Source organism: Pseudophryne corroboree, chromosome 2 (genome assembly GCF_028390025.1).
Source record: "Pseudophryne corroboree isolate aPseCor3 chromosome 2, aPseCor3.hap2, whole genome shotgun sequence".
Taxonomy (NCBI): Eukaryota; Metazoa; Chordata; class Amphibia; order Anura; family Myobatrachidae; genus Pseudophryne; species Pseudophryne corroboree.
The window spans coordinates 521,868,136-521,940,224 of record NC_086445.1 but is presented as its reverse complement, the minus strand read 5'-3'; the positions used below and the strand labels follow the sequence as shown (position 1 = coordinate 521,940,224).

Below are 72,089 nucleotides of genomic sequence, written 5' to 3'. Positions count from 1 at the left end.
AGTTTTTGAATTGCAGCTAAAACTATCTACCTTTCTGGGAGAGAAGCTGGTAAAGCCGATTTGAAAAATCGTCGAGGAGGCACGTCTTCGAATTCCAGCTTGTAGCCTTGGGATACAATTTCCATCGCCCAAGGATCCACGTCTGACTGAACCCAGACGTGGCTGAAGAGTCGTAGACGTGCCCCCACCGGCGTGGACTCCCTCAGAGGAGCCCCAGCGTCATGCGGTGGATTTAGTAGAAGCCGGGGAGGACTTCTGCTCCTGGGAACTAGCCGTAGCAGGCATTCTTTTCCCTCTACCCTTACCTCTGGCGAGGAAGGAAGAGCCCCGACCTCTTCTGGACTTATGCGACTGAAAGGACTGCATCTGACATTGTGGTGTTTTCTTTTGCTGTGAGGGAACATAAGGTAAAAAAAAGTAGATTTACCCGCGGTAGCTGTGGAAACCAGGTCCGCGAGACCTTCCCCAAATAAAACCTCCCCCTTGTAAGGCAAAACTTCCATATGTCTCTTTGAGTCGGCATCACCAGTCCATTGGCGGGACTACAGGGCTCACCTAGCAGAAATCGCCATGGCGTTGGTGTCACAACTGAGGGCCTGAGCTGACGGGAGGCAGCCTCAGTTGTAGGGGCTGAGATGTACCGGAACCTGGGAGGTTGTATCAGACCCCTGGACATGTAAGTAACATGAATAATAACTGCCCGAAGGCGTGACCACGACAACTTGGATAAAAGTCAATGATGTTTATTATGACAACTCCGCAACACAGCAGCAGTAAAAGAAAACGTAAAAGTCAGCAAATAATAAATACAGTTCCTGGGTACTACAGGATGGCAGGAGCCACAGGGCACTGGTAGTGTGAGATAGTTCTTATGATCTTCTAGATGGAAAGTCCTTACCAGGCCCGACTGTAGCAATGGAGATAACCCAGGATTGTGCCAGCTGGTGTTCCAGGAAAAGCTGGGTTGCTGAAGGTAAAACAGCTGCTGTGGATACTGGCTGGAACCAGACTGTTGTTAGCACGGAGTGGATACTGGCTGGAACCAGTTAAATAATAAATGAACTTGGGAGCGATGAAATATGAACTGAAATGTAGAACTTGAGAGCGGAGAAATAATAATACCGGTGGAGAGTGGTAAAGTGTAGAAAGGACACCGGCCCTTTAAGGAAAGCTGTACTCTGCTGGAAGCTGAGCTGGAAGCAGGTAATGTTGTAGCTGGAAACAGATGAATCCACAATGGATTGGAGAGTCAGGCTACACCGCAGGTGGAATGCTGGTGCGGGTCTCTATGGTGGAAGTCTTGAGACAGGAGCTGGAACCTGGAAGACAATCACAGGAGAGAGACAAACAGGAACTAGGTTTGACAACCAAAGCACTGACGCCTTCCTTGCTCAGGCACAGTGTATTTATACCTGCAGCAAGGAAGGGATTGGCTAGGCAATTATGCAGATTATCAATACTGAGAACAGATTGGTGGAAATGATCAGCTGACAGAATCCAAGATGGCTGCGCCCATGCAGACACTTGGAGGGAAGTTTGGTTTGTAATCCATGTGGTAATGAAAACAGTAATGGCGGCGCCGGCCACCGGAGACAGGAGGCGCCAGGCTGACAGATGCACATCCAACCACGCGGACACAGCGGAGGCCGCGGCTGACGTAATCGCCACTCAGACACTCTGCATGCAGAAGTTCAGGGACGGCGGCGGAGGCCGCGGGAGACGCCATGCCAGGTGTAATATGGCGTTTACTGTGACAGCGTCCCAGAGTGACAGGAGAGGATACAGGAATGTACACATCAGGATAACAGATGGGATCCGGTCCTGGAGCGCTGAGCCAGCCTTAGGAGGCATCTGATGGGTAAGAAATGGCGTCCAGATACCCGGATCGTGACAGCACCCCCCCCTTTAGGAGTGGCCCCAGGACACTTCTTTGGCTTTTGAGGAAACTTGGAATGGAATCTCCGGACCAAGGCAGGAGCATGGACATCAGAAGCATTGGTCCATGAACGTTCCTCAGGACCATAACCCTTCCAGTCAATAAGATATTGTAGTTGACCGTAATGGTGACGTGAGTCCAGGATCTTGGCCACTTCATACTCAACGCCTCGTTGAGTTTGGACTTTCGGAGTTGGAGGAAGTGAGGAATGAAACCGATTCAAGATCAGCGGTTTCAACAGGGAAACATGGAATGTCCTGGGTATTTTTAAGAAGGGAGGCAACTGGAGTCTGTAAGCAACAGGATTGATGACTTGTTCAATCTTGAAAGGACCGATATAGCGAGGTGCAAACTTCATACTGGGAACTCTTAACCTCAAATTCTTCGTGGATAACCATACCCGATCACCCACCTTGAGAGCAGGAACTGCTCGACGCTTCTTATCCGCAAACTTCTTGTACCTGAACGATGCCTTGAGCAGAGCTGATCGTACGCTCTTCCAGATATTGGCAAACTGATGCAAGGTGATATCCACTGCGGGAACAGAAGTTGCTGGAAGCGGTTGGAACTCAGGGACTTTAGGGTGGAATCCAAAGTTAGTGAAGAATGGTGTTGAAGCAGATGAAGAATGATACTGGTTGTTATGACAGAACTCGGCCCAGGGAAGTAATTGAACCCAGTCATCTTGAGAGGAGGACACATAGATGCGGAGGAAGGCCTCCAAGTCCTGATTCACCCTCTCGGTTTGACCATTGGTCTGAGGATGGTAAGCCGTGGAAAACTTTAGCTTGACTTGGAGGACTTGACATAAACTTCGCCAGAATTTGGCTGTGAATTGAACTCCTCGATCTGAGATAATTTCTTCAGGAAGACCGTGGAGTCGGAAGATCTCTTGTATGAATACTTGAGCCAACTTGGAAGCTGACGGAAGACCGGTGAGAGGAATGAAGTGTGCCATCTTGGTGAACCGGTCAACTACCACCCAGATGGTATTGAACTTGTTGCACATGGGTAAGTCTGTAATGAAATCCATCGACAAGTGGGTCCATGGTCGACGGGGAACGGATAGTGGAACCAGTTGCCCCGCAGGCGACTGGCGGGATACTTTATGTTGGGCACACTTTGGGCAAGATGCAATAAACTCCAAGACGTCCTTTTTCAGAGTTGGCCACCAATAGGACCTAGAGATAAACTCCAGGGTTTTTTGGATACCTGTATGTCCGGCAAAACGGGAAGCATGGGCCCAATGCATGAGCTTCTTCCTTAGCATCGGCTTCACAAAACTTTTCCCTGATGGGGGCGTAGAGTCCATCCCTACCGTGGAGAATGCCAACGGATTTATAATAGGATGCTTGTCTGAAGACTCTGACTCATTTTCTTGCTCCCATGAGCGGGAAAGGGCATCGGCCTTGCGATTCTGAGAGCCCGGACAGAACTGGAGTTTAAAGTCGAACCTGGAAAAGAAAAGTGCCCATCTGGCCTGACGAGGGTTGAGACATTGTGCGCCCTTCAGGTATAAAAGGTTCTTGTGGTCTGTAAGTATGGTGATTGAATGAGAAGCTCCCTCCAACAGATACCTCCACTCTTCTAGAGCGAGCTTGATGGCTAGCAACTCCTGGTCGCCAATGGCATAGTTGCGCTCAGCTGGGGAGAACTTCCGGGAGAAGAAACTGCAAGGGTGTAAATGGCCATCTTTAGCCCTCTGAGATAACACCGCTCCTACTCCAACGGAGGAGGCATCCACCTCTAAGATGAAAGGAGAGTCGATGTCAGGCTGTTTCAGAACAGGCGCAGAGATGAACCTTTGTTTTAAAAGATGAAATGCTTGCATGGCTTCTTCAGACCACTTGGACGGGTTAGCACCCTTCTTAGTGAAAGCAGTAATAGGTGCCACAATGGTGGAAAAGTCTCGTATAAACTTTCGGTAATAGTTGGCGAACCCTAAGAACCTCTGGACCCCTTTGAGGGTTAAGGGTACCGGCCAATTTTGGATTGCTTGTAGTTTCTCAGGATCCATCTCTAGTCCGGAACCAGACACAATGTACCCTAGAAACGGAATGGACTTGACTTCAAAGACGCATTTTTCTAATTTGCAATAGAGATGATTGACACGGAGACGGGACAGAACCTCTTTAACCCAAAAACGATGTTCCTCTAAATCGTTGGCAAAAATGAGGATATCGTCTAGATAGACCACGACATGACGGTATAGAATGTCTCTGAAGATCTCATTGACAAAATGCTGGAAGACAGCTGGAGCATTGCTCAATCCGAAGGGCATGACGAGGTACTCATAATGTCCGTCACGGGTGTTAAAGGCGGTCTTCCACTCGTCACCCTCACGGATCCGGATGAGATTGTATGCACCTCGCAAGTCCAGCTTTGTAAAGATGGTAGCTCCGCTAACTCTGTCAAAGAGCTCAGTAATCAGGGGTAAAGGATAACGGTTCTTGATGGTAATGTCGTTCAAACCTCTGTAGTCGATGCACGGCCGCAGACCACCATCTTTCTTTTTTACAAAAAAGAAGCCTGCGCCGGCTGGGGAAGAAGAAGGTCGAATGAACCCCTTTGCTAGGTTCTCTTTAATGTATTCCTCCATAGAATGCGTCTCAGGCAGAGACAACGGATAAGTTCGGCCTCGAGGTGGAACCTTCCCTGGAACGAGATCAATCGGGCAGTCCCATTCTCTATGAGGAGGAAGGATATCAGCAGAAGCTTTACTGAACACATCCGTGAAATCTTGATATGGAGGAGGTGGAACATCAGACGACCTGGGGGAGGAAGAACAGACAGGCAATACTTTAAACAGACATGTCTCTGCACAGGAGGAACCCCATGCCAGGATTTGCGTAGTCGTCCAATCAATTGTAGGATTGTGAAGACGGAGCCATGGAAGGCCCAGGACCACAGGATGTGTGGCTCTTGGAATCACTAAAAGTGAAATAAGTTCGGAATGAAGAACTCCCACTCTCAGACGAACTGGTAGAGTCCTTAGAGCAATAACAGTATCAAAAATTTTACTGCCATCCACGGCAGTTAAGGAAAAGGAGGAAGGAAGTCTCTCGGTGGGTAGGGACCACTGTTTAACATAGGCTTCAGTAATAAAGTTCCCAGCTGCTCCGGAATCAAGGAGGGCAATGACGTTCCGATAACGTTGAGCAACTTGAAGCGAGACTGGGAGATTACAATCATGAGGAGATGGAGAGGAGATCATTACTCCTAGCCGGCCCTCTCCTGGGCGAGCTAGGGTTTGGAGTTTTCCCGGACGTTCGGGACAGGCATTGATGGTGTGAGACGGAGCTGCACAGTAAAGACAAAGAGACTCAGAGAGACGTCTTCGGCGCTCAGCAGGAGTTAAACGGGAACGGACAATTTGCATGGGCTCATCTTTAGATGGTGACAGTTGACGAGGAGGAGGAGCAGAAGATTTTGGAGCAGATGATCTTCCACGCTCAGTTGCTCTCTCACTGAAACGTAAATCAACTTTCGTGCAGAGTGAGATTAGCTCATCTAACTTAGAAGGTAAGTCTCTGGTAGCTAACTCATCTTTAATAAGCTCAGATAAGCCATGCCAGAATGCAGCATACAGGGCCTCGTCGTTCCATGCCAGTTCGGATGCCAGGATCTGGAACTGTATCAGATATTGTCCTACAGTACGTGACCCCTGGCGTAAACGGAGAATCTCGGATGAAGCTGAGGTTACCCGGCCTGGCTCGTCGAAGATGCGCCTGAATGTTGACACGAATGCAGTGTAAGAAGATAGCAGGGTGTCGGACCTCTCCCATAACGGTGATGCCCAGTCAAGGGCGGAGCCACTGAGAAGAGAGATGATGTAGGCAATTTTTGTACGGTCACTGGGAAAATTGCCAGGTTGTAGCTCAAACTGAATCTCACACTGGTTGAGAAATCCCCTGCAGAATCTTGGAGATCCGTCAAATTTTGCTGGCGTTGGAAGATGAAGACGTGGAGCAGAAATGGGTAAGGTGGGTGGGGTTATAGCTGGAGTCACTGTGGTTGACGCACCAGATGCGCCTGATCCACGGAGAGTTGTCTGAATCCCATCCAGCCGAGTAGAGAGATCCTGGAGACAGCGGATGATGTGGCCCTGTGCAGCCTCCTGATGTTCTAGTCGGGCTGCCAGTTCTTGCATCGGCCTGGCCGCTTGATCCTGGTCTCCGGCTGGATTCATTAGGTCAGTGCTTACTGTCACAACTGAGGGCCTGAGCTGACGGGAGGCAGCCTCAGTTGTAGGGGCTGAGATGTACCAGAACCTGGGAGGTTGTATCAGACCCCTGGACATGTAAGTAACATGAATAATAACTGCCCGAAGGCGTGACCACGACAACTTGGATAAAAGTCAATGATGTTTATTATGACAACTCCGCAACACAGCAGCAGTAAAAGAAAACGTAAAAGTCAGCAAATAATAAATACAGTTCCTGGGTACTACAGGATGGCAGGAGCCACAGGGCACTGGTAGTGTGAGATAGTTCTTATGATCTTCTAGATGGAAAGTCCTTACCAGGCCCGACTGTAGCAATGGAGATAACCCAGGATTGTGCCAGCTGGTGTTCCAGGAAAAGCTGGGTTGCTGAAGGTAAAACAGCTGCTGTGGATACTGGCTGGAACCAGACTGTTGTTAGCACGGAGTGGATACTGGCTGGAACCAGTTAAATAATAAATGAACTTGGGAGCGATGAAATATGAACTGAAATGTAGAACTTGAGAGCGGAGAAATAATAATACCGGTGGAGAGTGGTAAAGTGTAGAAAGGACACCGGCCCTTTAAGGAAAGCTGTACTCTGCTGGAAGCTGAGCTGGAAGCAGGTAATGTTGTAGCTGGAAACAGATGAATCCACAATGGATTGGAGAGTCAGGCTACACCGCAGGTGGAATGCTGGTGCGGGTCTCTATGGTGGAAGTCTTGAGACAGGAGCTGGAACCTGGAAGACAATCACAGGAGAGAGACAAACAGGAACTAGGTTTGACAACCAAAGCACTGACGCCTTCCTTGCTCAGGCACAGTGTATTTATACCTGCAGCAAGGAAGGGATTGGCTAGGCAATTATGCAGATTATCAATACTGAGAACAGATTGGTGGAAATGATCAGCTGACAGAATCCAAGATGGCTGCGCCCATGCAGACACTTGGAGGGAAGTTTGGTTTGTAATCCATGTGGTAATGAAAACAGTAATGGCGGCGCCGGCCACCGGAGACAGGAGGCGCCAGGCTGACAGATGCACATCCAACCACACAGCGGAGGCCGCGGCTGACGTAATCGCCACTCAGACACTCTGCATGCAGAAGTTCAGGGACGGCGGCGGAGGCCGCGGGAGACGCCATGCCAGGTGTAATATGGCGTTTACTGTGACAGCGTCCCAGAGTGACAGGAGAGGATACAGGAATGTACACATCAGGATAACAGATGGGATCCGGTCCTGGAGCGCTGAGCCAGCCTTAGGAGGCATCTGATGGGTAAGAAATGGCGTCCAGATACTCGGATCGTGACAGTTGGCTCTCGAACCTAACAGCCCAACGTCTCTCGAAGCGTCTCTCATATATAAGACTGCGTCTTTAATGCGACCTAAGGTCAATAAAATGCTATCCCTATCTAGGGTATCAATGTCAGATGACAAGGTATCTGCCTGAGCTGCTACAGCGCTACAAACCCAAGCCGACGCTATTGCCGGTCTGAGCAAGGCACCCGTATGTGCATAAATTGATTTTAAGGTAGTTTCCTGTCTGCGATCAGCAGGATCCTTGAGGGCTGCCGTGTCTGGAGACTGTAACGCCACCTTTTTGGACAAGCGCGTTAAAGCCTTGTCCACCCTGGGCGAGGATTCCCACCGTAACCTGTCCTGTGCAGGGAAAGGATACGCCATAAGAATTCTCTTGGGAATCTGCAGTATCTTGTCTGGAGTTTCCCATGCCTATTCAAATAACGCGTTCAGCTCATGAGATGGGGGAAAGGTTACCTCAGGTTTCTTTTCCTTAAACATGCATACCCTCGTGTCAGGGACCGAGGGGTCATCTGTGATATGCAAAACATCTTTTATTGCAATAATCATATAATGAATACTTTTGGCCACCCTTGGGTGTAACCTCGCATCATCGTAGTCGACACTGGAGTCAGAATCCGTGTCGGTATCAGTGTTTGCTACTTGGGACAGGGGACGTTTCTGAGACCCTGGAGGGCCCTGTGATACAGCCAAAGCCATGGATTGACTCCTTGTCTTTTCTCTGGACTCTGCTTTGTCCATTCTCTTATGTAATAAAGACACATTTGCATTTAAAACATTCCACATATCCAGCCAATCAGGTGTCGGCGTCGCTAACGGAGACACCACAATCATCTGCTCCACCTCCTCCTTAGATGAGCCTTCCGCTTCAAACATGCCGACACACACGTACAGACACCCCCACACACTCAGGGATAGATAGATAGATATATATATATATATATATATATATACACACACACACGCGGAGACAGTCCCCCAATAAGGCCCTTTGGAGAGACAGAGAGAGAGTATGCCAGCACACACCCAGCGCCACCGGACACTGGAATAAATCCCAGTCAGTACAGCGCTTTTATAAATATACTCACTGCACCAATTAAATGTGCCCCCCCACCTCTTTTTTGCCCTCTGTACTTGTGTTCAGCAGGGGAGAGTCCGGGGAGCCAGCTTCTCTGCAGCGTGCTGTGGAGAAAATGGCGCTGGTTAGTGCTGAGGAATCAAGCTCCGCCCCCTTACCAGCGGGCTTCGATCCCGCTCAAATCTTTATACTGGCGGGGGTTTTTGCAATATACTGCCTCCGCAGTATATATCTATGCCAGTGTCACCAGAGGGTTAATAATTGCTGCCCAGGGCACCCCCCCCTGCGCCCTGCACCCATACAGTGCCGCCAGTGTGTGTGTGTGTGTGTTGGGAGCAATGGCGCGCAGCGTTACCTCATAGAAGATCAGAAGTCTTCTGCCGCCTTTGAAGTCTTCTATCTTCTCATACTCACCCGGCTTCTATCTTCCGGCTCTGTGAGGACGGCGGCGCGGCTCCAGGACGAGCGACGAGGGTGAGACCTGCGTTCCGACCCTCTTGAGCTAATGGTGTCCAGTAGCCTAAGAAGCAGAGCCTATCATTTAAGTAGGTCTGCTTCTCTCCCCTCAGTCCCACGATGCAGGGAGCCCGTTGCCAGCAGTGCTCCCTGAAAATAAAAAACCTAACAAAAAGTTTTTTGTTTTTGTTTTTTCAGAGAAACTCAGTAGAGCTCCCCTGCAGTGCACCCAGTCTCCTCTGGGCACAGGATCTAACTGAGGTCTGGAGGAGGGGCATAGAGGGAGGAGCCAGTGCACACCCATCTAAAGCCTTTAGAGTGCCCATGTCTCCTGCGGAGACCGTCTATACCCCAAGGTCATTACGGAGTCCCCAGCAACCTCTAGGACGTAAGAGAAATGTCGGATTGAGATGAGGGACCTTACAGGAGGAGAGGGGGGAGAGTCGCGGGCATACAGGGGAGAGCAGCGCTACAGCAGTGCTGCAGGAGGATGTGTCACAGCTTGCTGGAGCCAGGTGGACACTGCCGTGAGGACATCCTTCTGCAGCACTGTTGTAGCGCTGCTCTCCTCCGTCTGCCGGCGGATCTCCCCGCTGGTCTCCCCCCTCTCCTCCGCTCACAGGTCTCATCTCAATTCGACTTTTTTTAAAGTGGAATTGAGATGGGATTGAATAGGGGTTGTCGGATCCATTCCGACAAATGCATGTCGGAATGGATCCAACCCTAATTGAATATACCCCTATGACTTTCTAACCCCCCCCCCCCCATCCCCGCCCGATGTTCGTATCTTCCCTTATACTATGGACATCAATTTATATATACCGTATTGTTGAGCCATATTCATCATTGGGTGATACATTGGGAATATCTAGGGCAATACTTGGGTCAGTATTTCCGGTGTCAATACCCATGCAAATACCCTTGCCAGCTGATCTTTCGTTCCCCCCTTCTGCACCCCCAAATTGTTCACTACACCTATCCTACCTGTTCTCACTGTTTGACTCGTAGCTTCTAGCTAAACCCTCCCCCCAGGCTCCTAGTTTAAAAGCTCCTCCAACCTTCCAGCCATCCTGCCCCCCAGGACCTCCTCATTCAGGTGCAATCCATCGCAACAAAAAAGATGGCGCCTGACCGAGAAGTCCACCCAGTGTTGCAAGGACACAAACCCTTCCTTCCTACACCAGTCTTTAAACCACACATTTACTTCCCTAATCTCCCTCTGCCTCGTTGGGCTAACTTTAAAATTCCTTGAAAAAGCTGCCTGGCGCAGAGAAACGCGTTGGTAGGATGTTCACTAATATTATTGAGTATTGCCACTTTATTACACCACCAGGGGACCTCTCTACAGCTCTACTGTGTACTCAACAATTGACTTGCTTGCTGCGAGCACATGCTCACCCCCACAAGTCGTGAGGATTTGCGGGACCAGAACACCAGCACAGCCCCGATAGGTGCTCTCAATAGGAAACTGCCTCTGGCCGTCTGAGCCTCAACCGCAAGCAGCGGCACACATCAGCGTCCTGGTTTTAACACCATCGATGGACACGTGAGCACAGGAGAGTCAAAACACTGCAGTGCTCAGTCTATGTCATAGCCATCAGCTACCTGAGCACCAGAGCCAGCCAAAGCGACATGGGACGCAGTTAAAATGCCGCCAGGCAGGATCCCGGTGGCCATAATACCAACATCACAATGCCGACAGAGGTGGGATTCCCTGCGTCAAAATACAGATGCCGGAAATCACGATCACCCTCTCAAAGGGATGCACTGGCGTCCTGCTGCGGGTTGGAGGTTGATTGTGGTTAGGTTTAGGTAGAAGGGGGGGGTTAGGGTGCAGGGCCCGGAAAGTTAGGGTTGGGTAAGGGGGAGGGGGGGTGGTTAGGCACCAAGCGGGGACAGTTAGATTTAGGCAGCGGGGAAGGGAGAGTTAGGATTTAGCACCCCCGGGGAGTTCGGGTTAGGAACCCACATGGGAGGATTTGTGTTAGGGTAGGGCACAGGGTAAGTTTAGGGGGTTCACTGCGGGGTTGTCGGTATTTCACTGGACGGGATGCCGATGTCAGTATTCAGACCATCAGGTATACATACTGAAACCAGCTACACAGCACTCTGCACCTCACCATGTCACGCCGGCTGCCTGAGCTCAGTGTATAGCCACTGTGACCTAAACAGCATCCTATTACCAAACACAGAGGAGCTGTATAAAGTGACTTCAGCTAGATATAGCTTCCAACAAAGAGCCTAGTGAGTACACTCATGCTGTAGTGAGACAGATGGAATTTACTATTAGTCTCCACAGTCACCAAGTGTCATTTTTACATTGTATATATGTAACTGGATTTGGACAATTAAGGCACGGCTTCCTAGTACAGGAGACCACTTACCGTCATACATGAAATTATTTGTGATAATGCACATTTATGTTATTATTAAACTGTTACTTTTATCTGAAGTGGGTGAGTGGTGTACTAGTAGTTGTTGCTGTCTCCAAGGCATAAAGCAGTTAATGTTCTCTTAAAATGTTTACTTCCTTAATCCTATTTTATATTTGGAACAAATGTTTTTGAAAATATCTTAAACCTGGCCTGAGAAAATTAGGTTTTTGTATCTTCACAAGTGCTGAAAAAAATGTGCAAATTTTTTGCATTCTCTAACCATTATAACTCAAAATATTTTTCTTCAACTTTGATGTCCTATTTAGAATAGAGTACAATAAAAAATTGAGATACCAAAAGGTTAAAAAAAAATAAGAATTTACTTACCGATAATTCTATTTCTCGGAGTCCGTAGTGGATGCTGGGGTTCCTGAAAGGACCATGGGGAATAGCGGCTCCGCAGGAGACAGGGCACAAAAGTAAAGCTTTTACAGGTCAGGTGGTGTGTACTGGCTCCTCCCCCTATGACCCTCCTCCAGACTCCAGTTAGGTACTGTGCCCGGACGAGCGTACACAATAAGGGAGGATTTTGAATCCCGGGTAAGACTCATACCAGCCACACCAATCACACCGTACAACTTGTGATCTAAACCCAGTTAACAGTATGATAACAGAGGAGCCTCTGAAAGATGGCTTCCTAAACAATAACCCGAATTAGTTAACAATAACTATGTACAAGTATTGCAGATAATCCGCACTTGGGATGGGCGCCCAGCATCCACTACGGACTCCGAGAAATAGAATTATCGGTAAGTAAATTCTTATTTTCTCTATCGTCCTAAGTGGATGCTGGGGTTCCTGAAAGGACCATGGGGATTATACCAAAGCTCCCAAACGGGCGGGAGAGTGCGGATGACTCTGCAGCACCGAATGAGAGAACTCCAGGTCCTCCTTTGCCAGGGTATCAAATTTGTAAAAATTTACAAACGTGTTCTCCCCTGACCACGTAGCTGCTCGGCAGAGTTGTAATGCCGAGACCCCTCGGGCAGCCGCCCAAGATGAGCCCACCTTCCTTGCGGAATGGGCCTTAACAGATTTAGGCTGTGGCAGGCCTGCCACAGAATGTACAAGTTGAATTTTGTTACAAATCCAACGAGCAATCGACTGCTTAGAAGCAGGTGCACCCAACTTGTTGGGTGCATACAGTATAAACAGCGAGTCAGATTTTCTGACTCCAGCCGTCCTTTAAATGTATATTTTTAAGGCTCTGACAACGTCCAACAACTTGGAGTCCTTCAAGTCGTCTGTAGCCGCAGGCACTACAATAGGCTGGTTCAGGTGAAACGCTGATACCACCTTAGGGAGAAAATGCGGACGCGTCCGTAGCTCTGCCCTATGTCGAATGGAAAATTAAATAAGGGCTTTTATAAAACAAAGCCGCCAGTTCAGATACTCTCCCGGCCGAAGCCAGGGCCAGTAACATAGTCACTTTCCATGTGAGATATTTCAAATCCACATTCTTTAGTGGTTCAAACCAATTGGATTTGAGGAATCTAAAACTACATTTAGATCCCACGGTGCCACCTTAGGCACCACAGGAGGCTGTATATGCAGTACTCCTTTGATAAAAATCTGGACCTCAGGGACTGAGGCCAATTCTTTTTGGAAGAATATTGATAGGGCCGAAATTTGAACCTTAATAGATCCCAATTTGAGACCCATAGACAATCCTGATTGCAGGAAATGTAGGAAAACGACCCAGTTGAAATTCCTCCATCGGAGCACTCCGCTGCTCGCACCACGCAACATATTTTTGCCAAATACGGCGATAATGCTTCGCGGTGACTTCCTTCCTTGCCTTTATCAAGGTAGGAATGACTTCTTCTGGAATGCCTTTTCCTTTTAGGATCTGGCATTCAACGCCATGCCGTCAAACGCAGCCGCGGTAAGTCTTGAAAAAGACAAGTACCCTGCTGAAGCAGGTCCCTTCTCAGAAATAGAGGCCACGGATCGTCCGTGACCATCTCTTGAAGTTCCGGGTACCAAGTCCTTCTTGGCCAATCCGGAGCCACTAGTCTTACTCCTCTTTGCCGTATAATCCTCAATACCTTTGGTATGAGAGGCAGAGGAGGAAACACATATACCGACTGGTACACCCAAGGTGTTACCAGCGCGTCCACAGCTATTGCCTGCGGATCTCTTGACCTGGCGCAATACCTGTCCAGTGTTTTGTTGAGGCGAGACGCCATCATGTCCACCATTGGTTTTACCCAACGGTTTAATAGCATGTGGAAAACTTCTGGATGAAGTCCCCACTCTCCCGGGTGAAGGTCGTGTCTGCTGAGGAAGTCTGCTTCCCAGTTGTCCACGCCCGGGATGAATACTGCTGACAGTGCTATCACGTGATTCTCCGCCCAGCGAAGGATCCTGGCAGCTTCTGCCATTGCCCTCCTGCTTCTTGTGCCGCCCTGTCTGTTTACATGGGCGACTGCCGTGATGTTGTCCGACTGGATCAACACCGGTCTTCCTTGAAGCAGAGGTTCCGCCTGGCTTAGAGCATTGTAGATTGCTCTTAGTTCCAGAATGCTTATGTGAAGAGACTTTTTCAGGCTCGACCACACTCCCTGGAAATTTCTTCCCTGTGTGACTGCTCCCCAGCCTCTCAGGCTGGCCTCCGTGGTCACCAGGATCCAATCCTGCATGCCGAATCTGCGGCCCTCCAATAGATGAGCCTCCTGCAACCACCACAGAAGGGATACCCTTGTCCTCGGCGACAGGGTTATCCGCAGGTGCATCTGAAGATGCGACCCTGACCATTTGTCCAACAGATCCCTTTGCATGGAATCTGCCGAAAGGGATTGCTTCGTAAGAAGCTACCATTTTTTCCCAGGACTCTTGTGCATTGATGTACAGACACCTTTCCTGGTTTTAGGAGGTTCCTGACCAGGTCAGATAACTCCTTGGCTTTTTCTTCGGGAAGAAAAACCTTTTTCTGAACTGTGTCCAGAATCATCCCCAGGAACAGCAGATGAGTTGTCGGCATTAATTTGGATTTTGGAATATTCAGAATCCATCCGTGCTGCTTTAGCACCTCTTGAGATAGTGCTAAACCCATCTCTAGCTGTTCTCTGGACCTTGCCCTTATTAGGAGATCGTCCAAGTATGGGATAATTAATACGCCTTTTCTTCGAAGAAGAAATATTATCTCGGCCATTACCTTTGTAAAGACCCGAGGTGCCGTGGACAAACCAAACGGCAGCGTCTGAAACTGATAGTGACAGTTTTGTACAACGAACCTGAGGTACCCCTGGTGTGAGGGGTAATTGGAACGTGGAGATACGCATCCTTGATGTCCAAGGATACCATAAAGTCCCCTTCTTCCAGGTTCGCTATCACTGCTCTGAGTGACTCCATCTTGAACTTGAACTTCTTTATGTACAGGTTCAAGGACTTCAGATTTAGAATAGGCCTTACCGAGCCATCCGGCTTCGGTACCACAAAAAGAGTGGAATAATACCCCTTCCCTTGTTGTAGAAGAGGTACCTTGACTATCACCTGCTGAGAATACAGCTTGTGAATGGCTTCCAAAACCGTCTCCCTTTCTGATGGGGACGTTGGTAAAGCAGACTTCAGGAAACGGCGAGGTGGCTCTGTCTCTAATTTCAACCTGTACCCCTGAGATATTATCTGCAGGATCCAGGGATTTACCTGCGAGTGAGCCCACTGCGCGCTGTAATTCTTGAGACGACCGCCTACCGCCCCCGAGTCCGCTTGCGAAGCCCCAGCGTCATGCTGAGGCTTTTGTAGAAGCCGGGGAGGGCTTCTGTTCCTGGGAAGGAGCTGCCTGTTGCTGTCTCTTCCCTCGTCCTCTGCCTCGTGGCAGATATGAATAGCCCTTTGCTCTCTTATTTTTAAAGGAACGAAAGGGCTGCGTTGAAAGGTCGGTGCCTTTTTCAGTTGGGGAGTGACTTGAGGTAGAAAGGTGGATTTCCCGGCCGTAGCCGTGGCCACCAAATCCGATAGACCGACCCCAAATAACTCCTCTACGCATCGCCTGTCCACTGTCGAGTCCATAAAGCTCTTCTGGCCGAAATGGACATAGCACTTACCCGTGATGCCAGTGTGCAGATATCTCTCTGTGCATCACGCATATAAAGAAATGCATCCTTTATTTGTTCTAACGACAGTAAAATATTGTCCCTGTCCAGGGTATCAATATTTTCGATCAGGGACTCTGACCAAACTACCCCAGCACTGCACATCCAGGCAGTCGCAATAGCTGGTCGTAGTATAACACCTGCATGTGTGTATATACCTTTTTGGATATTTTCCATCCTCCTATCTGATGGATCTTTAAGTGCGGCCGTCTCAGGAGAGGGTAACGCCACTTGTTTTGATGAGCGTGTTAGCGCTTTGTCGACCCTAGGAGGTGTTTCCCAGCGCTCCCTAACCTCTGGCGGGAAAGGGTATAAAGCCAATAACTTCTTTGAAATTAGCAGTTTTTTATCGGGGCACCCCACGCTTCATCACACACGTCATTTAATTCTTCTGATTCTGTAAAAACTACTGGTAGTTTTTTCACACCCCACATAATACCCTGTTTAGTGGTACCTGTAGTATCAGCTAAATGTAACATCTCCTTTATTGCCAAAATCATATAACGTGTGGCCCTACTGGAAAATACGGTTGATTCGTCACCTTCACCACCGGAATCAGTGCCTGTGTCTGGGTCTGTGTCGACCGACTGAGGCAATGGGCGTTTTACAGCCCCTGACGGTGTTTGAGGCGCCTGGACAGGCACTAATTGAGTGTCCGGCCGCCTCATGTCGGCAAACGACTGCTTAAGCGAGTTGACGCTATCCCGTAATTCCACAAATAAAGGCATCCATTCTGGTGTCGACCCCCTAGAAGGTGACATCCTCATATTTGGCAATTGCTCCGCCTCCACACCAATAACGTCCTCATACATGTCGACACACACGTACCGACACACAGCAGACACACAGGGAATGCTCTATACGAAGACAGGACCCACTAGCCCTTTGGGGAGACAGAGGGAGAGTCTGCCAGCACACACCAAAAAGCGCTATATATGACAGGGATAGCCTTATGATTAAGTGCTCCCTTATAGCTGCTTTTATATTAATATATTGCCATTTATTTTGCCCCCCCTCTCTGTTATACCCTGTTTCTGTAGTGCAGTGCAGGGGAGAGACCTGGGAGCCTTCCTGACCAGCGGAGCTGTGACAGAAAATGGCGCCGTGTGCTGAGGAGATAGGCCCCGCCCCTTTTCCGGCGGGCTCGTCTCCCGCTATTTAGTACATTTAGGCAGGGGTAAATATCTCCATATAGCCTCTGGGGCTATATGTGAGGTATTTTTAGCCTTTTTAAAGGTTTTCATTTGCCTCCCAGGGCGCCCCCCCCCCCAGCGCCCTGCACCCTCAGTGACTGCCGTGTGAAGTGTGCTGAGAGGAAAATGGCGCACAGCTGCAGTGCTGTGCGCTACCTTAAGAAGACTGCAGGAGTCTTCAGCCGCCGATTCTGGACCTCTTCTTGCTTCAGCATCTGTGAGGGGGCCGGCGGCGTGGCTCCGGTGACCATCCAGGCTGTACCTGTGATCGTCCCTCTGGAGCTTCATGTCCAGTAGCCAAGAAGCCAATCCATCCTGCACGCAGGTGAGTTCACTTCTTCTCCCCTCTGTCCCTCGTTGCAGTGATCCTGTTGCCAGCAGGAATCACTGTAAAATAAAAAACCTAAGCTAAACTCTCTAAGCAGCTCTTTATGAGAGCCACCTAGAATTGCACCCTTCTCGGCCGGGCACAAAAATCTAACTGGAGTCTGGAGGAGGGTCATAGGGGGAGGAGCCAGTACACACCACCTGACCTGTAAAAGCTTTACTTTTGTGCCCTGTCTCCTGCGGAGCCGCTATTCCCCATGGTCCTTTCAGGAACCCCAGCATCCACTTAGGACGATAGAGAAAAAGAAGTAAAAATTGGATCACTTGATGTAGAATGACCGTCTGCCCCTTTCTTTGAAACTGATTGTATGTTGTATTAGACCAGTGTTACCCAACTTCAGTCCTCAAGGCAGACTAACAGTCCAGGTTTTAGTGATATCCAACATTGAGCACAGATGGTTAAATCAAAATAACTGATGTACTAATTAAGTCACCTGTGCTCTAGTATGGATATCCTTAAATGTGGACTGTTAGTGTACCTTGATGAATGAGGTTTGGAACCCCTGTATTAATCCATAGGTTCTCATACTCTGTCCTCAAGACCCCACACAGTGCATGTTTACAGTTCTCCTCACAGAATCATAAGTGAAAAATCAGCGCCACCTGTGGATCTTTTAAAATGTGTAAGAAAGTAATGACTAAACCTGTGCACCTGTTAGGTGGCCTGGAAAATGTGAACTGAGGTTCGAGTTTGAGAACCTCAGTGGTAATTAATAATAATTTGCAGTGGTAATTAATAATTATAATCTGATTCTGTGCAGGTGATCTGTTTTAAGAGGAAAAATTATCCACTGCTCGGCTATACAAAGGGGTGTAAGTATGTTACACTGGTGCTTGGGATCCCGGCGCCGGGATCCTAACCGCCGGCATGCAGGTAGCGGGGTGGGCGCAAAAGAGCCCCTTACGCGCCACGACACCCCTGGAGGGAGAATAGTCGTCAGTACGGCAGCTGTCGGGATTCCGGCGTCGGTATGGTGAGTGATCAAATGCCTCCCAAAGAAGCTGATGCACACAAGTCCAATGCAATTACACAGAATGAATGCATATTTGGCCATATGGAAAGTTTTATTTATGTGTGTGACCCTACTACCACTATCCATCTGCTTGTGGAAATAGCAATCATTGCATGCACTTGTACCAGATCTAGGAAAATAAAAAAGATATACGCATATGCACAACTCAGCACAGTCTACCAACACGTCTCTCACTCAACTTAATATACATGTGCGAACAACCCATTACCAATGAGGTATCCCATTCAGTAACAAACTGAATTGCGACTTATAGGCATACAACTGAATCCCACGTCGACGTATGCTCACTGCTATATGTTCAGTGCAAATAGAACTAACAAGATTTTTCTGCAAAACAGACTTACCTGCAACTCTACATCAGCTGTACAATGTTCACTCACAAGTTTATTATACACATCACAGTGCAGTGCATTGACGTGATAGATCCTCTAATCATTGGACTAATAATCTATTATTTCACTGAATTTAAAAATGATTTAACTCTTGGTTTTCAGTCGTTTATTTCATATTAGAATTTTATACTGTACAGCATTATGTAACATTAGTAAACAGCCTCTATACAAGACATGCTGGATATGATAGCACCATTTTGTCTTATAATCCATGCCGCCTCCAGCACTATCTAATAAGAAAAACAACATTCTGTCATTGATAGCCTGATCATTTTAAATGGGCATGTTAACCAAGATGTGCATGGAATTTACAATGTCAAGGTGAAATTAGACTGATGATACATCGTTTAACAGTGGCATTTTAGATAAATGTTTTATGAGCAAAAACTAGAGTCATATAGCTAAACGAATATGTCAGTCAGCAGGCAGAAACCTTCATGCATGTGACACAGATACACTGGAAATTCATTCTACAAAGTAGATAAATTGCCAGCATTTAGAGCAGCAGCACTGATAAAGACCTAGGAAAATGAAGCGGATTAAGCTTAATCCTGGGTGTAGGAAGCTATAGTCCTACATTTGACTGGTTGTATTTTCTTCATTTAAAAACTAACCAAATACTTTCCAGATATTAAATACAACTTTTGCTATTGTGCATAGATTTGAGAAATATATATATATATATATATATATATATATATATTTTTTTTTTTTTTTTTAGATTGATAAATGTGGCTGGTACCCATATATAGTGGAAACCTGCCTGCCCTACTCTCCAAAATCCTGCCCTGCAGCCACATGCACAAGGTCCTGGCAGTTTTACTAGTTTAGGATACTCTGGCCTACAATACAAATAGGCGCACATGAAACAGGCTGTCATGACCAGGTGCAATTCCACAAGAGGGTTGTAAAGGATTCACTGCAAAACATTTCAGAAGTGGTAAAACTTTCCTGCAAGAACAAAGTGGTTTGCAGGAATCCTATATAAAAATGTAAAATAAATGCAAACCAAACTTTTTATTTTACGTTATTATGATTCCCATCCTCAATAACATTTTGTTTCATTTTTTAAACATACAATAGGGAGCTTGAAACAGGTTATTAGTGATGATAGTGTGGGCATGAAGACCGATTTGTAACAGCATTTTCTCAGATAAGCTTTCACAGGAGTAGGTAGCCTGGGCTCATAGACCACATGCTACATCATGAACGGAAGAAAGCAGAAGATAGTTCACTTTGTTCTGGGATATTGGACACACATGTAGATAAGAAAATGGCTGCACACCCATACTCTCTTAAATACTATCCACACACAAAATAGTTTTTTTTTTTTTTAAAGTTACAAATAATTTGAAATGAAATAAGTTGCAATGTTTTCATTATTTTTAGAATTAAAAAAACTCTGAAGTACACATTTTTCTATAAATGTAACAGTTGCTCCATTTTTATTTTAAGATCAAAATGAGAGAGAAAAAAACAAACCAACAAACCCCCCCAGACATACACACAAGTCTTCTCCATAAAATAACTGCTCACTAACCACCCCTCCCCTCCCTCTTCCCTTCACCCAAAAAAAACAAAGGCTGGATGAAAAAGAACACTGCCGGAAAATAAAGATATCACTAGAGCATAGGTTCTCAAACTCGGTCCTCAGGACCCCACACAGTGCATGTTTTGCAGGTAACCCAGCAGGTGCACAGGTGTATTAATTACTCACTGACACATTTTAAAAGGTCTACAGGTGGAGCTAATTATTTCACCTGTGATTTTGTGAGGAGACCTGGAAAACATGCACTGTGTGGGGTCCTGAGGACCGAGTTTGAGAACCTGTGCACTAGAGCATAGGTTCTCAAGCTCATTCCACAGGGCCAAAACCATTCATGTTTTCCAGCTTCCCTCACAAAACAACAAGTGAATTAAATATCTCTACCTGTGGATCTTTTAAAATGTGTCAGTGAGTAATGACTAAAAGGACTACACCTGTGCACCTGCTAGGTGACCTGAAAAACGTAAGCTGGAGTCCTAAGGACAGAGTTTGAGAACCACTGCCATAACATAAGAAGGTGACATTTCACTAAAACTAATAAATACAATTTACTGGTGTAACGTAATCATCTGCACAGTTAGTGTTATTGTTACAGATGCTTCATTTTCAAGTGTTGCACCAGTCATCCATAGAAATATTGTAGAGGTTTGTACATTGTCGGATAATCATATGAACATTTGTTGCTTAATACAGTTCAGGAGACAGACAGAAATTTTAGATTGATATACAGGACACGAAAGAGCCTATTAAGAGACCGGCAGACTTTATGCCAGGTATCACTATACCAACAGTGACACCCCATTAGTCGGAATCCTGGAAGCGGCTGCGCCCCCCGCAGTTTATATTCCCACTCGGGTGGTGGCGAGGACCCACCACCCCAGTGGGAATACCGGGTTGCGGCCTGCATTCCGACCACTGACATTTCCCCAGCTGTCGTGATTCCAGTGTCTGAATCCTGAAGGCCGGGATCGCACAGGTGGTATATTAACCACATCCCAAATATAACAATATGAGCAATACAGGAAGCATAGAGCCAGTATTAGAAAATCTGCAGCGTTGGTGTGGGACAAGAAAAGGCAGCACTTGCCTCTTTAGGATATAGTAGGTGTCAATCACACAGATGAAAAGCTAAAACCTTCATGTGGGACACAGCATCATAAAAGGTTAGAGACCACAGTGAATAGAAGTTTAGAAGTTTTTTTTTCCCTGTTGTAACATCAATTATATATTCTAAGCAACCAGTGACAATAAAAGAAAACATGTCAGAACTATATACCTCAGCAGCCCATTTTCATTTCAGCAGGGTATATGTTTACTGACATTTAACAACCATATCTCCAAGAACTGACCTAACGAATTAGTATTATATAGATATAGAGAATGTGCAGTAATTAAAACAGTTTCTTGGTTAACGGACTCTCTAAAGCAGAAACCGGGTATTTCTTTCATCTCCATATCAAATATGTTATACACGTGATAAAAACACACCAAAAAGTGTGGACCTCGTCCTTCTTTTATAACAAAATAAGTGACCTTTACATGAAGAAAATTATTTTAAATAAACTTGGTTAAATGTTCTTTTTGTCATCTTGATCACATAGTGCAAACTTTTGCCTCAGAACCTCTGAGATAAGATTGATAGGATCATCTTCTTTGTGTGAGCACTGGTTTCTGTTAGACCTATGGGGAAAAAGAGAAAATGGTAAAGACTCCAAAGCAAATATTACTTTAAATCAGTTAACTTACATGTAAACATAAATAGAAATTATATTTTATGCCTTTATGAATACATCTTGTAATCCCTAGATGTGAAAACCTAAATATCCCCCCCCCCCCCACACACACACCAAAAAAACAAAAAAAACAAACCAACCACACACAACACATGTGGTGGTTCCAGAGGTGGGGCTGCAGCACAGTCCAAAATTCAGACAGAGGAGCCACGCCAACTGTAATGAATAGTGAGTGGTGTGAAAGAGAGGTCCTTGAATTATGAGGGGATAGAGCCACATATTACAGACATAAGGACTCCATACATCAGTAATCTACAGATTCTGAGAGATTTTTCCCCCAGATTTCAAGATTCCCCAATCTGCGCTCATACATTACCAATATTTCTCAGATCATTTTCAGCAAATACAGATCTGCTAATCTTGAAAGGCTCATCAGTTTACTAGAAACGGTCTGCAAATCTGCTGATTGATACCATCCACTAGCAATCTACAGCCCCAATTGATCTTTGAAATCCAACATGTCAGACAACCTGATTTAATAATCCAAATTGATTTTTGGATGGAATCTGATCTGTGAACCCCACACAGTGCAGATTTATTTACACAACTGTCTGCAAAATGCCAAATTGCTTCATTTGATTGCCGATGTATGGGGGCCTTTAGTAACGGTCAATGAAAAATCTTTGTACAGGATTATTGGCCATCAAGGCTGTCAGAACTAATTTGTCCAAAAGTACCCTTGAGAAAGGATTGTGAGACTTTTTTTTTTATAGAGGGGGTGGAATTTATTTTAACAGACTGTTTTAAATTTGAAGATGCCTTTTACCTCCAGAACGTGGGCACCAGGTTCACTCAGTGTTATGCAAATATTTTTCTGAGACATCAGGAAACAAACTATATGTCTGGAATAGCAATCCCTACGGAGTAAACCTGGTGTCCTGGTGGAGACATATTAAATGAAGTTTTATTCATCTGGAGAGGAGAATGTTCCCTTTTAGATTAATTTTGTGTATTTTTAAATGACAACCTTTTTAAAATATTTATTGTGAAGGAGGTAGTCTGTGTACCAAAACCTTTTTGCAAACCAGCTGATTCTAGGGCATATATTAAAGTAACAGCTGCCACCACATGAATTGCTTCAGTCAATCCCTAGTGAACAGTTTAAAAGACTCAAACGAAATTGCACTACTGAGCATGTCCAGCAAGATCAAGCCAAGGAAATGAAGGAACAATTCATTTCATGTAGTTATGATCAAGGAATGGTTGATAGAGCCCTTGTACAGGTAGATTCTATAGAAATGAAGGATCTGCTAACTAAGGTATCGCAAAAAGAAGTAAATAAGGATTCTGATTGGGCTTTTGGTACAAACGTCAATGCCCAACACAAATCTATAGAAAAAGATTCTTGCAAAATTCTGGCCTATAGTACAGAAGCATCAAGTAATAGGCGGTGTAATACCCAAGAAACCCAAATGCATAAATAAAAGAGCACCCAATTTGGCAAACAACAACAACTGAATTTCCCCCTCTATACCACGTGACCGGATCTGTGTAAAGGAGCACTTCATCTATGCGTGTTCTCTATGGAGATTGAAAATGACATCACTGACCACATGACTGGATTCTTACTTATTATGAAACGAACCTTTGCACGAATTCAGTGTATTAAAATGGGCTCATTATCATTGATCATGTGAATGAACTGATCTCACTGATCACTGGGCAAGGAAACTAATTATATACAGGTGACCGGTGTTTAATTACATTGTGTCTCTATTTCAGAATTAATTTCATTGCACCATACTGCACACTGATTTGCTCATGTATGGGATGGGGTAACAACTAGTTAGGTGGACTCTGTATAGTTAGGTTGCAGCACATAGTGCTGTGGATTGGTTGATTTGTGCTATTTATAGGCGGTATTGAGATGACATCAGCTCAGCTTTGAAAAAGACCAAATGCTTATGTCTGTCTGTTTTGTTCTATAACTGTTCTAATTGTAAAGCACAACGGAATATGCTGCGCTAATTATTAGCTTTATTAGCTACTGCTAATAAATAAATAAATAAATAAATAAATAAATAGCTAAATAAATGCTTGGGTGGGAACATGTTGGCTTTATTTTGGTGGAATCCTGAGGGGTGGTGTGGACCTTTGACGGCAAAGGTGTGTTGCAGAACTGGGGGATTCCTGGGACTCCATGGAAATGACACATTAAGCTTAACAGAACTGGAGACTATAGGCCCGTACACACTAGCTGATAAAGTACACAATGTTGCTCATTTTGACCCTTCCATGGCGACGTCGTTTTCTATATTGCCTAGTGTGTACACTGTAAACGACACGCGAAGCGCGGCACTGCAGGTCGTTGACGACCCTCGGCCGTGCATGCAGCTCAATTTGGACTCATCGTCCAAAGTTGCATGCTCCGGCCGGCCGCAGCATGACGTCTCTATGCGATATCGCACAATGTGTATGCCCGCTGTCGGGCACCCTGGCCTGGGAGGGGGAAACACTAGGCGATGTCGTTTACAGAGCACCCCGGCCTGGGAGGGGGACACACTAGGCGATGTCGCTTACCGAGCACCCCGGCCTGGGAGGGGTACACACTAGGCGATGTTGCTTACCGAGCACCCCGGCCTGGGAGGGGTACACACTAGGCGAGGTCGCTTACAAAGCACAGTCGGGCAGCCCGGCCTGGGAGAGGGAAACACTAGGCGATGTCACTTACCGAGCACCCCAGCCTGGGAGGGGGACACACTAGGCGATGTCGCTTACCGTGCACCCCGGCCTGGGAGGGGGACACACTAGGCGATGTCGCTTACAGAGCACAGTCAGGCAGCCTGGCCTGGTAGGGGACACACTAGGCGAAGTCGCTTACCGAACACCCCGGCCTGGGAGGGGGAAACACTAGACGATGTCGCTTACCGAGCACCCCAGCCTGGGAGGGGGAAACACTAGGCGATGTCGCTTACCGAGCACCCCGGCCTGGGAGGGGGAAACACTAGGCGATGTCGCTTACCGAGCACCCCGGCCTGGGAGGAGGACACACTAGGCGATGTCGCTTACCGAGCACCCCGGCCTGGGAGGAGGACACACTAGGCGATGTCGCTTACCGAGCACCCCGGCCTGGGAGGGGGACACACTAGGCGATGTCGCTTACCGAGCACCCCGGCCTGGGAGGGGGAAACACTAGGCGATGTCGCTTACTGAGCACCCCGGCCTGGGAGGGGGACACACTAGGCTAAGTCGCTTACCGAGCACCCCGGCCTGGGAGGGGGAAACACTAGGCGATGTCGCTTACCGAGCACCCCGGCCTGGGAGGGGTACACACTAGGCGATGTCGCTTACCGAGCACCCCGGCCTGGGAGGGGGAAACACTAGGCGATGTCGCTTACCGAGCACCCCGGCCTGAGAGGGGGAAACACTAGGCGATGTCGCTTACCGAGCACCCCGGCCTGGGAGGGGGAAACACTAGGCGATGTCGCTTACCGAGCACCCCGACCTGGGAGGGGGACACACTAGGCAATGTCGCTTACCGAGCACCCCGGCCTGGGAGGGGGACACACTAGGCGATGTCGCGTACCGAGCACCCCGGCCTGGGAGGGGGAAACACTAGGCGATGTCGCTTACCGAGCACCTCGGCCTGGGAGGGGGAAACACTAGGCGATGTCGCTTACCGAGCACCCCGGCCTGGGAGGGGGAAACACTAGGCGATGTCGCTTACCGAGCACCCCGGCCTGGGAGGGGGACAGACTAGGCGATGTCTCTTACCGAGCACCCCGGCCTTGGAGGGGGACACACAAGGCGATGTTGCTTACCGAGCAAATCGCTTAGTGTACCCACCATAACTGTTCTGAAAGCCTAGCTGGCAATTGTTTTTTTTAACTCTACTACATAAGGATTCCAGTCTATGCATTTTGAGTCAATGTTTTTCTCTCTTTATTTATTCTGACCTCTATATTAAAAAAAAGTAATTACACTATGCATCTGCTTTCTATGTTCTTTCGAGATGCACTGCAAATGAGCACTTCATGGCGATACGAGAGTAAGACTACAGTAGAGGACAGCAGAACTCCAATAACTTTTGCACGTACAGACTGAACTTGATGCTTTCCTTTTGGAAGCAGGTTATTGGACGTAAAACAGATTTGCTCTACACACCTTAATTAAGGAACGTATTCACATTTTTCATTTGTCTATTAAGTGCTATTGGGTAACATTGCCCTTATTCAATTGTTATACTTCTGCATGTTGCTGGCTTTTAGGACAGGAAAATATTTTTCTCCAGGGTTCATCCAGTTGTTGCAGAATGAGCCCTGGGAGCAACGGAGTCGGACAACCAAGAGCAAGCCAAAATCAAAAGATTGTGCCTTGTGATTTGTTTTCCTGTTTACACCCTCATCCACCACTTAAAGATGGTGAGATTTGTTGATCCTTTACAGTTGGGGTGTATATCATTTCCTAGATGGCAGTGCAGTGTTAAGTTGTGTGGTACATGCTCTAATGCGTCATCTGGCTAGGAGTTGGTCTGGCCCTACCCTTGAAAATGGCTTACACACAGTCATGATATAAAAGATAAAGGAATACAACATAACCAAGATCTCACACCGATGGAATTAGTGCAGCTCATGGTCATGCACGTGTTCTATATTACCAATCTCGGTTAACTTTCATCTTGTGAATATCCTTCAATATTCCCATCATATCTGCAAAACTATTGGACTTGGAGAGGCAGAGGGAGTCTTCATCATCAGACATGTTGGCCTCTATCTGTCTCTGGTGACTAAAGGAAGACTCCATTATTGAAGCAGATGAGTACTCCGACACATCCAGCTCATCCTCTTCAGTAATGTCACTAATTACAAATGAGGTGGTTGATTGGAAAGAGGGAGCAAAGTCAGGAAACAATGCATTTTGGTCCACATTTCCAGGGAGAGGATCCGCTGCACTCGGTGATGCTGTAAGAAAAAAAACAAATTGAAGTCAGTCCCTGGTATAAAAATTACTTTGAGGCAACTGTCAGAGTGAGTGAGTGAGTGAGTGTGTGTGTATACACACACACACATTATATATATATATATATATATATATATATATATATATATATATATATATATATACACACACACATACATATACACACACACACACACACACGCGGCCAACGTAGTGGGACGATAACGATGCGTGGAACCGCACATCATTCATCGTCCGTAGCATTCACACTGGGTGATATCACACACGATATCGCTCACAAGGCTGAATATGAGCGATATCGTATGTGATATCGCATAGTGTGTACGGACCTTTAGATTTGGGTGGGGTGTGTTCAAAATTAAATCTAAAATTGCAGTGTCAAAATAAAGCAGTCAGTATTTACCCTGCACAGAAACAATATAACCCACCCAAATCTAACTCTCTCTGCACATGTTACATCTGCCCCACCTGCAGAGCAACATGGTTTTGCCCATTATTGTGCTTGTTTGGTTTGCTAACAAACGTGACTAACTCCTCATATCTGACAATCAGCATTACTGGAATATGAAAGCAGGATAGGAAACCAATTTGATTTACGGACCAGCAATTACTGATCCATAAATCAAATTGTTTTCCTATCCTGCCTATTACCTTACAGGTGACTCTACAATACCTGCACCTTTTCATCTGATGGTCACAATGCTATGATTGGTGCAGACATTACCAGGCCTGAACAAAAAATCTGAAGTAGTGCTATTATATAACATGGGTTATATGTTTAGAACAATAAACACTTGGATGAATAAATGGTTATTTAATATTAAAAATAAATAAAATTCATACATCAAGACATTACTCACAAGTATCAGCGGTGATAGCCCACGTCTCCACTCTGTCGCTCAGGCAAGGTGATTAACACAGTTCATAGTAAGTTAGATCCTGTATAGGTATAAGTATAGGTGTACTTATATATGCCCACCTATTGGAATCTTAAATTGCACCTGAACGGCCTGTACCAGCTTCTGGATTGACATACAGGATCTAACTTACTATGAACTTTGTTAATTGCCTTGCCTGACCGACAGAGTGGTGATGTGGACTGACACCGCAGATACTTGAGGAATCCAACGAAAGCATCTATACATTTACACCTAGGAGACCATTCCTCTAGCAGTGAGCACAAAAGACCCATTTAAATTAATAAACCCACCACATTGTCTAGATTATTCTATGACAAAGTTCTATTGGAACCAGAAGCACCTATGGGCCCATATCACGGATCTTTATGGACTTTCTACACATATGAACATTTATAAGGGTGAGGTATTTGTTCAAGTAATTGCCATAAACAAATCACTATTTTACTACCATCAATTGTGTGTGATATCTTGATGTATGGATTATTTAGAATTTATTTTTTTAGATTAAATAACCATTTATGCGTCCAAGTGTATATTGTTCTAAACATATAACCCATTCGATACAATAGCGCTACTTCATATTTTTCGTTCATTCTCATATATAGGAAGCAGACTATCTCCATTTATAAATAGCTGCTGGGAATAACAAACCACGCCAGCGCCTGTACAGAACATTTATTGGTATCATTGGTTTACTATTTTATTGGCCACTCTGGTACATTCAATTCAATTGTTTATCGTCACTACAAAAACCATACAGTAAAATTACAAAACAGTCGAACAAGAAATCCAGGGATAAACATGTTAAAAATAATCTTAAATTTAATCTAAAAATCGAAGACAAATAAAATCTTCTCTTAAACCTACTTGTGTGTGTGTGTGTATCAATACTTCTTAGTCGCCACACTACTTTTGAAATAAATATTTTCTAGACAAGGTAAAGAGTGAGAAGTTACTCTCTCTGCTGCTTTGATTACTCTATCAATAGACCTATGTTCAACCTGGGAGCAAATTCCATACCACTCCAAAATAGAATCAGTAAAATTACTCTCAATGACACATCTAGAAACATTTGCTAAAATGCTTGCCGCACTTAGGGGGGATCCATCTGTTTTCAGTGAGTGAAAATGGGTGGATATCACGACGATGGTCATTATCACGGTATCAAATTAGGGTCAGTTTTTATTGAATTGTGTGAAAACACCTGGAATCGGGATAAGTTATCGATTTCATGTTTTATCGCAGCTACGGCAGCCGCTCATCGCGCATTATTCGCGATAAGTGCCTGCATCGGGAAGGGGGAGCCAGCCACATTGGGACTAATAAGATAGCACCTGGTGATACAATTACCCACATTGGATAACCCCATAGCCTATGTTGCTGTGCTTTTCCGACTACGGAAGAGATGCGAGACGTCCAAGTGAGATCAATGGAAATAATTATACCCAGAAAAAAACAAAACAAAAGGAGATTTATGGTAGACTTATCATTGTTAAACCTCTTTCTGCGAGGTACACTGGGTTCCACAAGGAATACATCGGGGTGTAGAGATGGATCTTGATCCAGAGGCATCAACAGGCTAAAGCTTTAGACTGTCCAAGAATGCATTGCCGGGCCTCCTCTATAACCCAGCCTCCAGGCACTGTGAGCTCAGTTTTGTTAACCAGTCCAATGCAGAAGCAGGTAAAAGAGAAGGCAGATGTTAGTCACATAGAACCACGTTCTCACGACAGGAGATGGGACTAGCGGCTAATGCCATACAAACCCAAAGAAGCTAAGTGCGTCAGGGTGGGTGCCCTGTGGAACCCAGTGTACCTCGCAGAAAGATTTAACCATGGTAAGTCTGCCATAAATCTCCTTTTCTGCAGCGGGGTACACTGTGTTCCACAGGGAATACATCGGGGATGTCTTAAAGCAGTTCCTCAAGGGAGGGGATGCACTTTAGCGGGTATGAGAACCCGGCGTCCAAAGGAAGCATCCTGGGAGGCGTAAGTATCAGAGGCATAGAACCTAATAAACGTGTTCACCGAGGACCATGTAGCCGCCTTGCACAACTGTTCTGTGCATGCGCCACGAAGGGCCGCCCAAGAGGGTCCAACAGACCGAGTAGAATGGGCTTTAATAGCAGCAGGAGCTGCGAGTCCAGCCTGCGCATAAGCTTGTGCAAACATTATTCTAATCCATCTGTCCAAGGTTTCCTTATTCGCAGGCCAGCCACCTTTGTGGAAACCAAACGGTACAAAGATGGTATCTGACCTCCTGATAGAGGCAGTCCTCTCCACTTATATAAGGAGAGCCCGTACCACATCCAAAGACCGTACTTTGGAGGACAATTCAGAAGAGATGAAGGCTGGAACCACAATCCCTTGATTAAAGGTGAAAATATGACACCACCTTAGGTAAATAACTAGGGTGAGTTCTAAGAACTGCTCGGTCACAATGAAATATCAAAACGAGTGGACGACAGGACAAAGCGCCGAAGTCTGACACCCTTCTAGTAGAGGCAATAGCCAGCAGAAACAGGACCTTGACTGTGAGCCATTTAAGGTCCACTGACTCAAGAGGTTCAAATGGAGACTCTGTTGTCCTGAATGCCCTGCAAGACAAATCCCATGGGGCCACAGGAGGGACATAGGGAGGTTGAATCCACAGTACGCCTTGAGTGAATGTATGAACGTCAGGTATAGACGCAATTTTTCTCGGAAACCACACCGACAAGGCAGATATGTGAACCTTGAGGAAGTCCAGACAAAGTCCTAAATCCAGACCTTGTTGCAAAAAAGCCAAAAGTCTGGGAGTACTAAATTTGTAATCATCGTAATTCTTAGCAGCACACCAGGTGAAGTAAGAATTCTAGACTCTATAAAAAATCCGCGCAGATGCCAGTTTGCAGGCCTTCAGCATAGTTTGGATGGCCGCCTCGGAGAATCCTTTGGCACTCAGGAGTAAAGCTTCAAGAGCCACACCGTCAAAGCCAGTATGGCCAGGTCAGGATAGACACAAGGGCCCTGAACGAGGAGGTCTGGGCGTTGAGGAAATAGAAGAGGACGCTCTATCGATAGACCCTGCAGGTCTGAGGACCAATGCCGTCTGGGCCATGCTGGAGCAACTAGAAGTAATATTCCTCCTTCTTGTTTGAACTTCCGTAGTACCCTGGGCAGGAGTGACACTGGAGGGAACACGTAGGGCAGCTGAAAGTTCCACGAACTCTGCTTGAGGATCCCTGGTTCTTGATCCAAAGACCGAACTTTGTTATAGTGTCGAGACGCCATCAGGTCTACATCTGGTAGGCCCCATTTGTTCACTAGGAGTTGAAAGACTTCCTGATGAAGACTCCACTCTCCGGCGTGCACGTCTTGAAGACTGAGGACTCCCGGAATGGACACTGCCGATATTGCCGGCAGAAGGCGTTCCGCCCAACGAAGGATTTTTGACACTTCCATCATTGTCATGCGGTTTTGAGTGTCACTCTGATGGTTTATGTATGCCATCGTGATGGCGTGGTCTGACCGTACTTGAACAGGCTTGTTCTGCATCAGAAGCAGGGCGAGAGACAAAGTATTGAACACTGCCCGCAATTCCAGAATGTTTATCGGGAGGAGTGATTCCTCCATGGTCCGCCGACCCTGGAAAAAGAGTGTTGCTCCAACACCGCACCCCCAACCCTTCAGACTGGCATCCGTAGTCAGTAGGACCCAGCTGGGGGTCCAGAATGGACGGCCACTGCTCAACTGCTGGTCCTGTAGCCACCAGGTCAGCGACAGGCGAACCTCCGGAGTCAAGGAGATCATGTGAGACCTGATCCAATGAGGCAGGCCGTCCCACTTGGAAAGGATTAACCTCTGTAGAGAGCAGGAATGAAATTGAGCGTACTCTACCATGTCGAAAGCAGACACCATGGGGCCTAGTACTTGAATCACAGAGTGTACCAACACTCATGGGCGAGAAAGGAAGTATCTAAGCCTCTCCTGAAGTTTCAGGACCTTCTCTGGAGACAGAAACAGCCATTGACTGTGTATGTCTGGTAGTGGCCCCAGGTGCACCATGCTCCATGCAGGGACCAGCGAGGATTTCTTCCAGTTGATGAGCCACCCGTGGGCTTGTAGGAAGTTTACCATCAGTTGTAGATGACTGAGGTGGCCATCGCAGGAGTTTGCCAGAATCAGCAAATCGTCCAGATAAGGCAGGAACCCGACTCCCTGGCAATGGAGATGAGCCGTCATCACGGCCATTACCTTGGTGAAGACCTGCTGAGGGGCCGTGGCCAGTCCAAACGACAGAGCCTGGAATGGATAGTGAAGGTTGCCAATAGCAAACCGCAGACACTGCCGATGCAATATGGCAATAGGCATATGCATGTAAGCATCTTGTATAACCAGGGATCCATATAGTCTCCGCGTCCATGGCCAGTACAATTGAGCGCAGTGTTTCCATACGGAACTTGGACACACTCACAAACTTGTTCAGTGATTTGAGGTTGAGAATAAGCCGGAAAGACCCAGCAAGTTTCAGGACTAGAAACAAGGTTGAGTAGTATCCTCTGCCTCTTTGGGACAGAGGTACCGGCACTACCAGTCCTGTATCTAGGAGGGAACGCACAACCATCAGTAGAGCTTACCCTTTAACGGATCCGAAAGGATAACCGATGTACAGAACTGGAGAGGGGCAGTCTCTGGGAAGAGACTGCGTACCCGTGAGAAACAACTTCTCGCACCCATGCGTCTGAAATGGTCATTAACCAGACCTGGATGAATCGTAGAAGTCGGCCCCCCACCCTGGGATCCCCCAGGGGGAGACCTGTCCTGTCATGCAGCAGGCTTGTCATTAGACGACCTCAACCACAGAGTACGGCGAGATAGGACAGACGTATTAGACGCCTTGGCAGCCAACACACCGGCCTCAGGGGACACCTCCTGGTGAAGAATAAGGTGGCGGTGGTATTGTGAGACAGGGAATGTCTGGCATCATCAGATATAATCTCAGGCAGCTCTTCCTCTATTGCCCGATCCAGTCATCAATCTATTTTGCAGCCGCAAGAGGACGCAATCGTGGTCTATGTACAACACCCGTAAGGGAGTAAGACTTCAGGTATCCCTCCACACGCTTACCTGTCGGTGCCTACAGTGAGGGAACAGTGGTGAGAGGCAGAGTGGACAACACCCGATGGGTGACACATGAGTTCACTAGCAGTGAATTACCTACTCGTTATATAACTCTGCAGGGGGAGGATATGGAGCTAATGCCCGTTGTAGACAGGGGGAATGTCTTCCCTGGATTAGACCAGGAGTCTTGTCTGATGTACACTTAATGGTCAGATTGGGGTAAGTTTTAATTACCCTCTGACTTGTGAACATATCAGTTTGCTTAATCACAGTAGGGGAATCCACTGATCAGAGATTTGTAGGATTTGTTACCCAGTAACCACAAGGGCTGTGGTATCATTTAGCAATGGAAAATCCTTGTCAGGAACCGACAGGACAGCATGATCCCCCTCTCTTCTATTAAAATAGCAGAGAGATTATTGGATAGGGGGGGGGGGGGAGAAGCAGCCCGCTCAGATGACCCAGAGACACAAGTGTGACCTGGAATAGGGTTTTGCCTAACCAGGGAATCATACGCTACAATCCGTGAGACAAAATTTTCCCGCCCAAAGTGGATTAACCATGGGGACATCAGAGACTGTAATGTTACAGGTGGTCCCATAGGGGGCATAAAAGCGTTCAACTAGAGAACTCAGCTCAGGTTTGAGAACACAGCTCAGGTTGGCTCCTGATTGATTACAGGAGCTGCGGACTGACTGGGAGATGTATGAGACATAGCACACAGACCGTCACACATAACTTCCTCCTCAGGTAAATCCATTGCGCATGCTCTGCAGGATGCAAGAACGTCCCCAGATTTACTGCCCTACATGTTAAACACTATACACAAATGCAACAGAAAGAGGTTTAGTACGATGAAGCCAGACAGAGTACAATACCTGCGAATAAATCTGTTAGCATGGGACTGAGTACCCAGTACACAACAACTGCGAATAAACCCGGTATTATGTGACTGAGAGGGAAACAAATCCGGTATTATGTTACTGCAATCAGAGTTGATTGCAGAAGCAAATTTGTTAGCAGTTGGGCAAAACCATGTGCACTGCAGGTGGGGCAGATATAACATTTGCAGAGAGAGTTAGATTTGGGTGGGTTATTTCGTTTCTGTGCAGGGTAAATACTGACTGCTTTATTTTTATACTGCAATTTAGATTTCAGTTTGAACACACCACACCTAAATCTAACTCTCTCTGCACATGTTATATCTGCGCCCCCTGCAGTGCACATGGTTTCGCCCAAATGCTAACAAATTTGATGCTGCAATGAACTCTGAATTAGGCCCCGAGTACACAGTAGAATACACGTAATAGGTAAATACTGTGATGCACTATATTTTTATTATCCTTTTGTTATATGGCGCCACAAGGGTTCCGCAGCGCCCAATTACAGAGTACATAAACAAATAATCAAATAGGAAAACAGCAACTTACAGTTGATGACAGTATAGGACAAGTACAGGGTAAATAAACATAGTTACATCAGCAGATGACACTGGAATAAGTATCAGGTGGCAGAAGACTGCTGGATTTGGTGCAGTTGAAGAATATTGAAGTAAGAAAGGATAAGCACATGAGGGAAGAGGGCCCTGCTCGTGAGACCTTACATTCCAAAGGAGAGGGGTAGACAGACAGGGGTGACACAGATGGGGTAGACAGTGAGAGAGGGACAGGGGGTTAGGATGAGATTTGGCTGGGTTTGGTGAAGAAGTGGGTCTTGAGAGCGTCTGAGGGGGAGAGGTAGGGAATTCCAGAGAAGTGGTGCGGCACGTGAAAAATCTTGGAGGTAGGAGTGGGAGGAAGTAATCCATAGGCAGGAGAGTCGGCGTGCATTAGTAGAGCGAAGAGGATGGGTGGGAGTGTAAAGGGAGATAAGGTCAGAGATGTAGATGGGAGAGGAGTGGGTGAGGGCTTTGTAAGCGAGTGTGAGAAGCTTGAAATGGATTCTGAAAGGGAAGGGGAGCCAGTGAAGGTCTAGTAAGAGAGGAGAGGTGGACATAGTGCGTTTGGTGAGGAAGATGAGCCGGGCAGCAGCATTGAGGATAGATTGGAGTGGAGAGAGGTATTTGTCAGGAATGCCAGTCAGGAGGAGATTACAATAGTCCAGTCTGGAGATGACCAGTGAGTGAATAAGAGTCTTAGTAGCATCCTGGGTCAGAAAGGGTCTGATCCTGGAAATATTTTTTAGATGAAAACGGCAGGTTTGAGAGAGGTGCTGAAGGATTACTCCAAGACAGCACACTTGGGGCCTAGAGGAGATAGTAGTGCCATCAATAGATAATGAGATTGTAGGAGGTGAGGTTATACGGGAGTGAGGGAAGATGATCATCTCAGTCTTAGACATGTTAAGTTTAAGAATGTGCTGGGACATCCAGGAAGAGGTAGCAGGGAGACAGTTGGAGATACGAGTGAGGAGAGCATGGGAGAGGTCTGGAAAGGAAAGATAGATTTGGGTGCCATCAGCATAGAGATGATATTGGAAACCAAAGGAACTAATGATCTTACCTAGTGAGGACATATAGAGAGAGAGAAGAGGACCAAGGACAGAACCTTGGGGTACCCCTACAATTAGTGGAAGTGAGGGGGAGGTGGAGTCATGAGAGGAGACAGAGAATGAACGGTCAGAAAGGTAGGAAGACAGCCAAGAGAGGGCAGTGTCACGCAGACCAATGGAGTGAAGGATTTGCCGTAGGAGAGGATGGTCCACAGTGTCAAAAGCAGCAAAGAGATCAAGTAGAATAAGTAGAGAGTAGTGTCCCTTAGATTTAGCATCATGGAGGTCATTGCATACTTTTGTAAGGGCAGTTTCAGTGGAGTGGAGTGGAGAGGACGGAAGCCAGACTGGAATGGGTCAAGCAGTGAGAGTGAGGAAAGAAAGGAAGGCGGTTGTAGATAATACGCTCAAGGAGTTTGGAGGCAAAAGGGAGGAGAGAGATGGGTCGGTAGTTGGAGAGAGTGTTTGGATCAAGGGTAGGTTTTTTAAGAATAGGAGAGATGAGTGCATGCTTGAAGGCAGAGGGGACAGTGCCTGATGAGAGGGAGAGATTGAGAAGGTGGGAAAGATGGGAACAAGCAGAAGGAGAGAGGTAGCGGGAGGGGATAGGGTCAAGTGGGGAGGTGTTGAGGGGACAGGAACGAATGAGGGCCATGACTTCCTCTCCAGATGCATGGGAGAAAGATGTCAGAGTAGGTGCGAGGGATGGGGAGGGATGGGAGAAGGCTGGTTACTGATGGTCTGATGTGATGTGATGTCCTGACATATGGAGTCAATTTGGGATGTGATGTAAGTGGCAAAGTCAAGAGCACAGAGTGAGGAAGGGAGACGAGGTGGAGGTGGGCAGAGGAGTGAGTTGAGAGTGGCAAAGAGGCACCGGGGGTTGGAAGACTAGGAGGAGATGAGGTTCTTGAAGTACGACTGTTTAGCAAGAGAAAGGGCAGCACTGAAGGATGAGAGCATAAGTTTGAAATGGAGGAAGTCTGCCTTAGAGTGTGATTTCCTCCAGTGTCGTTCAGCAGTACGTGAGCATTTTTGCAGATATCTGGTGCATTTGCTGTATATATGGACCCACACGCACCTAGTCCCCAGGGTACAGTATACAGTGATAGATACATCTGGAATACACTGCAGTGAAATCACATAGCAGATACAGGCACACACAGTCACGTTTGCAATGCATATAATTATTTTCAGAACAATAAAATTGCATTGGATTATTATATGAACACACACGTATGTATGTATGTATGTATGTATGTATGTATATGTATATGTATATATATATATATATATATATATATATATATATATATATATATATATATATATATATATATATATATATATATAGTCTGAGACCGGATGTATATATCAGAATACTCGTACATTACATTCTGGCACAGGTTCACTTGTTCTTAACGAACGCTGTCTTATTATCGACATGTAGAACACTTAAGTGTTTGTAAAACCACGGCGCTGATGTACAGGCGAGTTTACAAAGGAGAACTTGCCCTGCAGTCCTGGAGACTAGTCGCATCTATTTTAGAAAATGTCCCAGCGTCTCAGTCAGGGAGTGAGGGAGAGTGTGAGGCAGCTCCAGGGTGGGAACACCAGCAGCAGATGGCGCCCGGAGCTGGGGGGGGGGGGCTACAGGTCAAGCACCTTTTCCCCTATGCTGGTCCTCACCACCGGGTACTATGGAGCCTTATTAAAGTGGATATTTTACTATCTGACCTGTGCTCCCATGCCCTGGTGGATATAGTGGTGTCCCTGCTCTGTCACAGTGTCCACGATAGTGTCACGGTTCGTCCCCTTAAACTGAGACCGGAACGTGATTCAATGGCGGGTCCCACCTGGGGGACCCTCTTACCTCCTCCCTTAGTAGCAGTCACGCGAACCAGGAGAGCGTCTGCAGTGGTGTGCCTAGGAACCGGAGCGCCTCTGCCGCAAGCACCCAGGAACAGAGCCAGCGGGATTATGCAACGCCGCTGGGGAGGTGATGGAGCCGCAGCACAGTATGTCACACTGACATAAGAAGTGCTGCAGCCCTTGAAGTCTTTTAAAAACCTTTTTCAGGGCTGCCTAGCACAGCCTCCCTGTTAAGTGACCTGCTTCATGCAGGCACCAACTCTAAAACTGAGCTCCCAGTGCCTGGAGGCGGGGTTATAGAGGAGTCCCCGCAATGCATTCTGGGACAGTCTGAAACTTTAGCCTGTTGGTGCCTCTGGATCAAGATCCATCTCTACACCCCAATGTATTCCCTGTGGAACACAGTGTACCCCGCTGCAGAAACTCCCTTATCCTTCAACTTCTAAATCATTTACTTGACCCCCCTTCCCCCTTCAGACAACATTCCTTACTCCAATATGCTGAATATGTTTTCAAGACATGTTGAGCCATCTGGAATGAATTACCCACCACATGAGATTATACAGATATGGCAAAACCATGCCTTGTAAGTGATTGCCCCTTCAAAAAAACGTCTGAGTTTGTCCGGCATCCCGCATAGCCACCGAACTTGGGCGTCATTACATCCGGCCTCGTGCTAAATACTTCCAAAACCAATCTGATAGGCATGCTGGGGACGTGATTCACTGTGAATTGCATAATCATGGCCCCTACATCCACTTTCAAAATCCCTAGAATTTTTCAGTGGGGTACAGGGCCATGATAACATGAACTGCGCCATCACACTACGCGCAGCTGCTTCTTCTTGGATTTCTCTTCCAGGATCTCCTGTAGGAGAGACATTAAGGAGTAGATTTACTAAAGCTTCTAAAAATGAAATGTGGAGTTGTTTCCCATAGCAACCAATCAGATTTTAGATATCATTTCTCCATTGCATTCTAGAAAATGTCAGACCTAATCTGACTGGTTGCTATGGTTGTCTGTTTTAGAAGCTTTAGTAAATCTACCCCTAGATAGTTACTGCTTTTGAAGCTGAAACTGCACCACCTGCTGATGGCCCATACTGTACCTGTGTCTACAGCAACTATCCTAGCGATCTGACTTCTCAGGAGACTCAGCTCATCTTGCAGGTCCGTAGATCTGTTTAAGGACATGCCCGCTTTCTTTAAACAAAACATTTTTTCTTCTTTCATTTTTAGATTGGGGACAGAGGAATTTCTCTGCATAACTAAAAGAGGACTTGGTCTCCATTTGTGTTTCAGTGGTCTCGTGTCACTCCTAATACAGAGAGAGGAAACAAATCAGGAGGAATTAATACCAGACAACACGTTTTTGCCTGAACTGCTTCTACAGCAAAACGCAGATGATAAAAATACATAAACATTTATACAGTACCTCCGTTTCTTAAAACGTCTTAAAATGCTCCTGCAACCGTTGGGATCAGGATGTTGCATCTCGTGTGCCGTTTAATCAATATCGGCCCAACCTCCCAATCCCATAGAAACCTGTAGACACTGACCTATTTCTAGCACATAATGGGTATGGTGCTAGCAAGGGGTTCATGTGGGGTGGGAAAATAAGAATTTACTTACCGATAATTCTATTTCTCGTAGTCCGTAGTGGATGCTGGGGACTCCGTAAGGACCATGGGGAATAGCGGCTCCGCAGGAGACTGGGCACAAAAGTAAAGCTTTAGAACTACCTGGTGTGCACTGGCTCCTCCCCCTATGACCCTCCTCCAAGCCTCAGTTAGGATACTGTGCCCGGACGAGCGTACACAATAAGGAAGGATTTTGAATCCCGGGTAAGACTCATACCAGCCACACCAATCACACCGTATAAATTGTGATCTAAACCCAGTTAACAGCATGATAACAGAGGAGCCTCTAGAAAAGATGGCTCACTACAGCAATAACACGATTTTTTGGTAACAATAACTATGTACCAGTATTGCAGACAATCCGCACTTGGGATGGGCGCCCAGCATCCACTACGGACTACGAGAAATAGAATTATCGGTAAGTAAATTCTTATTTTCTCTGACGTCCTAGTGGATGCTGGGGACTCCGTAAGGACCATGGGGATTATACCAAAGCTCCCAAACGTAGCTGCTCGGCAAAGTTGTAAAGCCGAGACCCCTCGGGCAGCCGCCCAAGATGAGCCCACCTTCCTTGTGGAATGGGCTTTTACAGATTTTGGCTGTGGCACACAAAGTCTGATTTACTGTATTGAATGTAGCTGCAACTTGAGGTATGTTGGAATGACGACTCGGAAGTTTAAGGAGCGGATCCTGGAACACGTGGGAACTTGTCGGAATGCTGCCAGTGATCTCACACGAATGAGAAAACTGACATCGGTTGCTAGACACTTTCACACCTGTCATACAGATTTCCAAAAAGACCTCAGAGTATTCGGCCTGGAACAAGTCCATTTAGGGATTAGAGGAGGGGATTTGACCAAAGAACTACTAAAGAAAGAGACAGAGTGGATATTTAAATTAAACACTTACAAACCAATGGGCCTCAATGAAAGCATAAATTACAGTGCCTTTCTTTGAATTATGACCTGACTTTAAACAATCAAGACCTACGGCCTAACGCCTATAATCACCACCTTGTCTTCTTAGGTTACCCGCCTGCCCTCCCCCCCCCTTTTCTCACAGTATAACTTATGACCAGCATTCACCAGATTATTCCCGACAACCAGGTACTGGTGACCCACCAGCAGACCGGCTATTTTCCCTTGTATTCCTCTTTCCCTTCCCCCGCCTTATAACCCGGCACCGGTGATCAAATAAATAATCCGGCACCGGTGATCAAATAGTAGACCGATTATTTTCCCCTCCACATTTCCTTTTCCTCCCCCTCTTTTCCTTTCATCCATTTATATCCGCATCATGTCCTACACATGTATTTACTCACTTCACCATGACTTGTTTATAATACACTGGGCACGGATTTAAGAAGGTTTAATGCACTATAGGGTTCACTCATCCTATCCCCTCTTCCCCCAACTCACAACCCCCCCCCCTCCCCTTAGGTTCATTCACCATGCCCACACCCAAGAATTAATGGGTGTGATGTCTAACCCCACATCTATCTATGTCCCTGGACATAAGTTCACACTATCACCACACCTTCCACTCACCATATCCTCACCCATGAACTAATGGGTGTGATGTCCAACCCCACACTTATTTTTGTCTCTGTGACACGCTTACCACACTTTTTATTCACATACGATGCCTACACCCATTCCCACCCTTATGGTGGGCTTCATCACCGTATTCACCCCATTCCAATTATTAACCTGTTCATTCAGCCTTAATCTAAGGACATACACCTCATATCACCCTTAACACTACATCTTCTCACACACACACTTGTTCCCACTCAAGCACCCCTAGGACCCCTCACCCTTATCCAAATTCCCCAGCCGTTCTGGTCCCACACAACCCACAACCAATTATGGCCTCTTTCTCATTTGTATTATTATTATAACCTTTTCAAATATAGGCATCCTTATTTCATCATTTGGGTTCACATATCAAGCTATTAATTAATAAGTTCTCAGTCACTGCCTCTCTCTCTCTCTCGTTTTTTAGCATACACCCGGTTTGGGTCCATTTATAAATAATTCAGCTGCCCTATCTCATCCAGCAGACATGGCCAGTCTGCGTAAAATAACTAAATCTATTTAGGGCAGGATATAAATAATATCAAAATATACACAAAAAAATTAAAAATTTAAAAAAAATAAAAAATAAATAATAAATTAATTTCTAAACACTGTCTAGAACTAATGTAGACCTAGTTCCAACTATCAATCAACAGATCGGCTCGTGGGAGCTCTAACACAGTCCCACTCGCTGATCAGACTGAACGTCCCGCATATGCTCGGTTGCCGAGCAACGGGACGCGCTAACCCCGACGTCCTAATCGAGCCCTGGAATGAAAGTGACGTCACCTGAAGCAGCCTAGGACGCCCCGTATCCAGGCAACATGACGCCGGAAGTATTCATCGGATATGACGTGGCGCGGCAGGGCCTGGTGATAGCGACATCGTTCAATAGCTAAGCGGCCATCTCTGCATATTAACCCTCTGCACAAACGAGGATACCCTAATAACAGGTATATTAATGAGTAGAGTTATACTCTTTCCCCTTTCCTATGCCTCAATTTCGCCACAACACAATGCATAGGTTGCCTAGCAACCTGAAAATTACGTCACTTCCGCTGAGCACAGCGGAGGTCCAAGGACGATTTTAGCAATTAACCACATTGCAGCTATTGGCTAACAGCCACCCATATGGGTATTTAAACCCATATCACCACATCATATCAGTAGCATTGGAAGTGAACAAGCCCGCAGGACGGGTGAAACGCGTTTTCCAGCATTTCAGCATGACCTATCCCAGCATCCCAGCATGAATCACTTCAACATTAACCAAAGACTGAAGTAGTGGAATTTGGCATCCCATTGTTTAGTGACTGACCCAGGGACCTGGGCAGGGACCGGTACACTTTTCTATATTTTTTGTTTCTTCTGGGATTGATTCTTTATTTGATCCCACATACCCAGGCAGCAATCCGACATGCCCCCCTTTGTCATCAGGGCACCCCAGGGATCTGGGCAGTGATTGTTACTATACATTTTCCTCACCATTTCCCCCCCCCCCTCCCTTGTTTTTCCTTTTTTCTCTTAAATTGTTATTGCTACGTGTTTCAGCAATATTATCCCAACTACTTATTGTTATTATATTATTTTAGTAACCTTGTCTAGATAGCATTGAGTACAGAATTAATAATGACATTTGTCTAAGCATTTTATAAGTCAGCATCCCAGGGGCCTGTTTACCCCCACTCTCGATTATACTGTAAACAGGGATACCCCCTATACACATCCGAGATTGTGGATCACTTGAAACACCTGTATACTAATGCTTGATGCTATAGCTCTGTAGCTCTATATAAGATACTAATCAGACCTATTCAGGTTCATCTAGGAATCCAGGCAGGTTTATCACACCGCTATTTTTCTTATTTCATCAGTTATGTGATATGGTATACATAGTATTTGTGTATTTGCCCTTTGTAGTATAGGTGTGAATAAGTGTGATGACGAGTACCCCTCAGGGGCTGTGTATCAATCTCTCTTTTCCATTACTCGTTATCTCTATTTTCCGTCAATAGAGTAAATTACTGAATATAACCTGATATTCTCAGTTACCTGATTTTATGTGTATTTATCACTGTCAATTTCTGACAGCATTTTGTCTTGACATCAAGCTTTCTTTCTTCTTTCTATACTTTTATTCCTCTCCATATATCTGCGGACTCTCATCCATGATCCACAGGTTACCCTGTGCCTAACATGGACAGCAGATCCGCCCTTATTTGCTCTCTCTCTCTCCCGAATCTTCCTTAGGTGCACTCTCATTGGTGAGTCGGCTATAGAAGGCCCAAGGAATTACTACCATACCCCACCGACAGAGCCCGATCTCGTCCGATCTTGGAAGCAAAACGGTGGTGGGCTGGGTCAGTATCTGTGAGGGTGACCCCCAGAGAATACCCGGTGTTGTAATTCGTGACCTTCTCGACTCGAAACCAACAGCAGGATCACCACATTTTTCTCCAATCATCTCTTTCTGCTCATCTATCTGACCTGTGTCACTTAAACTTTAACTCTCTCCAAGTACCGTCTTCCTTGACATGTCACAGATCTGACATTTGCCAATGCGAATAAGGATCTATACTCCTGATAATACTTCGGATCAATGACCCTTGGAGGTCCTATTAATACAAGCTGAGCTTGTGCTGGTGAGATAGGATCAGGGTGTAGAGCCTGAGTGTCTACATCCCTCCTGAAGTCTATTAACATAGACTAACCAGAACATTTCCAATTTTTTTTGTGAGATCAAAATTCCCAATAGACCCATCAAATAGAGGTGACACCTCTCATAGATGTTGGTGGTCTACATGGGTAACAATATAGTTTGTTTAATTAATTGTAGTGGATTATAAAAGTGTGGATTTTTTTCTAGCAATTATGAGATAATAAAAGTTATGTTTTAACATTTTCATACTAACAATTTAAAACAAGAGTGCACCCACACAAGAGTCTTCTGTAATTCCTTTTCTTCCTAGTTCTCCCCTGACTCTGGGTGCACCACCAGACTTATTCATCAAAAAACGAATTATTCGTACACATTATACGTCATTCTGGTACTCCATTATTGTTACTATTTTTCTTGAAAGCTCAGAACCGGTGCGGAATCATATCTAATTTGTGAGATATACTGCCACAGAATGTGCAAGCTGAATTGTACTACAAATCCAACGAGCAATAGTCTGCTTAGAAGCAGGAGCACCCAGCTTGTTGGGTGCATACAGAATAAACAACGAGTCAGATTTTCTGACTCCAGCCGTCCTGGAAACCTATATTTCCAGGGCCCTGACAACGTCTAGCAACTTGGAGTCCTCCAAGTCCCCAGTAGCCGCAGGCACCACAATAGGTTGATTCAGGTGAAAACGCTGAAAACCACCTTAGGGAGAAACTGAGGACAAGTCCTCAATTCCGCCCTGTCCGAATGGAAAATCAGATGAGGGCTTTTACAGGATAAAGCCGCCAATTCTGACACGCACCCGGCCCAGGCCAGGGCCAACAGCATGACCACTTTCCATGTGAGATATTTTAACTCCACATATTTAAGTGGTTCAAACCAATGTGACTTTTGGAACCCAAAAACTACATTTAGATCCCAAGGTGCCACTGGAGGCACAAAAGGAGGCTGTATATACAGTACCCCTTTCACAACGTCTGAATTTCAGGGACTGAAGCTAGTTCTTTTTGGAAGAAAATTGACAGGGCCGAAATTTGAACCTTAATGGACCCCCATTTCAGGCCCATAGACACTCCTGTTTGCAGGAAATGTAGAAATCGACCTAGTTGAAAATTCCTCCGTCGGGGCCTTACTGGCCTCGCACCACGCAACATATTTTCGCCAAATGCGGTGATAATGTTTTGCGGTTATATCTTTCCTGGCTTTGATCAGGATAGGAATGACTTCATCCGGAATGCCTTTCTCCTTCAGGATCCGGCGTTCAACCGCCATGCCGTCAAACGTAGCCGCGGTAAGTCTTGGAACAGACAGGGTCCTTGCTGGAGCAGGTCCCTTCTTAGAGGTAGAGGCCACGGATCCTCCGTGAGCATCTCTTGAAGTTCCGGTTACCAAGTCCTTCTTGGCCAATCCGGAGCCACGAATATAGTGCTTACTCCTCTCCATCTTATAATTCTCAGTACCTTGGGTATGAGAGGCAGAGGAGGGAACACATACACTGACTGGTACACCCACTGTGTTACCAGAGCGTCTACAGCTATTGCCTGAGGGTCCCTTGACCTGGCGCAATACTTGTCGAGTTTTATAAACATGTGGAAGACTTCTGGGTGAAGTCCCCACTCTCCCGGGTGGGGGTCGTGTCTGCTGAGGAAGTCTGCTTCCCAGTTGTCCACTCCCGGAATGAATACTGCTGACAGTGCTATCACATGATTTTCCGCCCAGAGAAGAATCCTTGCAGCTTCTGCCTTGCCCTCCTGCTTCTTGTGTCACCCTGTCTGTTTACGTGGGTGACTGCCGTGATGTTGTCCGAATGGATCAACTCCGGGTGACCTTGAAGCAGAGGTCTTGCTGAGCTTAGAGCATTGTAAATGGCCCTTAGCTTCAGGATATTTATGTGAAGTGATGTCTCCAGGCTTGACCATAAGCTCTGGAAATTCCTTCCCTGTGTGACTGCTCCCCAGCCTCGCAGGCTGGCATCCGTGGTCACCAGGACCCAGTCCTGAATGTCGAATCTGCGGCCCTCTAGAAGATGAGCCCTCTGCAACCACCACAGGAGAGACACCCTTGTGCTTGGTGACAGGGTTATCCGCTGATGCATCTGAAGATGCGACCCGGACCATTTGTCCAGCAGGTCCCACTGGAAAGTTCTTGCGTGGAATCTGCCGAATGGGATTGCTTCGTAGGAAGCCACCATTTTTCCCAGAACCCTTTCATTGATGTACTGAGACTTGGCTCGGTTATAGGAGGTTCCCGACTAGCTCGGATAACTCCCTGACTTTCTCCTCCGGGAGAAACACCTTTTTCTGGACTGTGTCCAGGATCATCCCTAGGAACAGAAGACGAGTCGTCGGAATCAGCTGCGATTTTGGAATATTGAGAATCCAATCGTGCTGCCGCAACACTACCTGAGATAGTGCTACACCGACCTCCAACTGTTCCCTGGATCTTACCCTTATCAGGGAATCGTCCAAGTAAGGGATAACTAAAATTCCCTTCCTTCGAAAGAGTATCATCATTTCGGCCATTACCTTGGTAAAGACCCGGGGTGCCGTGGACCATCCATACGGCAGCGTCTGAAACTGATAGTGACAGTTCTGTACCACAAACCTGAGGTACCCTTGGTGAGAAGGGTAAATTTGGGACATGAAGGTAAGCATCCTTGATGTCCCGAGACATCATGTTCCAGGTTCGCAATCACTGCTCTGAGTGACTCAATCTTGAATTTGAACCTCCGTATGTAAGTCTTCAAGATTTTAGATTTAGAATCGGTCTCACCTAGTCGTCCGGCTTCTGTACCACAACAGTGTGGAATAATACCCCGTTCCCTGTTGCAGGAGGGGTACCTTGATTATCACCTGCTGGGAATACAGCTTGTGAATGGCTTCCAAAACTGCCTCCCTGTCAGAGGGAGACATCGGTAAAGCCGACTTTAGGAAACGGCGAGGGGGAGACGTCTCGAATTCCAATTTGTACCCCTGAGATATCACCTGAAGGATCCAGGGGTCTAATTGCGAGTGAGCCCACTGCGCGCTGAAATTCATTGAGACGGGCCCCCACCGTGCCTGATTCTGCTTGTAAAGCCCCAGCGTCATACTGAGGGCTTGGCAGAGGCGGGAGAGGGCTTCTGTTCCTGGGAACTGGCTGATTTCTGCAGCCTTTTTCCTCTCCCTCTGTCACGGGGCAGAAATGAGGAACCTTTTGCCCGCTTGCCCACGAAAGGACTGCGCCTGATAATACGGCGTCTTCTTATGTTGAGAGGCAACCTGGGGTACAAACGTGGATTTCCCAGCTGTTGCCGTGGCCACCAGGTCTGAAAGACCGACCCCAAATAACTCCTCCCCTTCTTCCAAATGCCGTTTGGAATCCGCATCACCTGACCACTGTCGTGTCCATAACCCTCTACTGGCAGAAATGGACAACGCACTTAGACTTGATGCCAGTCGGCAAATATTCCGCTGTGCATCACGCATATATAGAAATGCATCTTTTAAATGCTCTATAGGCAATAATATACTGTCCCCATCTAGGGTATCAATATTTTCAGTCAGGGAATCCGACCACGCCAAACCAGCACTGCACATCCAGGCTGAGGCGATTGCTGGTCGCAGTATAACACCAGTATGTGTGTAAATACATTTTAGGATATCCTCCTGCTTTCTATCAGCAGGATCCTTAAGGGCGGCCATCTCAGGAGAGGGTAGAGCCCTTGTTCTTACAAGCGTGTGAGCGCTTTATCCACCCTAGGGGGTGTTTCCCAACGCACCCCAACCTCTGGCGGGAAAGGATATAATGCCAACAACATTTTAGAAATTATCAGTTGTTATCGGGGGAAACCCACGCATCATCACACACCTCATTTAATTTCTCAGATTCAGGAAAACTACAGGTAGTTTTTCCTCACCGAACATAATACCTCTTTTTGGTGGTACTCGTATTATCAGAAATGTGTAAAACATTTTTCATTGCCTCAATCATGTAACGTGTGGCCCTACTGGAAGTCACATTTGTCTCTTCACCGTCGACACTGGAATCAGTATCCGTGTCGGCGTCTATATCTGCCATCTGAGGTAACGGGCGCTTTAGAGCCCCTGACGGCCTATGAGACGTCTGGACAGGCACAAGCTGAGTAGCCGGCTGTCTCATGTCAACCACTGTCTTTTATACAGAGCTGACACTGTCACGTAATTCCTTCCAACAGTTCATCCACTCAGGTGTCGACCCCCTAGGGGGTGACATCACTATTACAGGCAATCTGCTCCGTCTCCACATCATTTTTCTCCTCATACATGTCGACACAAACGTACCGACACACAGCACACACACAGGGAATGCTCTGATAGAGGACAGGACCCCACTAGCCCTTTGGGGAGACAGAGGGAGAGTTTGCAAGCACACACCAGAGCGCTATATATATATATATATACAGGGATAACCTTATATAAGTGTTTTTCCCCTTATAGCTGCTGTATTTTTAATACTGCGCGTAATTAGTGCCCCCCTCTCTTTTTAAACCCTTTCTGTAGTGTAGTGACTGCAGGGGAGAGCCAGGGAGCTTCCCTCCAACGGAGCTGTGAGGGAAAATGGCGCCAGTGTGCTGAGGAGATAAGGCCGCCGAGAAGGGGGCGGAGCCTATCTCCCGTTTTTCTGTGTATTCTGGCAGGGGTTAAATTCATCCATATAGCCCAGGAGCTATATGTGATGCATTTTTTGCCATCCAAGGTGTTTTTATTGCGTCTCAGGGCGCCCCCCCCCCAGCGCCCTGCACCCTCAGTGACCGGAGTGTGAAGTGTGCTGAGAGCAATGGCGCACAGCTTCAGTGCTGTGCGCTACCTTGTTGAAGACAGGACGTCTTCTGCCGCCGATTTTCCGGACCTCTTCCGTCTTCTGGCTCTGTAAGGGGGCCGGCGGCGCGGCTCTGGGACCTATCCATGGCTGGGCCTGTGATCGGTCCCTCTGGAGCTAATGTCCAGTAGCCTAAGAAGCCCAATCCACTCTGCACGCAGGTGAGTTCGCTTCTTCTCCCCTTAGTCCCTCGATGCAGTGAGCCTGTTGCCAGCAGGTCTCACTGAACATAAAAAACCTAAAACTAAACTTTTCACTAAGCAGCTCAGGAGAGCCACCTAGTGTGCACCCTTCTCGTTCGGGCACAAAAATCTAACTGAGGCTTGGAGGAGGGTCATAGGGGGAGGAGCCAGTGCACACCAGGTAGTTCTAAAGCTTTACTTTTGTGCCCAGTCTCCTGCGGAGCCGCTATTCCCCATGGTCCTTACGGAGTCCCCAGCATCCACTAGGACGTCAGAGAAAGGGGGGGTGTAATCAAGCCATGGCGACGCGGATGCCCGGAGGTGTTTACAGATCAGCTTGAAAAGGTGTGTACCCAGCTTTAGACCACGAGGACCTAATCAAGATACTGGTATGTAGCCCATATTTACCCTAAACATCTCTCAAACATTTATCTTTTTCCTCCTAGCTGTCAACATAGCAAAAAGATTAAAAAAAAAAAAAAAAAATGTAATATATATATATATATATATATATATATATATATATATATATATATATATATATATATAGCTCAAAAAAATAAAGGGAACACTTAAACAACACAATGTAACTCTAAGTCAGGCATGTCCAAACTGCGGCCCTCCAGCTGTTGAGAAACTACACATCCCAGCATGCCCTGACACTGCTTTAGCATTCTCTGACAGCAAAACTGTGTAAGGGAATGCTGGGATATGTAGTTTCACAACAGCTGGAGGGCCACAGTTTGGACATGCATGCTCTAAGTCAATCACACGTCTGTGAAATCAAACTGTCCACTTAGGAAGCAACACTGATTGACAATCAATTTCACATGCTGTTGTGCAAATGGAATAGACAACAGGTGGAAATTATAGGCAATTAGCAGGACACCCCCAATAAAGGAGTTGTTCTGCAGGTGGTGCCCACAGACCACTTCTCAGCTCCTATGCTTTCTGGCTGATGTATTGGTCACTTTTGAAAGCTGGTGGTGCTTTCCCTCTAGTGGTAGCATGAGACGGAGCCTACAACCCACACAAGTGGCTCAGGTAGTGCAGCTCATCCAGGATGGCACATCAATGCGAGCTGTGGCAAGAAGGTTTGCTGTGTCTGTCAGCGTAGTGTCCAGAGCATGGAGGCGCTACCAGGAGACAGTCCAATACATCAGGAGACGTGGAGGAGGCCGTAGGAGGGCAACAACCCAGCAGCAGGACCGCTACCTCCGCCTTTGTGCAAGGAGGAACAGGAGGAGCACTGCCAAAGCCCTGCAAAATGACCTCCAGCAAGCCACAAATGTGCATGTGTCTACTCAATCGATCAGAAACAGACTCCATGAGGGTTGTATGAGGGCCCGACGTCCACAGGTGGGGATTGTGCTTACAGCCCAACACCGTGCAGGACGTTTGGCATTTTCCAGAGAACACCAAGATTGGCAAATTCGCCACTGGCGCCCTGTGCTCTTCACAGATGAAAGCAGGTTCTCACTGAGCACATGTGACAGAGTCTGGAGACGCCAAGGAGAACGTTCTGCTGCCTGCAACATCCTCCAGCATAACCGGTTTGGCAGTGGGTCAGTAATGGTGTGGGGTGGCATTTCTTTGGGGGGCAGCACAGCCCTCCATGTGCTCGCTTTAGTCCAGGTCTGGGAGGAGACCCCTCAGGAGACCATCCGCCACCTCATCAGGAGCATGCCCAGGCGTTGTAGGGAGGTCATACAGGCACGTGAAGGACACACACACTACTGAGCCTCATTTTGACTTGTTTTAAGGACATTACATCAAAGTTGGATCAGCCTGTAGTGTGTTTTTCCACTTAATTTTGAGTGCGACTCCAAATCCAGACCTCCATGGGTTAATAAATTTGATTTCCATTGATAATTTGTGTGTGATTTTGTTGTCAGCACATTCAACTATGTAAAGAACAAAGTATTTAATAAGAATATTTCATTCATTCAGATCTAGGATGTGTTATTTTAGTGTTCCCTATATTTTTTTGAGCAGTGTATAATAATATATATATATATATATATATATATATATATATATATATATACACACACATACATACATATACACACACATACATACATATACACACACATACATACATATATTTCGACATTATACAATAAAACTTATGTACTGCCATTTAAATTTGGTTAACTACATTTAATTGCCAGACGCTAAATAAGGAGACCACAAACAAATACCTGACTCTTGCATAGGTTTCATCGTCATCTGCAGCAATCCACTTAATATCAGCTAGTGAGGGGACCATTGGTGCATCAGTGAAATATAGATCAGAACTCGGGAGAGCCTTAAATACAGGAAGAAAAAAAAAGAAGAAGACATAAATATACATACGCTCAGAAAGAACACACCTAAATTGCAGGAGTTAGTTATTAAAGAAACCCCTCCCATTATCAGAGCCAGGTTCTGCTGCTTGCAGCCGTTTTCCCAGCACGCTTCTATTTTTCTTACAACTATGGTTCAAGCAGGATGCTGGGTAAAGTTGGGGGAAAAATGGAGGCTTATGATATGTCCTCCCAATCACACATCGCCAATTAAAGTTGGTTAGTAAAAGGAATTTGCCAGTTCAGTATCACAGAACTAACAGAGGCCCATAAGAAAGAATGATAGGGCAGCAACAGGCAACCTGATACACTTCACACTAACTTTCAATAAAGCAGCACATTAACCTCAACCGCAGTGACAAGTTAAAACAATACCTTTAATGAAACAACGAGACACCTATATGTAAGAACACATCGGCAGGCATTTTAAATAAGAGTTATGAGCAATCATCTAAAAATATGGCAATAAAGCAGGAAGGCTTGGAGGGAAGTATGCCCCGGTGACACCTGTTGACTATCAGCGAGATAGATGCATCTTACAAAAATATTTTGAGAGGTGGTAGTGCAGCTCTAAGTAGCAGTGATATTTAAGATTAATGAGCAAGAATAAAAGTTATGTGCCAGGTTATCTATTTATATGCTAAATATCTAAGAATCTGCTACACAAAGGAAAACTATAAATAGAGTCAAGTTTTAATTTTAACTAAAAACATTCCATTTCACAGGTGAACCCAATCAAGAAGGTGTGCGTGTGTACAAGTGGTAGGGAAAATAGGGACTAATTCAGACCTGATCACTGTGCTGCTAATTTTGCTGTCCTGCTATCAGATAGTCGCCGCCCAGGGAGAGTGTAAATTCGCTCGTGCAAGTGTGCGATCGCATGTGTATGCCGTGCTAAAAAAGGTCCCTCAGTCAGCGGACAGCTGCAAATCCGTTCGCACCACACTCGCCATCGAATGTTTTTTCGATTGTGTGCAGCCCAGGACTTGCTCCTACAGTGCGTTGAGAACAGGCTGATCAGGTCCGGAGCGGACGTCACATAACCTCCCTGAAAACGTTTGGGAACGCCTGCGTTTTCCCTGACACTCCCAGAAAACAGTCAGTTACCACCCACAAATGGTGTCTTCCTGTCAATCAGCTTGTGAATCGCTGTGCGATTGAAATTTTCACACCACCTGTCACTGTTTGGCGTTGCCTGTTTGGTGACGCACGTGCACATTGTGGTGCATGCGCAGTCAGTCGATAATCATCCGCTGTGTGAAAACACACAGCAGCGATCAGGTCTGAATCGGGCCCATAGATTGTAAGCTCCACTGGGGCAGGGACTGATGTGAATGGCCAAATATTCTCTGTAAAGCGCTGCAGAATATGGGTGCGCTATATGAATATCTGGTAATAATAGAAGGACTTCTGGGTTTAAGACCAGGAAATCCTTCTCTGCATGCACCGAGTGACGTGGGGGGTGCTGGGAGGGATATAATTAGATCCCCCTCAGGGGGAAATGAGAATAGAAGCCCATACTTGGGTAACACCATCTAGAGATGGCGTTGCCCTCCGCATCCAAGCTCTGGAATGTATCACATTCCGGAGCTTGGTGCATATGCAGTAAGTGGACAAACCTCCGAAAATGACGTGTTCTGATGTTTGACCACAAATTATGCATTGCTGCATCCCGCCCATAGCGTTGAGATGTAATGTGATGACATAGGGCCTAATTCAGATCTGATCGCAGCAGCAAATTTGTTAGCAGATGGGCAAAACCATGTGCACTGCAGGTGGGGCAGATATAACATGTACAGAGAGAGATACATTTGGGTGGGTTATATTGTTTCTGTGCAGGGTAAATACTGACTGCTTTATTTTTACACTGCAATTTAGATTTCAGTTTTAACAGACCCCACCCAAATCTAACTCTCTCTGCACATGTTATATCTGCCCCCCCTGCAGTGCACATGGTTTTGCCCATTAGCTAACAAATTTGCTGCTGCGATCAGATCTGAATTAGGCCCACAGGGCGGAGAAGTAGTGCAGTAGTAATATAGTGCAGAGATGTAGTATGGAGAAGTATTGTAGTGATGTAATGTAACACCACACCCCCCTCCCCACTCTAGAGGACTTCTTTACAAAGTGGATATCATAGCTGTCAATATTGTGACTACATACCATTGGAGCGTACGGCTCCCATTATAGTTGGTTATCATACATAACTGTGGGGTGCTATTGGATTAAGGTTTGAAACTTCAAATTATTTCAGAAAAATTCATCCGCAGTGTTGGTAGTTTATATAGCTATTCCCGGAGTGTAAAAACGTTTTTCATTGGAAACCAGAGTAAACATAGAAGGAAGAGATTCATTACAAATAAAAAAATCCTGCCCTAAATCATATCTGGTATATTGTCAAAATGACAAATGTTTGAGAACATTACCTCAAAGCAGGCTCTAGCACAAGGTTTCAGTGGCAGGTGGGAACCAATTTTCCTAACCAGACTCCGTGCGGAACCACATGGCTTATTCTCCCACACTGGAACAGTCTGAAATAAATCACATACACAGTCGTCATATCAAATAGGTGAGATTTAATAGTTTAAAGTGCACACAATAACCAGTTACCACAACTCTGTGGAGATATAAGGCCATTGGTGAAACGGAACACACTATGCACAAACTGAATGGGAGGAGATGAAGTTCAAAGTTAGGAGCTTAAAGAAGGAAGCAAAACTGCAGCTACCATTTGCTGTCAACAGAGCACGGTCAAGTTAGGCGGAACATCTGCTATACATAGCTGAGGTAAGCAATATTCATCCACAAGCAATTACTTTCTGCTGTGTTTACTCTAAATGGGCATGAGGGAAGCGGCTTCTACATCATATGTTCTGCAAAAAAGTGACATAAAAAGTTAACAATTGGCAAGAGAGACATTTTACGTGTCCGTTATATGATGGCTCCTAAATCACGGACTTCGATTCTTTATTAGACTGGTAACCAAAAATAACAGTTTTGCACCCTCGGGTGCTTTTTCAAAAGGAAAAACCACCTAAGGGTGCAAAACGCATTAGAAAAAGTCCTATCATCTGCATCAGGATATATTGCCCTGGGGGCACCTGCTATTGATTCACTGTGTGGAGATTTACTTGAACATGCCAGCCGCATTGCATCCCATACTTTGCCGAAGGGTGAAAGCCGGAGCTCGTCTGCTGGGTCTCAGCAGTGAGAGACAAGGCCAACCAGCTGTACGGCTGACGTCACGAAGCGGCATACAGCTGAGAAACGAGCACCTCCGGCGCAGACCATCACTGGTCGGGGGAAGCACCTGGCCGGCAGGAGAGCTCCATATGCTACAAGCTGCACTCGTACATTTATGCACAGTATACAGTAGATTGGTAAACCTCCTCTTATAAATTTAAAACATACTGCTGTAATTATAAAAATTGGACTGAACTGTTCATGTGCGTGCACCATAAATTAAGCAGCAGCAGATTAAGCAACCCAAGTGGACATTTTGAATAATAAGTACCAGGAGAATCAAGCAAGATATCTATTTGCATGTAAATTATTTACAGATTGTTTATATCACGTGATACGTATATATATATATATATATATATATATATATATATATATATATATATATATATATATTTTTTTTTTTATTTTTTTTTTATTTTTTATTTTAAATCCAGTAAGATTTTATGACATCGGATGCCATACAATGATATACTTGTGTATGTGTACATAAAAAAAATTCTATAGATTTTTTAATCCAATTTTGTGCAGTGTCGCTACTTTAACTGCATTTATTTCTTAAAGACAGTACAAAAATAAAAATGCAATTTTCTTATATAAACAATGTCACATGTGTGTTTTTTTAGTCACACAGAATACACATGGTATTTTTATTAGCACATTTGGAATTTCTATTGTTGTCTTTTTATGATTAACTGAGGGTCCTTGTGACCATTCAGTCCCATTTGTGGTTGTGTGCACACAGACATAACTGAACCAGTCTTGCAGCTCAGGTTGTTGTTATATTTGTATGTATATATATATATATATATATATATATATATATATATATATATATATATATACACACACACCATATTGATATAAACGCCTAAATCTGTGGGTTCTATTTACTTACTATAAAATAGCTGAACATGCTGGGTAAAAAAAAAAAAAAAAAAAAAAATATATCTATCTATCTATATTAATAATATTATATATATATTTGATCCAGCGTGGTGGAAATATGGCTTGAAGAGTGACCTCCCCATGGCTGCACTTGTACGGTCATCTGTTAATCCAGACGATGCAGTGAAATACAATGCGATTCAGCTCCACACAAGTGACCAAACTGCAATTGCTCTGGTTGTTGGCATAGGTGTGGATATATAAAGGTCTGGAAACAAGTGTACTAAAGCTTACTTCCAAAGCCCACAGTTCCGTCAACATGCATACGTGAGAATATCCTTTACAGCCCAACTAAGGGGGTAAATCAGAGTTGATCGCAGCAGCAAATTTGTTAGCAGTTGGGCAAAACCATGTGCACTGCAGGGGCAGATGTAACACGTGCAGAGAGAGTTAGATTTGGGTGGGGTGTGTTCAAACTGAAACCTAAATTCCAGTGTAAAAATAATGCAGCCAGTATTTGCCCTGCACAGAAACAAAATAACCCACCCAAATCTAACTCTCTCTGCACGTTATATCTGCCCCACCTGCAGTGCACATGGTTTTGCCCAACTGCTAAGAAATTTGCTGCTGCGATCAACTCTGAATTACCCCCTAAGCCTCCTCAGTTGCAAGTGGAGTTGCAACTGAAACGTGTAGGATACTGCATTGCTCGTACTTGTGTACATTCATTCCAGAGAATTTGCAGGGTGAGAACACATAAGATATACACTGCAAACAGGCATACATCAACTGTATATGCGTGCAGTTATAGGACGGTTGAGGAAGAGAGACCCTGGCATGAGAACCCATCCCCTACTGGTAATCAGCCACATCCAGCGGCGTATTTATAATTGGTGCAGGAGGCTCCACACTGCAGACCCTATATCTATCTATTTAATACTTACCTCTTCAGAGGGGTGGTCTTCAGTATGCCGACTGACGGGATCCCGGCGCACAGTATACCGGCGCCGGGATACCGACAGCCGGCATACCGACACTTATTCTCCCTCGTGGGGGTCCACGACCCCCCCCTGGAGGGAGAATAAAATAGCGTGGCGCGCGCCACCGTTCCCGTAGCGTGGCGAGCGCGCAAGGAGCTCATTTGCGCTCGCCACACTGTCGGTAAGCCAGCGATCGGGCTCCCGGCGCCGGTATGCTGGTCGCCGGGAGCCCGACCGCCGGCAGATCGTAGTGAACCCCTTCAGAGTCCCGCCTCAGCAGCTCCTCACGGTAGACATTTTTCGTCATTTTGAGCTGGCATAGTAGAAAAATCACTGGGAAAATGGCCATCATGCCATTTCCTGGGAGACCTGCGAAAGCTCAATAGATGCAGGGTCTACTAGTGCTCACTAATGCGCTGCCAGCTAGAAAGCAGGCGGCCCAGACTCCCTTCTCTCTTAGGCCCTCATTCCGAGTTGTTCGCTCGCTAGCTGCTTTTAGCAGCATTGCACACGCTAGGCCGCCGCTCTCTAGGAGTGTATTTTAGCAGAATAGCGAACAAAAGATTAGCAGAATTGCTACTAAATAATTCTTTGCAGTTTCTGAGTAGCTCCAGACCTACTCACAGATTGCAATCAGCTCAGTCCGTTTAGTTCTTGGTTTGACGTCACAAATACGCCCTGCGTTCGGCCAGACACTCGCCCATTTCTCCAGACACTCCTGCGTTTTTCCCTGACTCGCCTGCGTTTTTTAGCACACTCCCGGAAAACGCTCAGTTACCTCCCAGAAACGCCCTTTTCCTGTCAATCATTCACCGATCAGCAGTGCGACTGAAAAGCGCCGCAGAATCCACAGCAAATCTGCTAAGTTTTTAGTTAAATAACTAAGCGCATGCGCCCTGCGTGCCTTGCGCATGCGCACTTTGCAACAAATCGCAACATAGCGAAAATCGGCAACGAGCGAACAACTCGGAATGACCCCCCTAATGCGCTCCTGGCCACATCTGTCATTTGAACATATTATTGCAACCTGTATAAGATACATCCAAATTTTAAACCTTATAAAATATTAGCTACTGATGTGGTAGATTAAGAAAAAACAAAACAAAACACAACAACATACATAAGAAGGTTAAAAAAAAAAAAAAAAATACAATCACAGCCTCCAAAACGTTGATATTGCAGTTAGATGAGAATGCTGACTACCATGAATGATACAAAATACAAGCTATCTTTATACTTACTCAGCTAGTAAAAACAGTTGCAAAGTCTAAAACCAGAGAGGAGTCTATCACATGTCCGCTCATACAAATATGGCCTGTGTAATCTAGTATTTTACAAGACTCACTGACTGAAAATCTCAAAAACCTAATGCTCTCAACCATTGCTTCTGTTCTTCTAAATAACACTATCTACTTTGTAATTACTTCCATTTCCTTTTAATTCCCTAAAATGGCCATTCTGTAGTGCCACTGCTTTTAGTAGAGCTGCTTTCAATGTTTGGTTTATTTCTGGTCATTATTTTCACATACACCTTTTATATAATATTCTTCTGATCACATCTAACGTACTGCACTAAAGCCATGGTTCCTAGATCCACTCCCATACCAATCCACTCTGCTGGCTCTTACACCTCCCCCATTTCCCAATCATACCCCACCCCCCGCACTTGCAACCCAGCCGACCTGATCCACATTTCTCCTATTCCATCCCTCCCCCTTTCCTGTGCGCTCTGGAATGCCAGATCAATCTGCAACAAACTAACCACTATCTCCCACTCTTAACATTCTCGCCATCACTAAAACCTGGCTCTCCTCCTCTGACTCCACCTCCCCTGCTGCCCTATCGTACAGGGGCTTCTTCGCCCACTCTGTCAGGCCCGAAGACCGCCAAGGTGGTGGAGTGGGAATCCTACTCTCTCCAAACTAAACTGCACCTTTCGCATCATCCCACCCAAACCCTCCCTCACTTTCTCCACTTTTGAGGTCCACTCTATCTGCCTCTTCTCTCCCATTCACCTCCAGGTGGCATCATCTACCGCACCCCCCCTCCCCCAGCTGCTCCTCCCCATTCCTCGACAACTTTGCTGCCTGGCTACCCCAATTCCTCTCCTCGACCATCCCCTCTATCATCCTTGGTGACAAACATTCCTATTGACATTGGTAAACTAGCATCTACTAATCTTCTTGCCCACTCTCCTTTGGCCTCTCTCATTGGACCTCTACCCCCACTCACCATCTTGGCCACTCCCTTGACCTTGTCTTCACCCACCGGTGTGATCCTCCTGACTTCTCCAGCTCTCCTCTTCCCCTCTCTGGCCACCATCTACTCTCTTTTAGCCTCTCATCTCCTCCCCATACCCCGAACCACCGTCACCAGACGCAATCTCTGATCTTTTAACACCACTGTCCTGTCCTCCCTCGATATTCTCCTATCGCCTCTATCCACCAAGGCCTGCCCCATCCAGGCGGCCTCCTTCTATAACTCCACCCTCACCTCTGCACTTCATTCTGTTGCTCCTGTCTCCTCTGTTCCCCTCCGCCGTTCTAAACCCCAACCCTGGCACTCCAAACAGACCAGATTCCTCCAAAAATGCCCTCGCACTGCCGAGCGCCTCTGGAGGAAATCTCGCTCTCTAGGAGCGAGATTTACCAGAGAGCGAGAAATAGACAAAGAAATAGACTCCCACATCCTATCCTCTTCCCCCCTCTACCTGCCCCCTGGACCACCTCCCCTCCCATCTCCTCCGCTCCCACTCCCCCACTGCCTGCTCCCACTTTGCTCACCTCTTCAACCTATCACTCTCTACCGGCATCTTTCCCTCACCATTCAAACATAGTAATTGAGGTTGAATAGAAGCAAATTGCCCAACGTGTCCAACCTGTATTAAGTTGTGATGATTCTATATACCGATGAATAATGTTTTAGGACTATAACTCATGTTACCCCCGAATTAACCACTTTGATATTTTAAATATTATAACCTTGGATATAATTTTCATTCAGAAATGTATCCATTCCTTTTTTTAAATCCAATTACAGATTCCGCCATTACCACCTTCCCTGGCAGGGAATTCCACATTCTAATTGCCCTAACAGTGACGAAACCTTTCCTCCATTGCATTCGGAACTTTCTCTCCTTCAGCCGCAGCGAGTGCCCACGTGTCCTAAACTGTGTTCATTTAATAAATAATTCCTCTGATAACTCTTAAGCCTATTATCAATGAATACCCCAAAATCTTTTTCCAACTCTGTTTCCCCTAGGCGTTCCCCATTTAATATGTAGGTTGCGAGTTTGTTTTTAGTCCCAAAATGCATAACCTTGCATTTGTCTGTATTGAACCTAATTTTCCATTTAGACGCCCAGAGTTCAAGTTTAGATAGATCAATCTGCAAGGACTCCACATCCAATTCTGAATTACCTTACACAGTTTAGTATCATCTGCAAAGATTGACACTGTGCTTTCCAGGCCTCTTTCTAGGTCATTGATAAATATTTTGAACAGTAGTGGTCCAAGTACGGACCCTTGTGGTATTCCGCAGACTACTGGGGACCAGGTTGAGGACTTCCCGTTGACCACTACTCGCTATACCCTGCTATCCAACCAGTGGCTTATCCATGTGCAAATAGTTTTTCCTAGGCCAAGCTCCTTTAATTTGATCATCAGTCTCCTGTGCGGAACTGTATCGAAGGCTTTTGCAAAATCTAGGAAGATCACATCCACTGCTTTTCCTTGATCAAGATTATTGCTCACTTCCTCGTAGAAGCTCTTGTCTCACCTATTCTCAAAAAAACAACAACCTTGACCCTTCCTCACCCGCTAGTTACCACCCAATCTCTCTGCTCCCATATACCTCCAAACTACTTGAGCGGCTGGTATTTAGCAGTCTCACCAGCTATCTCTCTGACCACTCCATCCTTGATCCTCTTCAATCTGGCTTTCGGCCACTCCACTGAAACTGCCCTGGTCAAAGTCACCAACAACCTGCTTTTGGCCAAATCCAGAGGTAATTTCTCTTTGCTCATCCTCCTGGATCTCTCTGTGGTCTTCAACACTGTTGATCATCCTCTCCTCCTCCACACCCTCCAGTCAATTGGCCTCTCTAGCACTGTCCTTGCCTGGTTCACCTCTTACTTTGCTAACTGCCGATTCTCAGTGTCTGCCTCTGGCTCCACCTCACCCCCTTCCAACCTCCCTGTTGGGGTTCCCCTTCTCTTCTCCATCTACACCTCGTCCCTGGGTGCGCTTATAAGCTCCTTTGGCCTCTGGTGCTACCTCTATGCGGATGATACACATCTATACCTCTTCTCACCTGATCTCTGTCCCTCTGTACTTTCTCGGGTATCCAGCTGCCTCTCTGCCATCGCCTCTAGGTGTCTGACCGCCCCCTGAAGCTCATCTTGGACAAAACCGAACTCATCATCTTTCCCACATCCAGAGTCTCTACCCCTCAATATGTCTATCACTGTTAACACTATCATCTTCCCCAACTCCGCTGCCTGGGCGTCACTCTTAACTCCTCCCTCTACTTCACCCCCCACATCCAATCTCTGGCTCAATCCTGCCGAGTCCAGCTATGCAACATCGCTCACATCAGGCCATTCCTCTCTCGGAGTGCGACTAAAATTATCCACTCAATAGTCATCTCACAGCTCGACTATTACAACATTCTCTTGAGTGGCCTACTACTCTCCCATCTTGCTCCACTCCAGACTCTGCAGCTAGACTTATCTTCCTCTCCCGCCGCTCCACATCTGCCACTCCCCTTCGACAAAACATACACTGGCTCCCATTCCCTCACAGAATCCTCTTCAAACTCCTTACCCTCACATACAAGACCCTCTCTAATTCCACTGCATCATACATACTCCCACCCGCCCACTATGGTTGGCCAATGGCCGTCGCCTCTCGTCTACCCTGGTCACTACATCCCATGGTGCAAATCCAAGATTTTGCCGGTGCTGCCCCTCTTCACTGGAACAAGCTCCCTTGATCTATTAAACTCTCCCCGACCTTACAAAGCTTCAAACGGGCACTGAAAACTCAGTCTTGAGGCCGCTCTCCCGTCCTCATGCCTTCGCCATCTCTGCCTCGCTTACTTCCTGCCACCAGGCCACCTTTCGCTTGCTTGCATCTCATGTCACCTGTCTATCTCCCTCTTCCTCTAGAGTGTAAGCTCCTTGGAGCAGGGCCCTCTTTCCTCCTGTTCTCACAGCCCTCTTCTCTTGCACTTCAATTACAGCTTTATCCTACTCAGTGACTGTCTACACCCACATTTCCTCTCATTCCATCCATATCTTCTAATGGCTGCCCATCCCTAGTAGTATGCCGATTACTCCTTGGCTTCCTTACATCTCAGCTGTGTGCTGAGAACTGTGGTGCTAATTGTTACCTGTGCTCCATTTTCTGTGATGTTAAGTTCTGTATACCCTGTATTGTTCTAATGCGTGTTGTATGTACAGTGCTACAAAACACTTGTGGCGCCTTATAAATAAATTGTAATAATAATCTAGTAGTACTGTATCTCACTTTATCAATGTTTTGTTTCACTTTGCTAATATAACTTCATGTAGTTTGGCAGAGATGTGAGTGGGCTACCATCCAGCATTTACCAGCATGATGACCTCTGTGTGACAAATATTTCTAGGACATCATGAGCTGAGCTAGAGGAAAAACACCCAGTTCATAGACAATAAAGTATACATTTGAGGGCAATATTATAAAATGTCATTAGTAAAACTGTTCTTTGTAGCTTACAAATTGCTCCAATAACAGTAATTTATATTTTATAATCTATAGATTACACACTTGTCAGCAGGGCCCTCTAACCTCTCTGTAGATGTAATTTCCCAGGGACGGACTGGGTCCGTGAAACAGCCCTGGCACATCAATGTGCATGCGAGCTTGACAAAGGGGGTCCACAGGTCAGGGGGACCTGGCCTAACGGCACACCCAATCTATCTGTATACCAGCAATGGGTGGCAGGGTGAAATGATGGGTGGCTGAGCAGATAGCCGAGAGACTGCTCTGTGTAGCCGAACCAGCACATCCGGCATTTGCCAGAATTCCACATAGCCAGTCTGGCCCTTTTGGGGCCCCATTTAACAATGGGACGTAACCTCATTATCACTCACTAAATAAAGTCTTCCAGGCATTGGTGAGTCACCGCTGGGTGAAAGTATCATGTTTAGACTGGCCGTCGCACGTGCGTAATGACACAATAGCTCATCGCTGGGCGGAAGATGACGCCGATGAGGGGGACCCCGCTAGACCTTGCCAGAGGGTAGATGCTAGAATCAAGTGGGCTTAGGGACCTTTTCCGTCAGGGGGAGGAGCTATGCCAGCGGGATAGTTCCTCTACTATCCACGCCACCATTACCTTTAGTAATCAGGTGGCGAGCGAAGTGGAGCGAGCCACCGAGCCCGAAGCGTGGCGAGCGAAGCGAGCCCGCGAGGATACTTTTCGGGTACCCTGTTCGCCCGTAGCTCCTCCCCTAGTGACGTCAGAAGGTCCCTTCTCCCACTCCTATATAGAATCAACCCTTGCCGGAGGTGCAAGTAATATTAAATACCAACAGCATATTCATTACTATCACTGGGATACTAAACGGAATATGCTGCTGGTAATAAGCATCATTATTAAACAGAACCAATGCTTTATTTATATTTTGTTCTCAGTTGCGCAACACAACAGAATATGTTGGCGCTATATAAATAAAGGAGTAATAGTATTCATACCTACAGACCTACTAGTGTATCGCAGAATCAGAACCACACAGAAGACTAGAATATATTATTTACTGGTTATAGATAATCACGTAAAGCCATAAGTGATTTATGATGATAAGCGCCAGACTCGGCACAGTGTGTCACAGCAGTACAATAGCTATGGGCCTGGCCGCTGCTGCTCCGTTATACATGGCGTCCTGGGAATGGCGTGTGTTACTCAGTCAGGTACATGCAGCCATATGATGGGAGACACAGGCTCCCCAGCCGCCCCTCACCTTGGGTCTCTTCCGCCTGCAACTCCTCCGCCCATCAGCGCTGTCGGGGGTCCCGCAGGCCTCGTCCCCATCACAGCCCGTATCCAACGAGGCCATGGTGTGGAGGGATGATCCAACCGTGCCGGGGACACAGCGACCTCACCGAACACAGACAGCCCTGGCCCTGCAGCTCCGTTATACTGGCAGCAGTTACACACACACAATGGAGGCCTCCGGGAGGGAGTACAGTCCCCACCACTCACAGGCCGGGAACTCACAGCACCGCCAATGGCAGCAGCAGGCTGAGAGAGGATACCAAACACCGGGCAGGGCTGGGACTTTACGTCGTAGCCAATTATGGTCAAAAGGGGAGTGCATGTGTGCAGTGTGCGTAGCAAGCTGCTGGGGGTAAGGTACTGTATGTCACTGCTGCTAGGACGCTACCCTGCTGCTAGTGTGACATTGAGACACATTGGAGAGCAAACACAGAGATCTCCAGTGGTGGAGTATATATCTATATTTATATGCATCTATATAAATATGAACAAAAAAAATGTTATATATACAGTGCATCTGGAAAGTATTCACAGCGCTTCACCTTTTCCACATTTTGTTATGTTACAGCCAGAGCCGGTGCTAGGGTGTTTGGCGTCCCCCAGCAATCTATAAATTTGCGCCATCTGATACTTTACAAAGGGATAGCGTACGTCAAAAAAGGGGTGTGGTTTCACAAGAGAGGGGCGTGACCACACAATAGTACCCCCATTTAAAACGCCCCAGTAGTGGCGCTGCTTACACATAGCTCCCCCAGTAGTAGCGCCGCTTACACATAACGACCCCACTAGTAGCGCAGTTTACACATAACATCCCAGTAGTAGCACAGCTTACACATAACGACCCAGTTGCATATCCTCCAACTGTACCTTTTTGTCAGGTACAGTACTTATTTTTAATGATCTGTACGATTTTTGTCTCTCTAAATTTCCATTGAAAGTATAAGGAAAGACACGTGGCCACGCCCCCTGTTCAAATTTGTATGTGTAAAATGTTGGCGGGTATGCAGTGATATTTTTGTAAAAAAAATAGGTTCATGAACTCCTGGGAGTGGGCAGCAGTAGATGGGGCTGTGAGTAATGTGGGCGGAGCTACAGTGGACGGGGCCCCATTGTAAGAATAAATTATTTCCTTTTTGAACAATAAAGAAGAAGGGGTGTGGCCTCGGTGCAAGGGATGTGTCCACACTGCAAGGGGTGTGGTCTTGTAGTGTGGCCACTTCCTTTATACCCAAGTTAAACACTACCTTATACCCCAGTTTTGCAACCTGCACGCCCAGAAAACACCACAGGAAAAAAAAATCCTGCTTCATGCCCCTTACATTATTTGTCATTTTTCCTCCTTTTAGTAATGCCCATTACACAATGACACACACTGTAATGCCTAGTACATATTATGCCATACACCATAATACCCTTTACACAATACACACCGTAATGGTATGGGTCTCCTGCTCGTTGCCAGGGGTTTCCTGCTCATTGCCAGCGATTTCCTACTTATTGCCAGAGGTCTCATGTTCGTTGCCAGGGGTTTTATGCTCTGGGTTCCATGCTCATTGCCAGGGGTTTCCTGCTCAGGGTATCATGCTCGTTTCCAGGGGTTTCATGGGAGAAGATGCAGACCAGCGGCACCAGCGTTCCTGGCACTTCCCGGTAGCGATATGTGCGCCTTCACTGACAGATGCTAGAGGTCAAATATGACCTCTATCATCTGTCTCCTGCTATACGACGGCCATTTTTAGAGAGACCTTTTTTTACACGCTGCAGAAGGGTGTTCCCACACCCGTCCACCTGGAAAAAAATAAATAAACCTTTGCTGGCAGTGCCGGTGATGTCATTTTTCAGAAGACCTCCAGGAGCGGCATTCTGGTGCTTTCTGGAATGAAAAATAGCCCTGCTATACCCCTGTAGGCCAGTCCAACCCTGCCTATCTCCTGATGCAGTCCAACCCTGCCTATCTCCTGGGGTTGCAGAGGTGAGGAGCTTACTTTCAAAGTTACAGATATAGGGGGTAATTCCAAGTTGATCGCAGCAGGAATTTTGTTAGCAGTTGGGCAAAACCATGTGCACTGCAGGGGAGGCAGATATAACATGTGTAGACTGTAGAGAGAGTTAGATTTGGGTGGGTTATTTTGTTTCTGTGCAGGGTAAATACTGGCTGCTTTATTTTTACACTGCAAATTAGATTGCAGATTGAACACACTACACCCAAATCTAACTCTCTCTGCACATGTTAAATCTGCCTCCCCTGCAGTGCACATGGTTTTGCCCAACTGATAACAAAATTCCTGCTGCGATCAACTTGGAATTACCCCCATAGTCAGAGCCGGCCCTTACCAATATGATGCCCTAGGCAAGATTTTGGCTGGTACCCCCTAGCACCACCGCTGGTTCCGCCTCTGACCTTGCACCTCTTTCCCAGCACCATCACCCCTCACCCATAGCAGTCTTAATTTTGGTGTTTGTTCCCCCTATATTTTAAATAGGAAAAGTTTGCACATTTGGCGCACAGCCCAAAAAGGGGTGTGTTTTTGCTGGCAAGGGGCATGGCCACACAATAGTAACCCCAATTCCATTTATGCCACACAGTACTGCAACTTCATTCACATTTGATCATGCGATAGTGTTCATAATCATATTACATCCCACAGTAGTATCACTTTACCTTATAAACGTTACTACTCACAGTAGAGCCCTGTTTTCACATTACATCACACCCTATTGCTCTTTATTCACATTAGATGACACAGTAGTGCCCTTTCTATATGCAACGTCACATAGTAGGGCACCTTATACACATAATGCCACACAATAGTAATGCATTTATACACATAATTCCACACAGTAATGCCCCTTACACATATGAGACAAATTATTAATGTCCTTATAAACATAATGCGCCTTACACATTATGACAACCTTTATTAATGCCCTTTTACACATAATGTCCCTTACACATAAGCCGCACATTATTAATGCCCTTATACACATGATGACACACATAATGCCCCCTATAGATTTGCTGCACATTATTAGTGCCCCTATACACATAATGACACACATGCAGTAGTACCCTTTTACATAAATGCCGCACATTATTAATGCCCTTATATACATAATGACACGCATAGTGCCCCTTACACATTATTAATGCATTTTTACATGACACACATAATGCTCCTTACACATATTCCGAACACTACTGCACAACCAACCCACTCACATGCACACAGCAATCACACTGCCACTAACACTGTGACCTCTGCCTCTGCTTGGATACAGATGTGTCCTCATAAATATTGTCTCAATGCTAACATCTGGCACCTTTTTTTTTAATGAAAATGTATCTTATTTGCATTGCTCTGTGGCTAGGATGCACAAGCAGCTTCTACTGTTTAAAATGGTATGCATCATGCCTATATACTGTGTGAGACTGTGGCTGTATCTGCATATGAAATGCTACACACAGAATATAGGCATGCTGCATATCATTTTAATCAGCAGAAGCTGCTGATGCCCCTAGGCATATCAAATGCCCTAGGCAATTGCCTAGTTTGCCTATGCCTATGGCCGGTTCTGCCCATAGTGCCAGCTCTGGTCCCAACCTGCAATCCCATGGTCCACAGTCCCACCAGTCTTGCTGAAAGAGAAACAAATATATATACACTGCTCAAAAAAATAAAGGGAACACTAAAATAACACATCCTAGATCTGAATTAATGAAATATTCTTATTAAATACTTTGTTCTTTACATAGTTGAATGTGCTGACAACAAAATCACACAAAAATGATCAATGGAAATCAAATTTATTAACCCATGGAGGTCTGGATTTGGAGTCACACTCAAAATGAAAGTGGAAAAACACACTACAGGCTGATCCAACTTTGATGTAATGTCCTTAAAACAAGTCAAAATGAGGCTCAGTAGTGTGTGTGGCCTCCACGTGCCTGTATGACCTCCCTACAACGCCTGGGCATGCTCCTGATGAGGTGGCGGATGGTCTCCTGAGGGATCTCCTCCCAGACCTGGACTAAAGCATCTGCTAACTCCTGGAAAGTCTGTGGTGCAAAGTGGCGTTGGTGGATGGAGCGAGACATGATGTCCCAGATGTGCTCAATTGGATTCAGGTCTGGGGAACGGGCGGACCAGTCCATAGCATCAATGCCTTCGTCTTGCAGGAACTGCTGACACACTCCAGCCACATGAGGTCTAGCATTGTCTTGCATTAGGAGGAACCCAGGGCCAACCGCACCAGCATATGGTCTCACAAGGGGTCTGAGGATCTCATCTCGGTACCTAATGGCAGTCAGGCTACCTCTGGCGAGCCCATGGAGGGCTGTGCGGCCCCCCCAAAGAAATGCCACCCCACACCATTACTGACCCACTGCCAAACCGGTCATGCTGGAGGATGTTGCAGGCAGCAGAACGTTCTCCTTGGCGTCTCCAGACTCTGTCATGTCTGTCACATGTGCTCAGTGAGAACCTGCTTTCATCTGTGAAGAGCACAGGGCGCCAGTGGCGAATTTGCCAATCTTGATGTTCTCTGGCAAATTCCAAACGTCCTGCACGGTGTTGGGCTGTAAGCACAACCCCTACCTGTGGACGTTGGGCCCTCTTACCACCCTCATGGAGTCTGTTTCTGATCGTTTGAGTAGACACATGCACATTTGTGGCTTGCTGGAGGTCATTTTGCAGGGCTCTGGCAGTGCTCCTCCTGTTCCTCCTTGCACAAAGGCGGAGGTAGCGGTCCTGCTGCTGGGTTGTTGCCCTCCTACGGCCTCCTCCACGTCTCCTTATGTGCTGGCCTGTCTCCTGGTAGCACCTCCATGCTCTGGACACTACGCTGACAGACACAGCAAATAGATTGTAAGCTTGCGAGCAGGGCCTTCCTACCTCTATGTCTGTCTGTTTTTACCCAGTTTTGTTCTATTACTGTTGTTCTAATTGTAAAGCGCAACGGAATATGCTGCGCTATATAAGAAACTGTTAATAAATAAATAAACCTTCTTGCCACAGCTCGCATTGATGTGCCATCCTGGATGAGCTGCACAACCTGAGCCACTTGTGTGGGATGTAGGGAGGTCATACAGGCATATGGAGGCCACACACACTACTGAGCCTCATTTTGACTTTACATCAAAGTTGGATCAGCCTGTAGTGTGTTTTTCCAGTTTAATTTTGAGTGTGACTACAAATCCAGACCTCCATGGGTTAATAAATTTGATTTCCATTGATAATTTTTGTGTGATTTTGTTGTCAGCACATTCAACTATGTAAAGAACAAAGTATTTAATAAGAGTATTTCATTCATTCAGATCTAGGATGTGTTATTTTAGTGTTCCCTTTATTTTTTTGAGCAGTGTATATACTAGCTGTTCTACCCGTTCTTCGCATGAGAGTTTCTGTTTTTCACAGTTGTAAATATCAGTGTTAAAAATTTGGTAAATCTATAGAGATGTAATTCTGAGATGTCTTAATGTAAGTTAATATTAATCCATGGTTCTTGGAGTTACCTGAGGAGCACTCGTAGCAGATACGGTAAAAAGTGAAAGGACCATTTTTGTAGTTTATTAAAGTAAGAGAATAAGTGATGAGTCAGTCAGGCAGTGAGTGAGTGAGTGAGTGAGTGAGTGAGTGAGTGAGTGAGGGCTTTCGTATTTCTATACTGTAGATAATTATATATATATATATATATATATATATATATATAATGTACACTGTGTATGTTTAAACAGCCATGTTTTATAATGTGTGATTCTCACTTGCTTTGATGAGATAAATAAGCAGATAAGGTAGCCCTGCTATAACGGACTGTTCCCGACAATGGGCCTAATTCAGACCTGATCGCAACAGCAACATTTTTTTCTAATGGCCAAAACCATGGGGCTAATTCAGACCTGATTGCTAGGCTACGTTTTCGTACAGTGGGCGATCAGGTTAAAACTGTGCATGCGTATGCACCGCAATGCGCAGGTGCATTGCACGGATACAGAGCAGATCGCCGCTCAGCGATGGGTTTGTGCAAAGGATCCGTTCGCACGGGCGTTCGCAAGGAGATTGACAGGAAGAAGGTGTTTCTGGGTGGCAACTGACCGTTTTCTGGGAGTGTTTGGAAAAACGCTGGCGTGTCCAAGCGTTTGCAGGTAGGGTTCCTGACGTCAATTCCGGTCCCGGACAGGCTGAAGTGTTCGCAGCAGCTGGGTAAGTTCTGGGCAACTCAGAGACTGCACAAAATCTGTTTGTACAGCTCTGCTACACATGCGTTCGCACACTTGCAAAGCGAAAATACACTCCCCTATGGGCGGCGACTATGCGAACACAGGACTGCAAAAAAAAACCCTAGCGAGCAAACAGGTCTGAATCAGGCCCTATGTGCTGTGCAGGTGGGGCAGATATAACGTGCAGAGAGAGTTAGATTTGGGTGGGGTGTGTTCAAACTGAAATCTAAATTGCAGTATAAAAGTACAGCAGCCAGTATTTACCCTGCACAGAATTAAAATAACCCATCTAAATCTAAATATCTCTGCAAATGTTATATCTGCCCCACCTGCAGTGCACATGGTTTTGCCCATTAGAGAAAGATGTTTCTGCTGCGATCAGGTCTGAATTAGGCCCATTGTCCATGCATCCAGCAACAATGACTTAGGGTATGTACACACGGTGAGATTTTTGACTGCGATTTTGACTATTAGCCAAAATTCGCAAGGAAAGTTAGTGCAGATTGCAAGGTGAAAGTCACTTTGCGATCCCGATGCGCGGTCCAGCGAAGTCGGTATCGCAAGCCTAGATAGACTGTGCAGGCAAGTCAATTTTGACTAGTATAAAAATATAGTAAAAATTGACACTTAGCCAAAATCGCACAGAGCCAGTATCGCAAGCACAGTCATCTAGGCGTGATACCGACCACAGCCCCTATCGCATAGTGAGAATCGGGCATAGCTGAAATCTCACCGTGTGTACACACCTTAAGTTTTCCATTTGTATTAAAAACAAGTGAAATACTTTTGCAATAATCACATCAGTAACATTATTAAAGAAACACTTTGGCATTAATACTTATGTGATTATCACAAAAGGAAGAAATGTCTGCCATTATGTGTAACTTAAGGCCCATACACACTGGGCGATTTTGAGCTGAAAGCAGGTCACTTTTGGTGTCTTGAGCTGCTTTCAGCTCACAGCCACCCAGTGTGTATGCACAAGCGATGAGCACTGATGTGCGCTCCCGCTTCATCGCTGGCGGCCGCCATTCATCTACTGGTATTACCAGTAGATGAACGGCGGGATGAGCGGCTTTCCATAGCGTCCTGCTATGGAAAGCCGCTCACCCCCGCTGACATCGCTGGGCAGGGGGAAAACGCTCAGTGTGTATGCACTGAGCGCTTTTTAGCCCAGCGATGTCAGCGATCATCGCTGTGCATAGACGCTGGGCAAAAATGCCCGGTGTTTATGCACCTTTAGAGGCATTCCAGACTTAAGGTGCATACACACCAGAGGCGTCACCGGGTGTGGTGACACCCGGTGCACACCCTTGATACCCCAGAGCAACAGTGGCGCGTTCGCTGCAAAAGGGGGCGTGGCTGCACATAAAGGGGGTGCAGCCTCACGAGGTCATCACTCCTGAGGCGTGCCCAGCATCTCCGGTGATGCTGGGCTGTACTAGGCTGCCCCCGGAGACTGTCTCCCAGTGCTGTCGGCTCCTCTTCTATGACAGGAGCAGGGTGCTGTAGCAGAGTTTCACACTGCAGCACCTGGCTCCTGTCATTGCGGAGGAGCCCACAGTTTTGTTTCACCCCTGCCAGGCGTCACACCCAGGTGCGGGCCGCACCCCCCTTGTGACGCCACTGATACACACTAGGTTATTTTGAGCTCAAAATCGCTCATTTTTAGCGAGTTTGAGCTCAAAGTCGCCTAGTGTGTATGACACATGACGAGCGATGATGCACACTCCCACATCGGGCCTAATTCTGAGTTGATCGCAGCAGGAGTTTTGGCCCTCATTCCGAGTTGTTCGCTCGCTAGCTGCTTTTAGCAGCTTTGCACACGCTAAGCCGCCGCCTACTGGGAGTGAATCTTAGCTTAGCAGAATTGCGAACGAAAGATTCGCATAATTGCGAATAGAAATTTCTTTGCAGTTTCTGTGTAGAAAAAGAAAAAGAAGGAAAGAGCTGTACTATCGGTGCACGTGAGGAGGATTAGATCTGGTTCTCACATCCACCTGTATTAATTTAAAATTTAACTTTTATTAATATATGCTTAAGATTAGTGCAAAAATGGTTACACACAAACTAGGAGTATAGGCGAAACATAGAGGTTAAAATATGACATAGACAAAACATAAAAGTGCAATAAGATATAATAAAGGTGATTTAAAGATTAAAAAATGTGTCCGCGTGTTCACTCTTATGTCTAAGTAAATATAATATATTAATTCTTGATTATATCATTGATTGTTTTATTTGTCCAGTCAATAAACGATTTCTGAAAGGGGCATTAAAAGATGTAAATGAGACAAATGTAGGTGATATAGTGTCGATTGTATGACACTCTGTTCAAATGCTTAGGTGTATATATTGTTGTTATCCCAAGAAGGGGAACACCTTCTTTATTAGGGACTTATGACACCTTAAGACTGTTCAGAATCAGCATAAATGTACTGACAGGTCAAATATGAACAAAATATTATTTAACGTGTGACACCCTGTTACAATGTTCAGGTGTTGGCAGTATATAATACTCTGTTTTAGTGTTCAGTATACATGTTATCTTTATCCGTAAAGGGAAAAACACCTTCTATATTAGGGACTGATGACACCTTGAAGCTGTTCAGATTCAATTCAAATATGCTGAGATGCAGTCAAGTAGAATTTAGATAATATATTGTTAGGTGAATGACATACTGTTATGATGTCCATATATTCTCACTGTTCATACAATTATGGTATTAAAGTGTACACACTATTATTATCCCTAGAAGGAAAACACCTTCTTTATCTGGGACTGGTGACACCTTTAAATTATTCAGAATCAATTCATATATATTGGAACATTCATCATAGTGTATTATCAGGTTGAATATGGGTAACACAATATCATATATTTGATCTATTGTGACATTCTGGTGTACACACTATTACTGTCCCTAGAAGAAAGGCACCTTCATTATTAAGGACTGGTGACACCTCCCCAATACTCAATTTGCTCCCTTATCGGGTTCCTGATTATCTACAGTGTAGTTGTATCTAGTAGCAGATGAATATAAAATAATCAGTTCAGCTATTATGATGTTCGTAGTGTTTCTACCATTGCAGGGAAAAACACCTCCATTATTAAACGACAATGATATCTTCCTGAATAGTTGTATATATTGAACCAATAGATTATATGTCACCACCCAACATTTCACTAAGTTACCATGCAGTAAGTTTATTGTGGCTTATATAGACCACATGACTGCAGTGTATATTTTCTGAATTGATTAGACTGTTGATGTTGAAAAAAGAATTATCTTTATATTCAA

At 46.0% G+C, this 72,089-nt stretch overlaps 1 protein-coding gene and 1 pseudogene across 1 annotated transcript; one reads left to right on the top strand and one right to left on the bottom strand.

Annotated features, from left to right (window-relative positions):
- Positions 1 to 18,619: 18,619 nt before the first annotated feature.
- MTFR1L (mitochondrial fission regulator 1 like) lies at positions 18,620 to 62,846 on the bottom strand. Its single transcript, XM_063954178.1, has 6 exons — positions 62,536 to 62,846; positions 52,848 to 52,952; positions 50,278 to 50,384; positions 38,280 to 38,488; positions 26,465 to 26,768; positions 18,620 to 21,754 (listed from the first exon to the last, which is right to left on the bottom strand). Exons 1-6 carry the CDS (start codon positions 62,629 to 62,631, stop codon positions 21,643 to 21,645), a joined length of 933 nt encoding a protein of 310 aa, XP_063810248.1. The 5' UTR covers positions 62,632 to 62,846; the 3' UTR covers positions 18,620 to 21,642.
- On the top strand, positions 42,678 to 42,796 carry LOC135052204 (5S ribosomal RNA; annotated as a pseudogene).
- Positions 62,847 to 72,089: the final 9,243 nt, after the last annotated feature.

Coding starts and splice junctions, on each gene's coding strand:
- MTFR1L (XM_063954178.1), bottom strand. CDS start 62,631: ATGGCCTCGTTGGATACGGGCTGTGATGGGGACGAGGCCTGCGGGACC. Junction 50,385..52,847: donor GTGCTAGAGCCTGCTTTGAG/GTAATGTTCTCA, acceptor CCTGTATTTAAG/GCTCTCCCGAGTTCTGATCT. Junction 38,489..50,277: donor GAAACCTATGCAAGAGTCAG/GTATTTGTTTGT, acceptor TCTCTGTATTAG/GAGTGACACGAGACCACTGA.